The sequence below is a fragment of the Stegodyphus dumicola genome, chromosome 11, assembly GCF_044657685.1.
Source record: "Stegodyphus dumicola isolate Sdum_Otavi_A_Nest chromosome 11, ASM4465768v1".
Classification (NCBI taxonomy): Eukaryota; Metazoa; Arthropoda; class Arachnida; order Araneae; family Eresidae; genus Stegodyphus; species Stegodyphus dumicola.
Genome location: NC_140778.1, coordinates 36951554 through 37023642, shown reverse-complemented (window position 1 = coordinate 37023642; position 72089 = coordinate 36951554).

Genomic DNA, 72089 nt, shown 5'->3' with positions numbered 1-72089 from the left:
ATATATATTTTTACTTTATGCAATACACCTTGAGAAATACCGGATCATTACAAAGGAAGGAAAATGGGTTATTTGCTTGAGAGGGTTATATCCTTATTCTATTTTGCTAATGGAATGTTGGAACAACAATATTTAACATAGTTTATTAATGTTTTATCGTGATACAACTACATTTTTAAGAACAAGATTACAAAGCTTACAATTTTACACCTAAATTTATCTCAGTTTTCACCCTGAGATGGAATCCTAGGAAAAATATTGTTAATGATGAACTAGATTAAAGTAGTGATATAGAGAAAGCACATGTGGGATCTTTTCCTTTACTGAATAACATTTGCCAGTCAATTTACAGCAAAATATATATACCTACATTGCCTACTGTCCCTTAAATTAAATGCAACCTTTGAATCGCTCTTAATATTCTTCTTCTTTTAAAAGTAACTGTTGTCAGTTAAATCTATCAGGTACCTTTAGTATGCATAAGGTAGTAAGGAATATACTTTTTACATACATAAACATTGCTTGGATTATCCCAAATTTTCATTTATATTTTAAAATACACAGTGTCATTTCCATTATTTATTTCTACTTCATTACCTTTTTTTTTTCCTTTTTCTAAAGATGGGGATGATCTAGAACTGTGACAAATTGCATTTTGAATGTATTTTAAATTTACCATTAATATTTTAAACTACATTTTGCAACAATATTTATGTTTGCTTTCCCATTAAGGGAAACATAGAAATAAGTTTTTGTGTTTAAATATTATAAGTTATTAAATTAAAATTCCTATACTTAAATTAAAATTCCTGTGTTTAATTCCATCTTTAACAAGAGCCATAAAATATATGGAATTTACATTCTTACCACAGATGTGGTAAGTCATGAACGCATTGGCAACTTTGAAGAGCATTTGCAAACTTGTTGGTGAGTTAGGAGAGGGATGTTTGTTTGCATATCTTTAAATTTATTTCAACGATGCATCCACCACCACCTATTGTTTTACATTCTTCAATAGAAGACACGCACAATTCTAGGCTTTTTTTCACTGTTGTTCTTCCTATAAATCTTTTTAATTAAAAAAAAATCAGAAAATTGTAAAATTTTGGCACCAGAATCCTAAAATGAGAAAGGAAAGAGGGGCATGTGATGCCTTTTATGTTGAATGCATGCAGAAAGCTACATTGCCAAAGATTTTACCAGAAACTGCAGTATGTGGTCCACCGCAATGCTGAAGTGCTGAAATTCCCACAGGAGGGATCATAATCTTCAACCACACTGGTGAAATATCTGGAGAAGTGCTGTCTGGGAGAATGCTATGTGTATACTTGGGTTGCCACATAAATGATTTTTAGTGACATGTGTAGCCACATAAATTTTTCTTAGCAACATGGTTTAGACCATGAATAATTTTTCACAGCATTCTGGTGAGGTTCAGAAAATTAGAAAGTACCAAAATTCACCATTCTAGAATTATTTTGAGTAAGTTATACACTTTGTGAACTCTGATGAACAAAAATTAATAAGCTATGCTTCCCTCAAACCAATTTCCTTTCTTTCACATAATGATTTATTTGCACATATGAGAACTTTACTAGTACTGCAATATGCTTTTGGAATGATTATTATTTCATTCTATGAGATTTTTACTATCCCATGACATAGCAGACTGAAACTAGAAAAAACGAGCAGTTTTCTGTTTTCATTATTTTTAGCAAATCAAAAAGACCCATATTTATAAAATGAGAAATGGCTAACAAAAATGAAATATAAAATTACATATACAATTATCAGAAGTCAGTTATGATTATACATGACTGTTACAGTTAAATACTATTTATTGGCACTTTACCACCAAAGAAAACACACAGACATCATTGCTGGGAAATAACTACCTCTAAAAATCTGAGATGTAGTAAATAATCAATAGGTACCTTTGTCACAATCTGAATTATCATTTTTAAAGCACATTGATACTTAATTATGTTAAAAGAAAAAAAAAGCACTATCCTACTTGATCTGGTTTTCCTTAAGCTGGTGAATGCTTAAGCAATGAACTCACTAGTTTGACTCATTGATTAAGATAACATAATCTGTATGTATGGCTGTTTCAGTTATATTATTCTTCAGTTCAGAACTAAGTAGGTGCTACATAGCAAAAAATTAAAGTAGTTTTTTTAAAGTGACCATTGTTTCAGCTAACTTTGGTAGAAAAAATAAGCAGCCCTTAGGTGCTTAGCCATATTCAAATAACCCAACTAAACCCTCGTTAGAACATTATAAGTGACTACAGCTATAGTTGTGCATAGAACTTTGCAAATACAAGGATAAATAACATAAATTCATTTTTTCCAGATGAATCTTAATACATCAACACCATCAAGGATCACATCAATAGTCTGCATCAACAAAATGGCACATTATGTCATGCATTATGCATCTCCATACAGTTCTGAAACCAAGTGTAATCGTATGGTCCATTACATCCCAGTTGCCTTCATGTTTAATGCTCATCGGTGGCCAGGGCAACCTGTAAGAGTGCAATGGGCAGCAAGACATAAGAGTGTCAAAATTTTTAGAATTTTGGCAGGAACTGGAAAGCATAATTTGCAAGCAGCAATTATTCTATTAGGTAATAAAATGTCTAGCTCTGGCTTCACTAGCAGTAAAGTAGCTGAATACTGATAATTCAACCTGTGTTCACATTCTGGTGAATAGGCTGGCTGCATGTGTGTTTTCATAGTTTTCCGCATGTATGAAATATGTATAAGCTAATTTCTCTTTGAAAGTATCTCTACCCTTAGCCACACTATACTGTAATCAAATAAATTAAACACCCCCCCAAAAAAACAGCCTCCATGTTTAATGTGCAGTTGAACAGGTGCCATTGTTTAGGGCTACTGCAAATGATTTATCAGATTTAAAAATTCTAATATTGAAAATATTATGCATATTATAATGATTGAATCCAAATAAAGAATGAGAAATTATCCAAATTTTCTTTATGTACAACAAATGTTTTGCTGTGTATGTTATGTGAGCACCAGGTACATTTTTTACATAATGTATTACCAGTACATTATGTAAAAAAATGCACTCTTTAATGTTTGCCCAATGGAAGACTTCAAATGTGATAGATGATGCAGTATGGAAACTCGAGGTACAAAAAATGTGATATCAATAGCCATTTGGAAGTGTGCTATGTGATCAATGTTCATAAAATGTCAGTAGCACGCGAGGTAATTTTTTAGTTTCTAGTTCATTTCCATAAATTGATTATTGTATGTATACTACTTATGAAAAGGCAGTTTTTTAAAATCCGATGAATCATTTACTATTACTCTGAGGTTTTTCGAAGCTCACTGCTGTCTAACTTTAGAGGTTGTTTAGAACTAGTGATCAACAAGGAATGTCTGGCATATAACAGAAAACAACTTTTGAATTCCCACCATTTTTTTTTTTACTGATCTATTTATCCCTTGATCTATGATTTCATCAGATCTCTTATCTACTGAATATATCAGGCCTATGATTATGCACCACAGTCTACCCATGGCTACATCAGCTGAACACTGGTAATAATTGAAATCTCATTTTCTCACATATTCTTAGTTGCACATCTAGTATCTGTTTACCTTCATGCAATGGCTGTACGAGGAGGTATATTCCAAGTTTAACTGTTTTTTAAACCATGTATTTCAAGTCTAACTGATTTGCTTACACATGTACAGTTAAATCATGTATTAAAAGTTATCTGCATAATAAATATGATTTTACCTACTGTCTCCTGTAATGTTATGCTTCTAATAGCTGTCTGTGTTTTATGATTACAACAGTTATTTATATATTAATGTTAACCCAAAAAAATTTACTCACTGTGGAAATCTACAAATTAGACAAACTGCAATTATCATTTTCTTCTAATATTTAATCTAAAGCAGCGGTTCTCAACCTTTTGACTAACGCGTACCATCTAAAAAAAATTGAAAACCTTTAATACCACCACCACTTCTGAACAAAGCTCAAATCACATAAATTTACGAGTGTTCGAAAAAAAAACTCAATCAGGATGTTGAGTTTTAATGTTTTAATTTAAAAGTTAAAAATACTTTGCTTCTTTGCATACCACCGGATGAGAACTGATCTAAAGAAATGTTCCTGTGTTGTTTAGATTCATCCACACTCATTCTGCAAACAAATTGTGGAAATTTTCATATTTTTGTCTATAAATGGTAAGTGTGTTAAGTGATAATATCAGTAGAACATATTCGCTGCACTGATGATTTTCATACTCTTTCTCAAATGTACACATAACTACTAATAATTTATTCATAGTAAATCATTAATAGAAGATTTTACTTTTTGATGAAATACATTTTACCTAACTTGTTAGCTTTTATGCACTTTTGTAACATACATGTTAAACGTCAGTTTACATATTTTCTAATTAATATTTCTTTCACTTAAATCATCATTTCCTAGAAACTGGTACAGTCAAAAGTCGTTAATCCGGACTCGTCGGGACTTCGCCGATTCCGGATTATAGATCATCAGTTTAAATCTGATAAGATGGCATGCAGAAATTACAAAATTAAAAATATGAAAGCTTAATTTATGAAATAAAGAACAATTATGATCTAAAGGGTATCAAAATTTACAAAAAGAAAAAGCTTAATATTTATTTGTTTACTTTATTAAACATTTCTTTCAATGTAAGTTGTTTAAGTTGCTTCGTTTCATGTGATAATACTTTCTCTTTAATTCTATTAAACAGACATAATTTCTTGTTTAGTTACAAAGTTCCGCTGTTCAAGTCCTATAATTGCTGTGTCGAGAATACCGACTAATTTGTCAATCGAAATTTTTTCGTTTTCAATAACCTCTCCGTCACTTTCTTCACTATCGGAAGCGAATTATAATGATGAGGAACTTGATTTAAATCATATCAAAGACGGAGTACATCGAGATGAAATACTACATTTAGTAAGAAATTATAAGCCAAATAAAATAAAAATATCTGCCCTGAAGCTAAGGATAGTGCTGACAGATCAACTTCCAATTCATTGCGTGGCATTCCCCCCCCCCACAAAGAAGCAGCGTGAAATTGATAAAAAGATTTTGGATTTCGAAGCATACTTTCGCTTAGTAGATCTTTTACGTATTAGTAAATATATATTGGAAATTCTACTTGACATAATCGAAAGTTCAAGCTTACTTTTATAAAATTGCTCTAACAGTCTGCAAAAAATAATAAACCGGATCCAATTCGAAGATTAAGAAATAACACAATCTGCAACATTAACTGAATTAGATAATTTTAGCTTAGCTTATACCGTCTGTTATACGTTAAACGCGCATGCGTAAACGTATTATGCACACACGCATATTTGCAGCCGTAAAGGTCTTACGCGTAAACGCCTATACGCATGCACCAACGCGACGCATGCGCAGAAACTTTTTAGCTTTGTGTTAGTTTGGTACATTTATATTTACCGTATTAGCAACACCAAGTTCTCTCTTCTCTGTGTGCGAGCTATGGATGCCGATGTAATGTTGTGCACGTGTTGTTAAGTTTCAATAAAAAATGTGAAAAGATACGTTTCTTATTTTTCGACTTGCTTCTTCATATGATATCGATTTATTTAACATGGTAGCAGTTCTCGTGGTTTGTGAATATGAATGAAGAATTTAGTAGTTATAATTTGTTTTAAAAGTTACCGGTACTAGCGTAAAAATGGCATGTACAAGAAGCAGCGATATCGGCATACCGCTATTTGATGGTTCGGACTATTTTAATTGGAAAGTGCGTATGATGAAATTTCTTCAATTTAAAAAGTGTAAAGTTGTGGTTCAGCGAAAAGTCAGTGAAAATGATGACGTGGAAAAATGGGAAGAAAAGGATGTACAAGCTACAAATTACATTTACGGCGCCATAACAAACAAGCAATTGGAATATATTCACGAGTGTGAGACTGCATTTGATATAATTACGAAATTTGATGCAATGTATTTAAAAACTTCAACATCTCTACAAATTGTTTGTAGAAATAACTTAGAATGTGTGAAACTGAAAAATTATCCTGATGTAAATATATTTTTCGATGATTTTGAAAAGTATGTGAACGAACTGAAACATGCCGGCGCCACCGTGACGGAACAAGAAAAATTGAACTATATGCTAAGAGCATTACCTTCAAATTACAGTCACATTGGTGACTTAGTAGATGTATTACCAGAGAAGGACAGAACAGTCGATTACCTAAAGAGCAAAATCAAATCAAAATTACTTGAAGAGAAAAATGATTATGAAGATTGTGCACCAGCAGAAAAATCAAATGTGTTCAAAATCGAAACAAGCAAATCGGGTCCACAAGGGAATGTCTGTTATAACTGTGGAAAACCTGGTCACATTAAAAAGAATGGTAAAAGCGCAGAATAGGCTGCATCAACAAAGTTCAGTATGAGGAGCTGTGTGACGTCATTAAATGGGTGGGACTAAGCTTATGACGTCACAATGTAGTCTCGCATTTACACTACGTGTACTTTCTATTTTCTCTTAAAAATAACAATAATAAATTGTTTATTATTGTAAATTAATATCAAATTCCTTACTTTTAATTTACATTTATAACATTTAAGTTTAGGCGTTACTGATAATAAGTATAATAAATCGTTTATAAAATTACCATGATACAGTGAGCGAATCCTACCAATTATTAAAACGATAAACAACGTCGCAGTCTCTAATAGTTGTAGAGCTTCAATATTAAATTATTATTTTTTTTATTAATTTTTTTTATTTATACAAATAAACTATTTTTTTTTTAATTTAAATTCATATTGTGGAACATTTCAATTTTATCATTTTTACAAATTACCTTCTTGCTACGTAACGACATAATTCCTTACATACCAATAATTAGACAATTTTCATTATTTCTAAAAATTTTAAACTTTACGTTAATAAAAAAAGAATATTTTTTATTGCATATGAACATCATTACACAGCTTTCATATCAGTTTCTAAAATTCCTATATCACGCTATATTCTGTGCAGGCATGCTAGAATTCTACGCATTAATAAATAAAAAAATCTAATTTCTCAGAATGAAAGAAAATAATATAATAAAATAAATACTACAAACTTGGAACACTAAGCAATGCTTCACATACGCACACACACACATATTATTTGCAATTACGATACCAAACACTACGTATTAAAATATGAGGTAAACGTTACTTCACGCGTTAAAGTTTACAGTTTTGCTACTGTTGAGTCGATCGTCGGACTATCCATATATATCGTAAATCGGAAAGCGTTATAAACATATCAAAAAACAAAAAATTAAAAATACAATTTAAATGAAAAATTATGTCTTAAATATAATTCACAATTAAAACAACAATACAAATTTAAAATACACAAACGATATGTTAAACATTGCACATAAATAAAGTCACATTACTCCTCGACATCACGCACAACCTCGTTTTCCCTTTTACACAACGATCAGTATTCGCTCGAAAAACATTAAAGAATTCCACAAACTCGGTGTCCTCGTGCTCATTTATCTATTTTCACTTAAAGAAAAATCACACAATTGCTCAAACTCGGCATTGCGCACCACATTGGCTTTGCCCATTTGCACATCGATCTATTTTCACTTAAAAAAACATTCCAGAGTTGCACAAACTCGGCATTGCGCACCACATTGGATTTGCCCATGTGCACATCGACCTATTTTCACTTAAAAAAACATCCCAGAATTGCACAAACTCGACATCGCGCACAAACTCGGCATTGCGCACCACATTGGCTTTTCCCATGTGCACATCGATTTATTTTCACTTAAAAAAACATCCCAGAGTTGCACAAACTCGGCATCGCGCACAAACTCGGCATTGCGCACCACATTGGCTTTTCCCATGTGCACATCGATCTATTTTCACTTAAAAAAACATCCCAGAGTTGCACAAACTCGGCATTGCGCACCACATTGGCTTTTCCCATGTGCACATCGATCTATTTTCACTTAAAAAAAATCCCAGAGTTGCACAAACTCGGCATTGCGCACCACATTGGCTTTTCCCATGTGCACATCGATCTATTTTCACTTAAAAAAACATCCCAGAGATGCACAAACTCGGCATTGCGCACCACATTGGATTTGCCCATGTGCACATCGACCTATTTTCACTTAAAAAAACATCCCAGAATTGCACAAACTCGGCATCGCGCACCACATTGGCTTTACCCATGTGCACATCCATCTATTTTCACTTAAAAAAACATCCCAGAATTGCACAAACTCGGCATCGCGCACAAACTCGGCATTGCGCACCACATTGGCTTTTTCCATGTGCACATCGATCTATTTTCACTTAAAAAAAATCCCAGAATTGCACAAACTCGGCATCGCGCACCACATTGGCTTTGCCCATGTGCACATCGATCTATTTTCACTTAAAAAACATCCCAGAATTGCACAAACTCGGCATTGCGCACCACATTGGCTTTGCCCATGTGCACATCGATCTATTTTCACTTAAAAAAACATCCCAGAGTTGCACAAACTCTGCATTGCGCACCACATTGGCTTTTTCCATGTGCACATCGACCTATTTTCACTTAAAAAAACATCCCAGAATTGCACAAACTCGGCATCGCGCACCACATTGGCTTTGCCCATGTGCACATCGATCTATTTTCACTTAAAAAACATCCCAGAATTGCACAAACTCGGCATCGCGCACAAACTCGGCATTGCGCACCACATTGGCTTTGCCCATGTGCACATCGATCTATTTTCACTTAAAAAAACATCCCAGAGTTGCACAAACTCTGCATTGCGCATCACATGGCTTTGCCCATGTGCACATCGATCTATTTTCACTTAAAAAACATCCCAGAATTGCACAAACTCGGCATCGCGCACAAACTCGGCATTGCGCACCACATTGGCTTTGCCCATGTGCACATCAACCTATTTTCACTTAAAAAAACATCCCAGAATTGCACAAACTCGGCATTGCGCACCACATTTCTGGATCTTTAAAACTCAAGCTATGATTGACTTTCAGGTGCGCATACCCTTCGAACTCGAGACAGTCGTACGCTTTCCAACAATCGGATATAATAATCGATCCTGGTAGAACATTCTCTTTAATGATTTCTAGCAATGTTTCGGCACCTCTGTTTTCAACAACTCTAAAGACGCATTTATCTGTTCCTCTCTCAACCAAACCAAAAACCCATTTTCCTTCGACTCTTTTACCTCTATGATACTTTTGCTTGCCAAACTTGCTTTCGTCGATTTCGACAATGACACCTTCCCCACCCAACTTAACATTCTCCTTCAAACATAACTCCATGCATACTTCTCTACAAAAACTTTTCCAATCTTTCACCGTATTTTTAGCAATACGTAATTTCGTTCGTATAAAATCATTCCCGCACTTACCCAACCACATATAGGTAACTCGCAAAACATCACACATGCTCAATTTACTCTTCGCAAACCAGGAGTTCTTTCGAATTGATCTTGAAATTCGATGCCTACATTCGCCTCCAGTAACTCTGCACATCCACTCAAAACCGTCTACACGGTTTTTTCGCTCTACTAGTTTCGGGCACTTATACGATGTTGCAATCAAACCTTTCTCCATACACCACTCAATAACACATTTTTTATCTCTTCGCTCCAACTGATAAAAGAAATCCAGATTCAAATACTCATTCATTCTGCAGTAAGCACCGAATTAAACACACTCATGAATAATCAAAACATTCTTTAAGCAAAAGAATTCTTTTCTGTATTTTCAGAAGTTACGGTTATAATTTTTAATTCATGCATTCAATATTTTCAATCGTTTGCTAATGATCGTTTTCAATCGTTTGGTATCTTAATAATACATTTGTGAGAGATAATTCGTTGCGCTAAATGCTAACAATACCACACAACACACAAAAGTAGATTTACAATTTAAAAAATCTCGCACAGAACATTATAAACCTACTATTTTAACTCAGTTAAAATATAATATAAGTTTTCTTTAAATGCGAAGCTATAGCATACTTATAACTTGTTTTGAAGAAGAGGCGTAACCAATATTACGTCATAAAAAGGCGTGTCCAAGCATAAGAGAAGTAAACACAGCATCGACTGATGCAGCCTATTCTGCGATTTAGCCAAAAGATTTGTTGGCATGTCCATCAAAGGAACTATCGTTGAAGTCCGTTACAATTATGCGACTACAAACGCTGACGGTTTACAGAAGTTAGCGGGTCTCACGTGACTGGTGGCAACAATACGTCACAAACTATTTGTCTGGGTTACTATAATTGGCTGTTTTCCACTTTTTTATGTGAATTTCGAGAAGTTTAGTTTATAGAAAATCCTTAATATCATGATGTAAACAAACACCGATGGCAAAAAATTATTTGGTAACTACATCCATTACGTATTGATAAATGTTTCGACATGATTACATATAACTGCATTAATAACCAAATAAAACAAACTTAGATTACAAATGCGTTATGTAATGGAGCATGTAACTAAAACTTCAGAATTGTAGAATCCGGAAGATTTTTTTTAACATCATTTAAAATAAAATCTAATTTAAAATAAAATCATTTAAAATAAAATCTAGTAATTCTGCTGAATACTGCTTTTCATGAAAGCACGAGAATATTTTAATGGGATTATTAAAGTATCTGTAATAAAGAAAAAAAAAAGTAGGTTAGGAATAAACAGTAAGTAAAAGGAAGATTACTAATAATATATATTAACTATTGTATATATGTGTAATTTTGTGAATTGTGAAATAATGATATTTGTTCATTTTATAATTTAATAAATAAAAATTGTGAAAAAATTATATTTGTTCATTTTATAATTTAATAAATATTATGAAAAAGCTACGTACTTTTTAAAAAATCATTTGCACTTGTTTTTCATTATTGCATTTAAGTTTTATTCATTATTTGAATCAATATATATAAGAATATAAGAGAATCGTATACATTTTACGAGTAAAATATTATACGCAGTATGAATGGAGATATGTTACTGTAAGATCCTAAAGTCTGGTAAATCCTAGGTTTTACCAGTAAAACCTAGCTTTTACCAAAGTAGCTTGTTAAAAGCTCGAAGTATGCTTTAATATGATTCCACTTCAGCCTTTGAGGTAAAACCGAGGGGTTACCAATGCCTTCTGGTAAAATCCTGAAACGAGGGATTTAAATCAACCTTGAATAAGCCTCCGCACACAAATTCCGTCATGACACTTTTCTGTTCCTGCCTCTCCTTATTTGCACCATTCGCAGTCTAACTTGGACATAATTTAAACAAGTGTAAGCAGCTACAATCTAAAAAAGAAGAAGTTTGGGCGCAAGTGCAGAATCGCCCACTTATCGATGTTCACATGGACAAAGTCAAGGGAGTGCGTAGTGCCGAGTTTGTGTAATTCTCTGATGTTATTTTAAGCAAAAATAGGTCGTTGTGTACATGGACACTGAGTTTGTGCAATTCTTAGACTTGTTATTTTCAAGTTGGCGATTTTGAGAAATGCACTAAACAGGGGTGATTCTGCACTTTCCCTGAAGTTTGTTTCCATTTTTACATACTTTGCTTTTTTTATTTTGCTGATGGGAAATGAGTGATGTTATGCGGAAAAAGATTATGACATTTTGTCTGAATTTGTAAAAAATAAGCCTGATAACTGCTTTTATTTAACAAGTGAGAAATATGTGATGGAGAAACAAACAGTTCATTACAGAAGGTTGAAATGCTGTCGTATTCTAATTGGAGGAAAGGACAAACTTCTAATATCACTATTTGCAAAAATCCTATATTATGTTACAACTGATGAAGTCTTCAACACAGCACTCATATTGCAATTGGCCATGGTGAAAGAACTTGCATGATTAAAGAACTGAATCGTAAGTACAAGAATGTAACAGTAGAACCTATTTTCACATATTTAAGACTATGCTAACCATGTCAGAAGAAACAAAAAACTGTGAAAGATGGGATTGTAATTAAATCAGTTGTGCATAGTGAAATGAATTCTCGATGCCAAGTCAACCTAATAGATATGCAGTCCAATACTGATCATGATATGAAATTCATTTGAGTGCATCAAGATCATCTTACACAATTTGTCCTACTCCGATGTTTACACAGTAAAAGAATTGTTGAAGTAGCATATCACTTTCTGGATATTTTCATAGCTTTTGGAGCCCTGAGCATTCTTCACTCTGATAATAGGAGGGAATTTTGCAACCAAATCAAATCATAAACAGTTTATGTGAAATGTGGAGTGATATAAAAATAGCTCCCTGAAAACCGAGACACGGTCAGTCACAAAGTTCTGTCGAACGGGTGAACCAAGATGTTGAGAACATGTTGGAAACAAATAAGATAGGAAATTGGTCAGAAGGATTAAAATTTGTTCAAAAATAAAAAACAAAGCATATCAGGAAGGATTCAAATATTCATCTTAATGAAGCTATCCTGTGATGTCCTGCAAAGTTGTCTTATGAAGCTAGGACTTGCTAACTCAGTTTTGCCACATAATTTGATTAGTAACATGACCACTGAACAGGATTTAGAAAAAAGTTATAAGTATGTATTACTAATGAATGTGTGATTAATACAGAAAATGGGAAAACTAATCTCGAATCAACAGTTGATTTAGAATTGCAAGATAATAATAATGCATATGAAAAATAATCAGACATAACAATGGAAGCAGATACTAAAGTTTGAATTGAAATGAAAGAACCAGATACATGCTCTGACACAACGGGTGCAATTATCAAGAAAACTCAAAATGTGAAAGTGTTTCGAGAGACAGTTAAGGAAGGACTTCAGAAGCAGGCAAAGAAGATGAAGACTGTGTCTACTAAAAACTTTCCGAAACCTACATTTGGACAAATACTTTTGGAAAAATGTTAAAATAAAAGTTCCTGATATTGATAGATCAAAAATGGATCCAAAATCAATAATAGCCGTTATTAGAGATATTTAAGATGATGAGTTTTTATGTTTTTGATAGTAAGTTCGGTAAATTAAAATCGTTGTAAACAGGAAAGCAGTTTATTTTTTGTAAAGAAAAATTTTTTGAACATTGAAGAAGTTGGTATAGAAGAAGTAAGTGTATGTGAAATAGTAAAAAAAAAAAAAAAAAAAAAAATTCTTTAGTTGGGGTATTAGTATAATTCTTTAGTTAGAAAATGCAGCTGTTAAAAAAAGTGTACTACGAACATCTGTTTGTGCAAATCAGCTGATCTACTTTGTAAATCCAAATGCCATAACAATCAAACTTGTTGTAACAGGTAATAAAATGTATTAAAGTAGTAGTACTAAAGAAAAACATGCTACAGTTTTCTTATTTTTTTAGTTACGTGCTTATTTAACTCTCCCTTATATGTTGTGGTATTTCAACTCCTAGGTTTTTAATCTTTTTTTTTTTTTTTTTTTTTTTTTTTTCCTCGTTTTCAATCTTAGAACTTTGTATTTATCAAGTAATAAAACAGAAGCTGCTTACAGTATCATCTGTATTCAGGCTTACAGTACTGGATATTAAGATCCTTCAAGATTCAGTGTTATTCAAATTTGGCATGTTTGATAGTGAATACAAGTAAAATATGTTACGAATAAGAAATATTTGAATTTCAGTTATTATACTTGATACTCAAGTCATAAAAATGTTATTTATTCCTTGTTAGTTGAAATCATATTTTAGGATATTATGAGTTAAATTTCATAAACTATATACTTAAAAACAAAAACCTTTGAAAATTTGTCCTTAGGTGATAAAACAATATTAAAATATAGCATATAAGCATAAAATTAGAATTCAATAGCCAAGCCAGAATTTAAATTACTAAAGTTTAAAATGCTAAATTTAAATTACTGAAGTTTAAAATAGTGTGAAAAAAGTTTCATGTTATTTCGAGCTTTCCAATTATGTTTAAGTAGAGAATTCTTTGTTAGAGCAGGACAAAGAAGGAAGTGATCGCTATCCATAAAGCCAGAATGGCAGAGATAATCAAGACTATTAAAAATTCCAGTCTTACTCGTGTGGACAGCCCAGCAATGATATTCCACTGCTAATCAAAACACAACTATTGTATCTTCACAAGGGCACCAGTCTAGTAAATCATCAAAATCCTTGAGTTTTCCCCTCAATGTAAATTAAACAAAAACCCTGCTGAATTTTAAGCTTTGTGGCTCAAAGTTTATCTGAGACATCTATGAAAGTCTAAGAATGTTGTTGAAACTTGAGTTGGAAATTTGTATCTCATGAGACATGCACAGTTGTCCAGTTCAGTATAAAAGTAACTCTTAGGGTTGTTTTTTTTCAATGCCAGTCAAGGTGAAGAATCTGATTTTGCATTTGTTCCAATTTGTTCTTCAAATCCTCAAAGGCAGTTATTAATTGAGTGCTGGAATATTTCATAACAGTAAGTAGGTTTGTAAGTTGTAAATAAAGTGGAAGTCGCATATCCCCACCTTACTCCTGTTGTTTAATTACATTGAAAAAATTATTTATCTTTAACGTTAGTTCCTCCACCCATTAATTCCAAGACCAATTCCTATTTAAGACAATTACCATGGAGTTAAAAGTTTAGAAACAATTATTTCAATGATAATTCCTCCAATCCATTAATTCCAAGACAAATTTCTATTTAAGACAATTCCCATTTAGTTAAAAGTTTAGTATTGAGGCACATGGATATTATTATATAAAACTCCAAGTCAAAAGGCTTGTGACACAATACAAAAGTTATACAGGCAGGCTTTTCTGTTTCTATGCATGTTATTTAATTGGCACCAAGTACTCAAGTTTTCATGACATCATTTAATTAACTATTTCTGTGTACCTTTTTTGAGGATGGAAGACCATGTCACCAAATTTTCAGCATACATCAATACATTTACATTCCTATCTTCTAACATAAATATAAGGTTGTTGACATGTATATTACAAAGAAACAGCTGAACATAGTATCCTAGGGAAGACGGGACTGAAGTTGCTTGTGATGAGATATGAGTAAAGTGTAATGCAATATGTTGTGTTATTCATAACACAGTGCATTTATTATAAGACAGATCATTTAAAAAAAATCATTATTTGAGTTTTGCATTTCTATTTTTTATTTTATTTTCTATTACTTGATTCTCCCTTTAAAACAACTGTAATAATAGAGATACAAGACTGAAATAATGATTTTGTTTCTTACCTGCTTTAAAATGAACACACTGTATGTCAGTGTTAGACTAATATCAAATTATATGGAACTAGAAGCATATCTTTTGTCCTTCATTTCTTTCCAAATTCAGTACCAAGCATCATTTCATCATGTGGTGGAATATGCAAATTAAACTGTTGGTAATACAGGTATAATTCCACTGTGTTAATGCTGCAGCCATCCAAATTTTGATAGAGAACACCCCTGGGGATACATCTGAGGGTCTTCCGTTCCTTCTTTCCAACAAGCTACTCTAATAATTTTGTGGTTCAAATGTTCGTTAAGTTCGTAAAAACGTTATTGATGCTTCTTCTAGCTTTTCCACCAAAATTTGCATTAGTGTTATCCTCACAATAGGCAATGATTTTATAGTTCAAATTATTATTTTTTAAAATAGTACTTATTGAATCAAAAATTATTTCTGAAGTTTTACCTGGCAGTGAAATAAAATCTAATATTCTAATTTTAATTTCTGTTTCTAGATCAAAAAGTTTAACAATTGTGGAAAATAATTTAAAATTTTTGTGGTTGGAAGCATCATAATATATGGATATAAATGTGCATTTAAAATCTAATTGTTTCTGCAATTGTGAAAACGAATATAGTGAAAAAACATTACAAATAATTGCTTCAGTTTTTGTCGTTGCTTCTGCAAATTTTTTGTCGTACAATGTTTTGATCATTTACGATGTACAATCAATTGATCTGAAACTTTGATTGTGGTTTATAGTGTGGAAAGCAAATAGCCCTTGAGCTAATCCTCCATTAACAATAGATATTCCTTGACGAGACGTAACGACAATGATCGAACACCACCGAGTAAATCTAACTCGTTACATCGCCTATTTTAGTGTACTCTGCATACATTTTATGTGTTTTTTTTATTTATGTATTTTTTATTTCTTTATATTTACTATAATAATTAATAAATAATAGGTAATATATTTTAACAGTACATTTAAAATCAGAAATGCAGATGTTTTCTAAAAAAGCGGGACATTTTTAAAAATCTGTGGGGCACGGGATAGTCCTCCAAAAAGCAGGACTGTCCCACCAAAATCAGGACGTGTTATCCTAGTAATTTTGACATTAGTAATAATGAGAGCAATAATTGCATTGCTTTAGCATTTTTCTCTTTAAAAGAAATTGAGTAATGTACTTCAACATTGATGTGATAAGATAGAATCCTTCTGTAAGTGATGCCAAAGAACTGAAAGATCTGCTAGAGAAAGGGGATAATTATTTTATTTTAGAAAATATTCACCAAATCATTGCATCAGGGACTTGAACAATGGAGATCATAATAAATTAATCATAGTGAAGAAAAAGACCATGCATTTTACTTCTGTTTTAACTGTTTTTCAGTAATAAAAAATCACTCTCTTATGATGCATATAAGGACTTGGAGCATTTACATCTGCCTCTGAAAGGAAATAAAAGACGTCTATAAACCACCGGAAACCTCATGAGAGCTGGCACTAGAATCTGTGCGGTCACACCAGATGACATTATTTAGAAATAGAGGCCCACCAGCGGCCGAGCGGTAAAGTCGCTGAACACTGGTAGTTCGGTCCAAGGCTCGAATCCCGCAAATGGGTTGGCTGCATGGCCGTTTTCGTGGTTTTACCCATGTGTAACGTGTATACGAGCCAGTTTCCCTTAGAAAGTCCTCCACAAAGGCAGATAGCCCTCAAGGTTTTGCCATAGTTAAATAACCTAACCTAATATTTAGAAATAGTTGAGATTACAACAAGTGGAAAAAAAATGTAGTGTTGAAAAGGCCTAATTGTGAATCCCATAAGAAATGATTCACTTGTAATCTAAAATAAGAGACAGTAGATTTGATGCAATAAAATTATTAAATGTAGGCTTTAGTGTACAAAAGCATAGCAAAACATGTAATGGCCACTTCCCAAAGTTCAGCTGAACTTTTATATCCAAATTGTTACTGAAAATATCTAAAAGACTACTTTAAATTATTTCAGAAAAAAACATTAAAGTAAGTTGGTTTATTTTATTTCTGGGACTAAATAAAAGAAAATAATTTATGCAGAAAAGCATTAAAATATAATGATTTATTTTGTTTCTGAGAAGATAAAACAGAAGAAAAGTTATGCAGTCAGGAATGCTAAGTAATGCGACATATTTTTAGATAATAGTCATTAAATGATATAAGCAAAATACATTATAAGGTTTCTTAATGTGGATGAAGGTATGTTCCATGTATAAAAATTTCTGAAAATTTCACATATGAAAATATATTCTGAAAATTCAATTTAAACTGAATATTTATATTAACAAACATTTATCAGATGCAAATATTCTTGTCCCAAACATGTGTGCTCAAAGTCATGACAATAGATACCACATGAAAAGAATACATTTAGGAGTTCCAAATAATGGATTAGGGATTTGAAGCACAGAGCTGATTTTTATATTATCTCTTTACGTTCTCTGAATCATAAGAACTGATTGAATTGGAAATAATACCTCAACGTTTTCTGGTGAAAGGTCTAGAAATTATGTGTTTTTATAATTATAAATATCAATACATATTTTTGAGGTTACACTGAGGAATTTTTAAAACATATATTGCAATGCTGACTCTAACTAAGTAGAGCATTACATAGATATTTTTTTGCCTTAAGCAGAGGCATACCCCTATGTTTATTGAAATTAATGATATTTATACGCTTTCATATTCATTGAAGATAAATATTTCAAATCACAACATTCTAACACTTATAATATGTTCAATCATAGCTTTATATATTCAGAAAAAGTATGTTACAATTAATGATCTATATTTATAAACTGAGAAATGTTTAAAAAATAGCAAATATCAAAGAAACAGAATAGATAGCAATGTAAAAAATGCTGTACTAATTATGTAATTTTATATACAGTCAAAAGTCGTTAATTCGGACACCCAGAATCCGGAATGATCTATAATCCGGACCTCAAATCTACAAACTTTCTGCGCGACGCATGCGCGTAAGACCTTTACGGCTGCGAATATGCGTGTGCGCATGCGCATATTACGTTTACGCAAGCGCATTTAATGTATAACGGACGGTATAAGCTAAGCTGAAATTATCTAATTCAGGTAATGTTGCAGATTGCCTTGTTCCTTAATCTTCGAATTGGATCCGGCTTATTATTTTTTGCAGACTGTTACAGCAATTTTATAAAAGTAAGCTTGAACTTTCGATTATGTCAAATAGAATTTCCGATATATATTTACTAATATGTAAAGGATCTACAAAGCGAAAGTATGTTTCGAAGTCCATTAAACCAAAAGTGGAATTGCTGCAAAAAATGGATAAAGGCATATCCTTTGATTATCTAATCATTCCGAAATATGTTTATCAATTTCACGCTGCTCTGCGGGGGAAGGGAACGACACGGCGCGCAATGAATTGGAAGTTGATCTGTCAGCACTATCCTTATCTTCAGGGCAGATGTTTTTATTTTATTTGTCTTATAATTCCTTACTAAATGCAGTATTTTATCTCCATGTACTCCGTCTTTGATATGATTTAAATCAAATTCCTCCTCATTATAATTCGCTTCCGATAGTGAAGAAAGTGACACAGAGGTTATTGAAAACGGAAAAATTTCGATTGACAAATTAGTCGGTATTCTCGACACAGCAATTATAGGACTTGACCAGCGGAACTTTGTAACTGAAGAAGAAATTATGTCTGTTTATAGAATTAAAGAGAAAGTATTATCACATAAAACAAAGCAACTTAAACAACTTACATTGAAAGAAATGTTTAATAAAAAAAACAAATAAATATTAAGCTTTTTTTTTTTTTTTTTTTTGTCAATTTTGATATCCTTTAGATCATAATTGTTCTTTATTTCATAAATTACGGTTTCATATTTTTAATTTTATAACTTCTGTATGCCATCTTACCAGATTTAAACTGATGATCTATAATCTGGAAAAATCGATAATTCGGAATCGCCGAAGTCCCGACGAGTCCGGATTAAAGACTTTTGACTGTATATAATTTAATTCTCCTTAACTTTATAGAACAAAATCATCAATATTTTTTCCAGAAGGAATTTGATAGCTTAATTCATATTCTATACAGAGAATAGATGAAGATGTTTCATAATTTTTTCTTATTTTAAGATTATAGAAGCTTCTCTTACCATCAGCAACAGTAACTGGGAATATTAGCCTTATTTCAGCTTCAAATTTCATTATGATTGAACTAGGCTGTATTTAGACAATTATCTTCAAAAGATTTAAAGCAGTCTTACTGTTCAAATAACTGGTTTTTAAAGCTAGAAAGTTGTGATGAAATTTTTATTTGTATATCATTTAGGTATTTAAATGCTAAATTATAAGCTTCTTCATTTGGATAGCTTAAATTTTATTAATGTTAATTTTTCACTGATTAGAAAATGAAAGTCAAAAGATAACTCGTTAAATTTACATATCTCAGTTTTTTTTTTTTTTTTTTGTTGTTGTTTGTTTGTTGTTGTTGTAAGATTAAAACGTATATTACTTCTTTCATTTCTACTACGAGAATTCCCCCCCCTACAAAATTAGTTCTTTTATCAATTTATTACATTTTCACCTTCCCTTCAGATTAGGTTACTTATATTTAAAGCTAAATATCAAATTTCTAAAAAATGTTTTCAGAAATAATTTTATGTCTTCATTCTAATCAATGACAATCCCTCTTTTTTATATTTATATAAATAATTCAATTCAGTTGTAGATTGTCAGGATTTCTTTGATATGGGAGATGTGAAAAATTAGCAATGCCTTCGCCGGGACTCGAACCTAGACCTCTCGAATACGCACCGAGTGTACTACCATTACACCTCGAAAGCATGCAGAAAAGAGGGGGGAAAATACCTTAGGCTGCTATCACACGTCGGTTTGTTTCGAAAGAACAACTGTTTGGAACAATTTTTCTGCTTTGTCACAACAGCCAATCACCACAGCTCGCTTTGGGGTTAACACGGGGAAAACTGGTTCTCCATTGCAAACAAGATAACAGCGTTCGGCGCTGATAGCTGATTGGTTGAAAACGAACAACTTGCAACTTTTTTCGAAAGGAAGGAAAAAGTCGCACGTCTTTCTTTCAATAGTAAAACAGGCATAAAAATTGTCCGAAACAGTTGTTCATGTGAAACAAACGCCGTGTGATATGGGCTTTAGGGAACCCAATCGCCAAATCCTGATCGAAGAATCATAATCCACCATCTTTTAGGTCGGGGCCACTGTAGAGTCATTAGGTTACTTTTGAGCAAGAGGATATGGAAAATGAGAAATACCCTCGTCGTCAGGACTCGAACCTCGTCCTTTCGAATACGAAACGAGTGTGCTAACCGTTACATCACGAAGGCATGCTGAAAGGAGGGAGAATAACAAAGCAAAATAAAGGAAATTTTCTCCTGGGAAATTCGAAATGAAATTTAGAATGCAAAAGTGGGCTATTGTGGTAATAATTGGCAATTAAGAAAGCATTTTTAGATTTGAATATAAGCTACCAGATTATAAATAAAGGTACAGCAGTGTAAATAAAAACTAAATAGTAGAGAAAAGCAGAAGAATTATTGCTGATTCCATGGACAGATCCCGACTTTTTAAGGAGAATCAATAACATACATCAATATTGGGTTTTAACGAAACTTTCCCGCCACCGCAAATAATGTCTTCGCAAACATAATACGCTGGCGTGTTTAATCATATTTTGTCAAATGATTTTTGGCATTTGAAAAAAAGAGATTTGTTTTAGAACACTCATAGAGATATTAGGTATTTTTTGGAAGCAGAACAAGGGAAAAATTAGCAAACACCTTGGCCGGGAATCGAACCACAGACCTCTAGAATACTCGCCGAGTGTGCTGACCACTACACTACGAAGGCAGGAGAAATTCTTTATATATTCTCCCTTTTAAAGGGCGTCTGGGGTTTTAGGGGACCCAATCGCCAAATCCTGGGTGTGGAGAACCATCATCAACCACCCTTTTAGTTCGGGCGCCACTGTAGAGATATTAGGTATGTTTTGGGAGCAGGAGAAGTTAAAAATGAGCAACACCTTCGCCGGTAATCGAACCACAGACCTATGGAATACGCGCTCAGCGTGCTGACCACTAAACTGCGAATGCATGCTAATAAGGCGGGAGAACTAGCTTATACACTGTGTTGTGAAATTTGTAAAAAATTATCGTTACTATTAAGTACAAGGTGTCTGAAATAGAACTATCCTTTACTTCCAATTCTGTTTCAAAAAATCAGCTACAAAATGTCACCAAATCATGTGCTACAGCTTTAGGTACTAATGTCGTAACATATGACACTAAAAAGGTTTGGAACCGAAAGTTCAAAAACAAGGACTGGGCTCAAAAGCAGAGCGCTCTGGCAGGCCTACTGACGTTGATGAGGCCCGCTTGCGAGAACTTGTAGAAGAAAATCAGTATAGAACTCATCGAGAGCTTGCTAAGGAGTTAGACGTTAGTCCCATATCCATTAGCCGCACTATACGTCGCATAAACTTGACGTATAAGTTCAATCGCTGGGTGCCACATGAACTGTCTAAAAAAGATAAGGATATACGTGTTCGGGCCTGCACTAATCTGCTCGAATATCAACGCAAGGACAAAATTCTGGACCGGATCGTCACTTGTGATGAAAAGTGGATTTACTTCAATAACACAGGCCGAAAAGAGGGTTGTTCTGTGGCCTGTGAGCCCGTTGGCAGCGTGGCAAAGCGCAATTTGACTAACAAAAAGATACCTTCCAGAATACGTTGGCTCATGCGAGCAGTGTGTGGTCGGGCGTTGTACTGCTGATAGAGGGCATTGGCCACTCCCTGAAGGTACAGAAGTGTCAGCAGCCGCAGCACATGATCCACGTATCATTGGGCCGTCATAGTGCTTTGAATACGAACTAGAGTTGACCTGGAATCGTAAGCAGTTGGCCCCCAAACCATGATGTCGCGCAGTGGAGCGTTCCACAATTGCTGCCGGGATTGAACCTGTCTCCACATCGACGCCACACTCGTACGCGGAGACTATCATTGGAGAAACAGAAGCTTGTCTCATCCTGAGAACACGACCTTTGTGCCATTCCGTCGTCCACATCGCTCGAGCACGGCACCATTGCAGACGTTGGCGTGTATGATGTGGGGTCAATTGCAGTTTCTTAGCGGACGCCACGAATGCAGGCCACTAGCCACCAATCGACGGCAAATAGCTCTGGTCGATATTGGAGCATGCAGGTTGTCTTGAACATGCTGCAGAATGGAGGTAGAAGTGACTTGCGAGTGCACCACCTCCTGTCGTCGAATACGTCGGTCCATACGGGCTGACGTCATTCTGGCTGCACCGGCACCCGTCGAACTTGGCACATTTCCTTGTTCCAACCATCGTTGCCACAGCTGGTACTGTGGACGCATCAAGGTGTGTGTCAGCTGAGATTTGCCGTATGGACCAACCTGCCTTTCTCGGTCCGATCACCATGCCCCTCTTAAATTCTGCTGTAACTGCCTCCGTTGACGGCCTGGCATTCTCTGCTATTAGACGCGTCCTATAAGATAAGAACAGATTTTGTACGATGATTTCCCTAGCAGAAATAACGGCACTAAAGTTGAACATTCTGCAGGTTCCTTCCCTTATATCTTTTTCTACGTGCGTTGGAGAGCTGCACATCTCACATCATTCGCATAATTCGGTGAGGTGCGTCTACCCTGAAATTTGCGTAATTTTTAGGCCTGTCCTGCTTGGTGCTGCATTTTCCAATGTTGGGTAATGTATTTTCTCTCATATCCATGTTTTAAACAGTGCAGAATTTCGATTTTTGTACCGTTAGATAAGGACGAAAAATAATATTCCAAATCAAGAGTTTTTGGAACTTCTAAAGTAATTTACCAAATTTGTACTTTTAAAAAAAAAAATCATTCAGTTTTTTTTTTATTATGGCGTTATTCTTGAATGTGACGAATTTATGATTCGAAATATTTGATCCTTCGTTTTTAGCAACGTACAGTTTCAAGTGATGGGCATTTAATTTGCACACACATGTAGATTTCAGCAGGTAAATTAGGTACTAATTATGTTAACAGATGCGGGCTTGGAAGAGTTTGCCGCGTTTTAAAATATTTTGAATTTTTGGAGAGAGATTATGCTGCAATAAGACATTTTGAATCATCAAAGCGTTCCCTCAAAGCTATCGGCAAATAATGTTTACTTCTTAAATTTTATTTGAAATAAAACAGAGCCTGGTATATAACGCAATTCAAAAAGGAAGAATTTCCATATTAAAAATTAAAGAGCCTGATAAAAATTGAATTTTTATCTTATACAAACATACACATATACAAAGTGATTAAAAAATATCAGCCAAAAATGAAAGGCAGATAGAGGGGATGAAATAAAGAGATTTTGTAATGGAATATGTGTGCTTTGAGGGGATACAGGCCGTTGTTGAGCAGTAAGTAAAAGCGTTTAGCTGGCGAAAATCATCGTTACTCTTGCAGATTTGGAGCGGCATGCATCCCTAAAAAAACACGAAATTCGGCGGTAAAGCTCAGAACCAAGGATACTGCCTTGCGGGATACTGGATCTTATAGGTCTTGGAGTTGACTTTTCATTTCCTTGTGCAACGAAGAATGTACAGTTTTGCAAAAAGGAGAAGATCAGAAGAATAAGTTCTCTAGGAAGTCCTAGTTTGATAAGCTTGAAGATGAGCCTCTGATGGCAAAGGCGGTCAAATGCTTTTGCCACGTCCAGCATAAGGAGCGCAACACTTATTGTGAAATGCAGATCCGACGAATTCAACAATTCTCACGAGTTGGCAAGTCATGCTAAGATTTTTACTGAAGCCTTAAGTAAAAGATGAAAAAATAATCGTTAAGTTAAAGATGAAAATATGGCTCGATTCTTGTAAGTATAATTCGTTCCTAAATTTTTCCTAGGCTGGATAACAGACTGATAGGTCGATATCCGTCAGGTTTGGGGAGAAGAAAGGTCTTTGCTTGATAACAGAGATCAGGAGAGTAATTTAGTGTGAAACAGGCGTTAAGTATGCTGGCAAATTTACTGATAATATTTCTGGGCAAGTTACGAAGCATTTTGTTGGTATCTTATAATGTCGTGAAAGAAAGGAGTGGCACTTAAAAACAAAGGCCATAAATTATTGATGGGTAATTTCTTTTCATCCCTCAAACTTTTTTTTAAATTTATTAAATGAAAATAAAACAAATGCATATTGAACTATTATTCTGTATAGGAAGCATATCCAAAATGATATAAGGGAAAAAATATCTGAATAGAGGAGAAACGAACAGTGCGTTTCACAAATGGGATGACAACTCTACGCTGGAAAAATAAGCTTGACATTTTCATGTTGATTTATATGCATAATCTAGTGGTTATACACTGACTACCAATAAGTATTTGGACATCTATGCAAATGATGATATCTGCGGTCCTAAGGTACGTCACGGACTCCGCAGGTATATATCGTGTAGGAAACAGCATCGGCTTTAGTCGCGTGCAAGATGCCTCGCAGTTCGGAGCTCTCTGATTTCGAGAAAGGTATAATTATCGGGTATCACAAATGTGGCCGATCCTTAAGGGACATATCTAATGATCTGAAGTACATCGACAGTGGCCTATGTGATTAAGAAGTGCAAGGTGTGCAATGATTGTCGGAATGTGCCCCGAGTCGGCAGACCAACGAAACTGGAAGATAGAGACCGACGAGTGCTGTCCAGAGAAATTCGGAAGAACCACACCCAACCAATGTCCCTCATTCGCGAGGAGTTTCTACAGGCATCCGGGAGTATTGTTTCAATGAATACCATCCGTAAGGAAGCACATTTGCTTGGCTTTAATGGTCGTGATGCTGCCCATAAGCCTTTGATCACAAAGTCCAACTGCGCTGTTCGGTTAATGGGGTGCAAAGCACATCGAAATCGGACCGTAGATCAGTGGAAACGGGTTCTTTGGAGTGACGAATCAAGGTTCACCCTTTACCGTTCGGATGGCAGGGTCTGGGTCTGGCGTCTACCTGGAGAACGTCTCCTGCCAGAATGCATTGTGCCAACAGTCAAGTTCGGCGGAGGTGGAATTATAGTCTGGGGGTGTTTCTCCTGGTATGGGCTGGGACCCTTGGTCCCCATTCATGGTAAGCTCAACTCCTATGCCTACTGCACTATTTTGGATGATAATGTGCTTCCTACGTTGTGGCAGTTTTACGGGTTGGACCCCTGTTACTTTCAGGACGACAATGCCAGTTGTCATGTTTCGACGTTAACCAAGGCTTGGTATGGTGCCAATGGAGTTCATCGAATGGACTGGCCTGCCAAGAGTCCAGACCTGAACCCTATCGAAAACCTCTGGGACGAGTTGCATCGCCGAATTCAGGGGTGCAATACCTGTGCAAAATTGGCGAAGGAACTTCTATGTCTTCTCCAAGCCGAGTGGAAGAATATACCACTAGCTGTCATACAAAGACTTGTGAAAAGTATGCCCTAGAGGGTCCACGCTGTAATTACCTCTCGTGGAGGCTCTACCAATTATTGATTTTGAATAAAATTATTTTTTCTTTTCTATCACAGGTGTCCAAATACTTATTGGTAGTCAGTGTAGCTGCTGGGAAGTCAAAACTCGAAATTGCAGCTTGTTGCTTTTCCCTCGTGTCTAACGTGATTTATAAGCCGCTTTCTTTGGGAAGAGATGCCATCGTAGAAGACTTCCTAAGGAAAGCAGGCACACATTCACGTTTTATATGAGGAAAGCCATGAAACCTTTCATGTTCGCCTGAATTTTAACCCCGGTTGACCTACCAGCGTTCAGCGATCTTACCACTCTTTCGCTGGTGGGTTCCTCCACAAAAGTATCCATATTTTAGGCAACTAGCAATGAACTTCTGAAAACTAATGAGCAGATTTTAACGAAATTTGCTATGAATATACATTTATAACAGAGAAAGAGATGTACTATTCAAAAATCATATCATATATGCGCGACTGTCAATAAAGTTCACGATGCAAGGATGTCGAAAATCCACGTTGTGATATCGAACTAAAAATAAGTGTAATATGAGCTATGTGTCCCTCTCACAGCCAGACAGGTCGCTCAAGGTGACGCCATACTGGACATGAGGCAGTTAAGGAATCCCTGTGTCAGGCGATCCCACTTCTACAGCAAGGCAGTTTTCAACTTCGCTTTAGTTCTTGGAGGGGGAAATGGCGAGATTAAACTGGACTACCAAAAGCGTCGTCGAACACATGTTTTATAGGATTAAGGTGAGGACATCTAGCTGGCCAGTCTATGTTGACAAATATACTTACTTTACTTTACAAGTAATGGTTGACTAGCTGAGCCCTTTATAGACGGCCGTTATCGTTTATTAACAGGAACCCACCACCAACTGCGCTCCTGGAAAGTCGAAAAGAGAGCTCTAAGGTCTCTCTGTACCTTGTAATAGTCTGGAAGCATTTGTCAAACACATGCAGGGTGTGTGGCTATTCAACATAATGCCTGTTCAAACCATTACACTTCCACAACCATAATGATCTTTTTTCTGATGAAGAGGGGGTGGTATCTTTTTGCATACTCTCTCCAGATAAAGATACGCTAAGAATCAGTGCCCCAGGATGAATCGCGGCTCACCTGTGAAAAAGCACGCTGCTTTGCTGAAATCTGGCTCAAGGCACGTGTCATCTATACCATGCTAAACATGCTCTCTTCCGTGCTGCAGTGAGCAGAACGCAACCAGAGATTTTCCTGGCATACAGCCCTATCTCACGAAGCTTTGAGGCAACTGTAGACCGCAAACCTCGAGTTACATTGACGGCACACATCTCACGTAACAGCTGTAGCGGTCCTGTGTCGCCACCCTGAATGTGCTAAATTATGATTCTTTCATCGTTTTAAATGTTTGTGGACCTTGTCCAGGTCTTCTTGATATAGATCCATTGTGTACTTCTCGGAAGTGCATATAAAATAGGAACAATATAGATCCATTGTACTGAAACTACTTCCGGAAATTGCAAATGACACTGGACTTTACATTGCAGCCATCTGCGCTTTTGACTGTCCTATCTCCAATCTATTGATCCTACCCCCCCCTTATTCCATCATCTATACATTCTTGGCTACTAATTTTACCTGATACGTCATAAAATTTACCCCCACTCTTGCGAGAAACACAGCAAATGTTGTGAAGAAGTACAAGTACACAAATCGCCGAAAACCCTTCGTGCGGCCTAGATACCCTCCGCAGATATGCGTACGCTTTATATTCGACATGTTTCATCATAATTAGAGCCATAATTAGCATCTTTGGTTCAATACTTTTTGTAAAAATAGACATAATTTGCAAATTTTCTTAATTTTGCACTTCAGTGTAGTTATGCCAAGGCCGTCTTAACGCATGTGTCCGCTGAGGAACACATGCGTAACCTCAAGTGCATACGCCCTATAGCCCCAAGTGCGTACGGGCCCTATGCTTATGCGTTTATATTTCACTTACATTTCATTTTTCTGAGCAGTGGCTAGCTACATATCTCTTCAGGTGTCAAACTGATGTTACGAAATTTTAGAATGTTTTTCATTCTGTAAATTTTACTACTTTCATGGGGAGGGCACAAATAACCACTATAATGGTTTGGTTTATTAGATTACGGCAAAGCACTCGAGGGCTATCTGCCTTAAGGGAGGGATGCCTTCATGGAGGACTTTTTATGGGAAACTAGCTCGTATACACGTTATACATGGGGAAAATCACGAAAACGCCCATGCAGCCAGCCTGTTCGCGGGATTCGAACCTCGGACCGAACTACCAGTGTTCAGCGGCGTTAGCGCTCGGCCGCTGGTGGGCCCCTATAATGACTCTTCTCATTAGGGAACAGTAATAAAGGAGGGCAGAAAAGTGATTTCGATCGTGCCTTTCTAAAGGGCTTTACAACCTTTTTTTCGCTGTTCTAAAGGATGTTTTCCACGAAAAAACGCGAATTAGGGAACTCAACATGTTTCAGCTGTTTTTAGAATGATGTCTGTTTGTGTGTGAAAATTTTTTCATCAACAAAAACGCTTGCTGGAACTTCCAAAAATTCCCATTTTCCATATTTAAGCTTTCTACATTCGTACATAAAGAGTTGATTAGATTTTGGGCAAAATTGGACAACTAGAAGTGGTACTTTGCTTGAAGCTCATAAGGCCTGTTTACACTACTTATACTCCAACCAAGAGCAAAACTTGTCAGCAATCAATGTGTGAATGACATTTTTACAAATTTGAAAATGTGCACATAAAGCATATTTTTATTACCCATTTATTAATGTTTAATTAAATCATTAATTGTAATCCATTTAATTAGATTAGCTTAAAATATCTCTCTATATAAAATTGAATAAATAAAAATCTTATAAATTATATGCATATTTTATTAGAAATTTTCCTTTTATTAAAGCAGAAATATCAAAATTTACTAAAACATTATTGATGCAAATATTTTAAATCAAAAATAATCATAGAGAAAATTAGAATCCATAAATCATATATATTTAGGTTTCTGAATTCTGATTTCTACAGAAAAATAAAATTAAAAAAAAATTGAATTTTAGATACAGAAGAATAGTACATATAATGATCATAAAATGACTTATAATTTCTTTACAAATAATGAATATAAATATTTATAGGTAGCATGCTTAGTAAGATTAAGCTCTAAATTATGGAATTTTTTAAATAAAGTTTCTTTTCTCATTATATTTAACCTTTTAACTGTCATGCCCGAGATACAGCACTGGTGTTCGAAAATGTCATGTCCGAGTATTTCTCAGGGTAATTTTTTTTTTTTTTTTTTTTGAGTGCATCGTATTGTCATACCCGAATATATATCGGGAGATGTTTATTTCGGGTACATTTGGTTTTTCCAATTTGTGTACCCAAATCATCAAAATAACTTGACAGTTAAAGGGTTAACTTTTCAATTAGAACTGCTTCAAGAGTTTTATGCTTAAATATGGTTAAAATCCGGTCTTATCTTTTTTTTTTCTTTTAATGGAAAAAAATTATTTTGCAAGCTGTATTGGAACTTAGTATAAAAAAAGATATAAATTAAAAAAAAAGATTTGAATGGGTGCATTAAATACAAAGTAATGCTTTTTGCTTTAATAATAAGCAAAAACCACTACTTTGTATTTAATGCACCCATTCATATCTTTTTTAATTTTACAGTTTTTCTCCATACTATATCAAATCTGCATCTTCTTACTTTCCAGTTTTGGCATTTAAGACTTTTATATCAATGGGAACAACTAGATTTTTCTTAATATTAATACACTGGAAGTGATACTTTTAACACTTGGAACTCTTTGTCTCTTGTAAAAAGACAAGAGAAACTTCTGAAATTTGGTATTTAAAATAGGTACGTGATTGAGAACAACATATTATATTTATAAGCGTGAAATGTATTTTGGAATTGTGCTAAAAGCAATGAGAATAAATTCATTATGAAGCAATTAAATGTATTAGCCTTAGTCCATAATTTCATTTCAATTAGTCCATAATTTCCATAATTTATTTCACTTTTCCAATAAAAATGCTTCCACCAAATGTTACTGTTATGTGTTAGTTTTAAGGATACAATTTAGCAACTACACAAAGAAATGGACTGACATAGTTGACACTATATTGAGAATTCTAAAGATTTAAAAAAATATATGATTAAGTCATTGATTTGTGAATCCGAAACCATATATGACCACAGGATGACTTCATGTATCATTTTTTTTTTTTTTTTATATTTGATGGGAGGAATGAATACTAAAAAATGACTAGTGTTTATAATTAAGACTGAGCCATAAAGTTAACAAATTAATTAGATTTCATTTATAAATGATCAACTAGATACTGATAGTTCACTTAAAGCTCGTTATTATTCTGTCAATTCCACGTCTCAAAATGGTTAGAGATGTGCTGGCCACATTTCTTAAATCTGAGGAATATTTATAGTTGCAATATTTGAAAATAACAGAAATCTGGAATAAAAACAAGTGAAACATATCATCCATCTTCTGTGAAATATACCATCTGCTTTTTTAACAATTAACAAGAATTCAAATGTAACTTTACCAGATGTGCTTTAAATTCTATATGGGGAACATATTTTTATATGTCCTAAAAGCAATTATTTTCTGAAAGCTTTACAATTATATTGCACAGTCAATCACAAAAACAATTGCCATTGGGACTTGATCTCTTCTTATACTGGCATGGCATCCATCCATATAAGAGATCATTCAGCTACCATGCAACTAAAAAAAAATTATTTCAACAAAAAAGTGTTTTAAAGCATAAAAAATATGTTACATAAAGACAATAAAACTTAAATTTATAATTTCACTTTTAATGTTACACAAAATTTAAATCCTTAATAACAGCACAATCAAGATTAAATATCCTGTTACATTAAAAACTTCATTAATATCTAATTCATCAATCATCTGTATATTTTGTATGTAATCAGCCTTTATGAAACCAGTCATACAAAAAGAAATTCCCAATAAGTTACCAAAAAATAGAAATCTGGTTTTCATATAAAAAGCAGGAAATTATGCTTAATTCTTTTCAGTCATTTCCTAAAATATATTTGAAAATTCCAGAACAAGTTAAAATAGGTTCCCGGATAAAAGACCACTGGACAAATCCCATTGTGATACTTGCCCGTGCAACAAATACCTATGTGGATAGCAGCCAGTGACACACTTATGAATATAATTTACTTAAATAATTATTAAATACAGCAATATTATATATCCATAACACTTAAATGTTAAAATACAGTAAAAGCTGGACTATCAACTAACTGGAAAATTTTTAATTTCAGAAAATTTAAGTGTCATATAAAGCAGGGACAGGCCTCCAGAAACCCTGCTGATAACTTCTAAATTGTGAACAGATTTACATTTACACACCTTTCTTACATTCCCTCTTCCCCACTGCTATATCCATCATACTGTTCTAAGAATTCCTCCAGAGAATAGGCCTCACCCAAGGCTAACAGTAACTATAATAGTCCTTATTGTTAGCTCTGATTCTTCTCACCAGTTGTGGGAAGTTACATAGTTCAGTTCCCATTAGAAGTCCTTTGTTACTACTAGAGGGGAACAGATTTCTTGTGGTGAGCAAAAAGGACCAAGGTCACTGCATAGAGTGGAATTTGGAAGTGCACTTGAACACAGGTGTTCTATCAGAAATTGTTTTCACCTGTTTTACTAACAGATTTTTCATTAAATTGGTCCTCAAGTTGAATAGGCTATAGGTAACAATTTCTAAACATCTTTTAGTGTGACAGGAAATTAATATTGTATCTATTTTGATTAATTATCCATCTACTGACTGAAAATCTTTGCCAGAACTTGACTGCAAAAATGGAAGATTCTTCAACATATAAAAAACAAAATAATTAAGTTTTGAAAAAGGTGAAAACAAGCAAAATTTAATGAAAGACTTTAGCATCGGATTAATTATAATTTATGACATTAAACTGGGAAAAAATGAATGAACAATGGTGATACAAAGTGCAAAATTATCATACAAAATTTAAGTTTTTGATATGCTATATCCTTAACTTGATCATGATATTAAATAAAAATTGGCCATTTTCTTTAAGCTCCCACTGGAATGAATGGTGCAAATTTGGCAACATCTCCTTTAATTTTCATGATGACATTTAATAAGAAGATATTTTAATTTCATATGCCAAAAGCATAGCAAATACATACAAATTTATGTGTGAAGTTTTTTTTAAATGTTACATAATTAATTGTAGGCTTTTGATTAGAAGCTGATAACAAATAAGAAGACAGTTTTTATAGTATTAGACCTGAAATTTCTTTCTCCATTAACAGGACTTTTTGCCAATTGCATTTTATATATTATTATCCGGAAATTTTATTTATCAAGAATTTGCATATCCCAAGCATTTCATAGTCCATCTCTTACTGTGTAATATATACGAGAGTCAAAATATGTATTATTATAATAGTAAATGTGCTAATGAAATAGCAATAAAATCATAAACTTAATTACTGCAGTTAAACCGATTTTTACCATTTCATTGAAATTTTATCATCATTTTCACATATTCCTTTAGTTAGGGATAGATTTTTTTTGTTCCTTAGTTAGGGATAGATAAAAGAGAAATCTTAAAAATTGCACCCCTGACGCTTACTAAATATACAAATTTTTAGTAAATGTGCAAATAAAATAGCAATAAAATCATACAAACTTAATTACTGCAGTTAAACCAAATTTTACCATTTCATTGAAATTTAATTATTTTCACATATTCCTTTAGTTAGGGATAGTTTTTTTTTGTTGCCTACATAAAAGAGAAAGCTTAAAAATTACATCCCTGATGCTTACTGAATATACAAATTTTATTTCATTTATGTACTGAATTTTTTGATATTTCAATCTTCACTTAAGTTACATGCTCAGATTTATTTTGAAAGGAAGAATGCCTGGAAGTAAATAATTTTACATTTTATTCAAGTTGGCTCAATCTTGAAGGAAATAATTCTTAATATTTCTTCTTTATTACCTATTGCTATGTAACACTTCAAGAAGTGTTTTTTTGTGATTCTTATTTTAAAGTTATTTGGGAAAATGCTTTCAGTTTACTTACACAGAGCATATTTCTTCATACCCTATGTATACATGAACTGATTTATTAGCTTAAAAACTGATCCAATATACATTCTTCCACTTATGGAATTTTTCAAAATAATATGAAGACTGACTCCAAGACATTGAGGATTTTGATTAAAAAAATAACTTTTTCTATAGCTCCCAGAGGAAAATCTCCAATCAGCAAAATATGCACTGATCTGTTAAAAAAAATTCTACCTATGTTCGAACTTTGCAAAAGTTAATGTTTAATTGATTAACAGAACAGGGCATTGCAACGGCTCAAGCTATTGTATCGACCACCACAACATTCTGAGAAAAAGAATGGCGGCTTTGAAAGTTCCCATGGACAGAGCATTTCTTAATGAATTCTCAGAAAGAAAGTGACCAGCAGCCACAAAACAAACTCAAGTTTTTGTTCCTCTTATAGTTGTCCGAAGGGAGACATTGTTCTATTCCCTTTCATCAGTTTATAGGTGCGTTGTCTCAGACCACCTGGTTTGAGTCCCCAGGCTGTCTTCATTATATCCGGTTTTTAATCAAGGTTCTCTTGCCAGTCAAGAGGCACTTTTAAAATTACGAACAAATGAGGATCCTCAATATTTTTTCAACATGCCCAGGACAAATGGAACAAAATCACGGAACATAGTTTTAGAGAAGGAGTGAGAGTTGAGTTACAGTAAGTGAAGAGAGAAACATTATCTTGGTTTTTCCAGCTTGGCCATGCGCAAATTTTATTTCGCTCTGCGTAGAGTGACATTAGTATCTCTGCCAAGAGTTTACAGTGAGGTAGCCGGGCTCGCGTTACCTTACCAGACAGCATCCAACTCAGTCCGGGAACCACTGACTTGGAGAGACGATTAATTCTAAACAGCCTCATCTTGAATTATTTTGAAACAGGAGCTTTTATCTACAATCAGTGCTAAATGGAAACTTTATTCACAATGTCTGGTTGTTATAGTTCTCCCCCCCTCACCCTACAGTGAGTTTATTTATTTTTGCATATAGCCTAGAAAGAACCCCAATAAATTTATTTACACTACCTGTTGCCTTCTAAATTCGTCACAGCATGGAGGACTTCATAAAGACTGGCTCATATTTACATACACAGTATGAGCAAAGCTATAAAAGCAGTGTGAAACTAGCCTCTTTGCCAGCATTCAAACCTTTGTTAAGTGATAAAAGTTTAGAGCTGTTTTATTCACTTAGCCACAGGTAAAACTGATAGGGTCAACTACCTTCAGGATGTTTGTGACAGCAGTCGTATGCTTTTTTTTAATCAATTAACTGAATATTAAGAAGTTTTTATTGTGAAAATAATACTTATTACAAACTAAGAGTCATCCTTTTTGAAAGTCGAATTCCTTGAACTAAAATTTTTGGTAAGCTGGCCCTTTCTTGAATTGCTTTATAACTGTTTTCTTACCTTCCTTTCTTGCTAAGTCAAAATCAGACAATATCCTTTCGCATTAGAGGTCATATAATGTCCTTTTTGAAATACGAAATAGTTTATCTTGTGATCTTTTAAGAGAAGCTGCATGCCTTCTTGTGGCAATTAAAAAATGTATTAAAAGGTAGTTTTATAAATACAATCTACATTTCCTCCATTTGGAACACCATGAAAATTAACTATTTTAAATCTGCATTTTTATCCTAAGCTCTAAAACATTAATGCCCTAATTGCCAAATTTTTTATCTTGATGATAATCCCCAACTCTATGCAAATACGAATACCTTATTGTATTTTATTAAAATTAAAACATTTAAAAGTTGTGTTTCAGCTTCACACTGCTGGCAGTTACTGTTTCACTCTACAGATAGCTACTGATAAACATATATTCGATTACCTGCTGGGTTTTAATGGTTCATTAAAAACAAACAAACAAAAAAAAAAAAAAAAAAAAAAAAAAAAAAAAAAAACAGAAAATTTGAAACTAGTATATGCACTTCTGATATATAGCTATAAATAATAGATTTGATTAACAACTTGTCTTAATTTAAAAATGTCAACGAAATAACATCTGCTAATGAGTAAAGAAAGTATATCTGACAAGTGAAAAATTAAGACTACTCAGTCAGTTTAGGACCACCGCTGACTCTCCCAATATTAGTAATAATAAAAATTAAATTGAGATATTACGAATTTTCTCAGGGGGATTATTGAATACATTTTCTTCTTTGAAAAATAAAAATAGAATTCTATTAAAAGGAATGAATTTACTCATTAACATATTTAAAATGGAATTAAAAGCGAAGTGCAATCAACAAACCAAGTAATTATTGTCCTGACCAGAAATTAGAATTAATTATTCTTCTTTCTAAATATAAATCTAAAAAGACGAAACTCTTTCGCATCTATTAATTATAAAAGTCAACTAATTCTACAGTGAGTTTATTTTTGCATATAGCCTAGAAAGAACCCCAATAAATTTATTTACACTACCTCTTGCCTTCTAAATTCGTCACAGCATGGAGGACTTCATAAAGACTGGCTCATATTTATAAAAGTTTCGTCTTTTTAGATTTATATTTTAGATTTATATAGAAATTCGAAGGCAAGAGGTAGTGTAAATAAATTTATTGGGGTTCTTTCTAGGCTATATGCAAAAATAAATAAACTCACTGTAGAATTAGTTGACTTTTATAATTAATAGATGCGAAAGAGTTTCGTCTTTTTCTCCAGTAAAAATCAAGATTTAAAAAGCTGTTTAGTAAAATTATTCAAATTGCTCATAAAAAAACAGAAACTGGTCATTCTATCAACTTGAAATGCAATCTTCAAATCAGAATATATAATTCTTATAAGAGCAAGTTTTATTTTCTTACCTGAAAAAATTGCTTTATGACACTTCTGCCCTTGATTATTTAAAAACAATGCAAACTTTGTAAAAACAAGTGTACAAAAACATATTCTCATAAGACAAAAATGAAAATTTAACATTAAGAATGTATGAAAAAGAAATTTTACATGTACATTAAATATATTTATGTAAATAAAATTTAAAAAGTAAATTCTTCTAGCTATTGCCTATGAGCTAAAGTGATACTTTGGTTCCTTTGCTAAGTAGTATAAACACAAAGTAAAGATTCGATTGTAATTCAAAAAGTAAAAACATAAAATATATGAAATAATAGTTAAGAAAATTTAGAAAGCTTAACTTGATTTAAACTTAAAAGTTAATATGTAGAATAAAGTTTAAGCTATCTCAAAACACATTAGAAAAAATACTACCCTCCCAAAAAAACTACAGCTAAGCAGCGTCGCCTTGCATTTTCCCATTTACCGCTGCTTAGTAGTAGTTTTTGTTTTTTAACATTTTTTGTAGTATTTTTTCTAATATGTTTTGAGATAGCTTAAACTTTATTCTACATACATATAAACTTTTAACTTTGAATCAAGTTAAGCTTTCACCATTTTTTAATTTTCTTAATTAGTATTTCATATATTTTGAGTTTTTACTTTTTGAATTACAATTGGATCTTTACTTTATGTTTATACTACTTTGCAAAGGAACCGAAGTATCACTTTAGATCATAGGCAATAGCTAGAAGAATTTACTTTTGTCGCATAGGCAATAAACACAGTGGGTTTATTTTTGGTGCTTTTATCCTCCTGTCACTGTTAAAAGGTTATAGTACTAGAAAAGCATAAAAACAGTATTTTAACACATAACACATTGTGAAAATCTAACTTAAGCATTAACTATAAAGAATACTTAATTTTTTTTTTTTTTTTCAAATCCATTGAGACAATATAAAAATACACAGGTTTCCATGCCACCCAAGAGGTACTGTGCAAGCTCGTTACCATGCTGGTTCCCCTTAACTAACATTTTTACATAGCTGCTCTTTTGGTAACGTCAATTCTGAACATTCAAAAAAAAAAAATTATATCAGCTAGTTGAAAGAAAAATGATAATTTAAGGCCTATATAAAAACTATGTTACAAGGCTTTAAACAGCCAATTTTGAAGCTAAGTACCATCAAGTGTTACTAAAAATAACAAGACAAGACCAATTTAATACGGGAAATACATTTCGGAATTAAATTTTACAAACACTCAAATCAAGGTTTAAAGCAAGAAAAAAGAAAATCCATACTAAATGCAGTCTTTGAATTTACAAGTTACGACAGTAAAATATATAAAAAAGCTTAGGGCACAGGAAACAAGATAAAATACTACCTACATGAGTTTAATGCTATATTAATAGGTCAGAAAACAAAAATTAAATAATATTTAAAACAAATAAATTATATATTTAACATCTATATTTTCACAATCTCTCCACCTAATTGTGTAAAAATAAACTTCCTAAATTCATATGAATTGAAAGCCTGTTTAACATCTAAATTTCTGCTAATCTGATAGGCATAACAAATGAATACTCCACAACTCATGCCATCATTCTGAATAGCGTGATTGGGAAACGAACAATACCAATTATCACATATATCTAAAACATTATTAAGGATACTTTGCCACAAATGAATTAATGAATAGACAGAATTTTGAACGGCATTAAAACCAAGTGGATCATAAAACTGAAACATTCTATCTCTAATCTTTGCAACAAGTAAAACCCAATGATTATTATTGATAAGAGCTGGAATAAAAAAGAAATCAACAGATGCAAAATCAGCTTTTTTCTATACATTTTGAGTTTTATTACCTGACTGAAAAAATGGTGTATGGTAACATTTGGCAGCTATGGAAGAAGTATTATGAAGAATAGTAAAAAAAAAAAAAAAAAAAAAAAGCATCAATAATATTGTCACTAAGCCAGCCAAGTTGAAAATTATTATTTACAGCCTTCAGGGCTAAAATTTCTTCATTTGAAATATAAGGATCAAGAGATTTTATATCGAGAAATGTTAGAAGTGTTTCCCCAGCTCGCAGAACACATTTTGAAATATCGGATACATTAAGCTCAGAGGTAAAAGAATTATATTTAAGTAAATTGCTACCCTTAACCTTAATTGTGGTATCCTGTGATGATTTATGATCATTCACATTAATATTATTTGATAACCCTAACAAACCTTCCTTGACATTTTTTTTATTATAAGTATCGGGATAATCTAGAATTTTACGTTTTATACCTTTCACAGATGTTGTACGAAACAGAGTTTGACGTGATAATTTTAAATTTGGAGCAACCTGAGTAAATGGCATTTTATCAAAAAAATCTTTCAAATGGTTTGATTTTATTGCACCTTTACAATTAGAAACTATATCTTTTAAATTCTTTGTTATACTAGGTATTAATATCTTTTGGATTGTCGGATGCGGCACCATAACTAATAATTCAGACATTAAAGTCTTACAAGTGTTAATTTTAGGTTCAGTGTTACACACAACAGTATCTGAAATAGCATTAGATTTTTTAATCAATTCTAGAGGGGAGGAGTTTTCTTCTTTAAGGATATCTGTTGCAATTACAGAAGGACTTGGTTGCCTGCATGTAATTGAGTGTATTTTATGTACGTGTTTACATAGTGTGCTGAAGTCTGGACAATTACAATTATATAAATGATGACAAAGATTTAGACAGGAGAGGTTAATACACTTTGAATAACAATGATCTGTTTCTGAACATAGTTCATGCAACCGCTTAACTGTATATTGAATATTTTTACGTGTCTGTAATTTTATAGACCACAAACAAGGATGTGTTTCTGTTACATCACTATCAGGTATTTTCATTCCAGATTCATGTCATTTATTATAAGTTGGTGGGTAGATGCTCTCTTTACAGTTAATTTCAACTTTATACTTATAAGCCATGTAAATATCTTCTTCAATTTTTAAAAGCACATTAATTAAATTATCGAGGCGTCTGTTAAATTTGGTATGCTTTATTAACTTTATGTTTACTTCCAGAACACTTCTTAAAAGAACTGAATGTTTCCTTAGAATGACATTCTAACCACAGCTGAAACTCCACCATTGATGAAAATGTAAGCTCCTTCACATCCATCTCAGAATTGTGAAATTCAGCCAAATGTTTATTATGATCACTAATAAACTGGAAGGATGCCTTGCAATCAGGAAAAACACACGGTTTACGAATATTTAAATTATTTTTAGAACAGCAAAACTTCTTATGATGAAAAGGTTACTGCGGGTTTTACAGTCTATTTCACAGTTGTCACAAATATATGATTTTGAATCAATTTCAGAAGACACAGATTTACACCTTTTTTTAATGATTAAAAAATGACTGTCTTGAAGCATATGACTTCATGCATACCTCGCACGTTCTTGGATATTTATTTTCTATTTCATCATTCTTTATGGTAGTACATAAATTATCCTTATTTAAAATTTTACAGTTACGTTTGTGTCTTGATAAAGTTTCTTTACAAGAGAAATCTTTCTTACAACATGGACAAATTATAGTCTTTATATTTGGGTTAACAGAGGTAATAACTTTGCAGTTTTCTTCAACATACCCATTTTCAGATTTCTGTACATTACTTTCACCCTGATTAGAATCATTTGCACCCCCAAACTTAATGTTAGAACATTCTGAATAATTTTTAAGAATAGAAAACTTGTTAAAATGAAAATATGGATGGTAAGAATTAAAATTTGCACAAGAACCAACAACTGATGGGCAAGTATTGGAATTGGTGACAAGCTGAGTAGATGAAACAGAGCCTCAAAAGCCAGTAGGCTGAGAAGTGACTAACGACATAAAAGAAAATTTAGATACAGATATAGTAGCCTTCTGCAAATCTGAATCAGAGCAAACAAATGAACCCTTAAAAACTGGAAAATTCAACATGGAAGTACAAGAATTGAAACTGATACCAAGATGAGATCATGATGAATTGGAATCCGAAGAGCCTGAAGGTTGAGAATTAGACACTGAATTTCCAGAAAGTTCAGAAATAGCTGCAGTATCAGGAAGTTGAGATCCAGTAGAATTTAAAACACCTGATGTAGTGTGGACAGTACATTCGAGAGCTGGAAAATCCAATACATCCAAAACACTGGAACTGCTATCCAAAATCATACCAGAAAATCCGTGTTTTAAAACATCTGAGTAAAGTGGCTTAGGAGGTGGATCCAAAAAATTTACACTAGTGCCAAGTGAATATTCAAGAAATGGAAAATCTGATAAACTCGGAATACTGGGATTAGTATTCAAAACAGAGCTAGTAAAACAATCATGCATCATGCTTTAAAACATCTGAATAAAGTGGTTTAGAGGAAGAAACATGGCACAAAAAATCTCTAGAATTACAAACCCGAACACTGGAAACTAAAGAACGTTTCACAACATCTGAAAAGAGTGGTTTGGAAACAGAAGCACCAAGATTACTACCCAAATGAGTACTCAGAACAGAAGGAATACTGGTTAATGCTGGGAAACTGCTAAGGGATGTAGAACAAAATGGTGCACTTACCTCTGCAACAGTCAAACTTATCCTGATATCTTTTACAAAAATTTTCCCCAGCTGCTAATTACCTCTCCGATTTAGGTGTAAACCGTCTCTGGATAAACAAGTACTCCAAGAATAGTCAAAAGAGCTGCAAAAGAAAAACCCATCTTTACCTTCGTATGTTGCAAGAAATCTTGAATTTATGTTTAGTATCTTCCTATTAAGTTCTTGTAGGTGATACGTGTTACAATCTCGATATAAATCCGGGCATCGTGGGAGAACACCTGAAAACAGATTGACCTTCGGGTTTAATCGTTCAATTCCCTTATATAGACAACCATATTTACGATGAATTTTATCTAAATCGTCATTTGAATTATTGGTACCAACGTGGACAAAAACTAAATGAAAATGGTTTTTTCATAAAGGCAATCTCACGTGTCAACCTTTCAATCCTAGCTCCTGAAAAGCAACGAAAATCAACTTCGTAATCAGGTAAATTCGCAGACAAATATTCTTGTAAATATTTAATCATAGAATCCCCGATTATGAGTATTTTCATCTTTTCAGATTGCTTAGACAAACACATAACTAAAATAAGATAATTAAAACACAAAATATCAGCGCTAATACTACGTACCTTGCTTCCCCCACAGCAGCACGTGCAAGCAAAATGGCGAAAACGTGTATTGCTTACTTCGAAAAATTACATTTGGCTTCATTTTTCAATTTTGGCGCAAATTACGGTAACCTCTTAGTGTTGCCATCGGTCACGTGAGACCCGCTAACTTCCGTAAACTCTCAGCGTTTGTCGTCGCATATATCTGCAAACCTCCTGTCGTTGTAATGGCTCCACTAATTATCGCGGTCGAAGTTCTTCAAACAATCGAGGACGTAGTCGTGCTTTTAGTGGACATCGTGAACGTGGAGCATACTCTAACCAGAGAATAAACACTCATCAAGGCAATAGTTTTCACACCACTGTTATTGAAAGTAACATGACAAGTTCCAGTGCAAGTACTGTGACCAATAAAAATGAAATTGATTGGTTACTGGGTAGCGGATGCACAGACCACATTATAAACAGTGATGAATATTTCAAAGAGCAAGTCACTTTGAAGGATCCTATTCAAGTGAAAGTCGGTGACGGAAGGATTTTGAAAGCTACAAAGGTTGGCAATATAATAGTTTCTTTTCCTGTATATAACTCTGAATCTATTGTAACATTGAAGAATGTATTTTATGTAAAAGAAATGAAAGCAAATTTATTAAGTTATTCGAAGATTACTGATAATCATAAAATAGTTTCAAAAGAAAAGTTTTCTAAAATATATGATGTCAATGGTTCATTAGTAGCAGTAGCAAAGAAAGAAGAAAGATTATATAAAGTAAAGAGTTATGTTAAAAATAGCAAAATATTTGCAAATTTGACCAACAATAAGTTAACGTTAAAAGAAAAATTGCACCACACCGTTCATTTGGACATGTAAATTTTAAATATCTGGATATTATGTGCAAAGATCAGCTATTAGAAGGAATCCCTAAAGAAATAGAAACCGAATATATGAAGTGTGCCATATGTATTGAAAATAAAATGCACAATTTACCATTCAAGAATAATAGAAGAAAAGCAGAAGATATTCTGGAGATTATACATACAGATGTAAATGGACCTCACAGAACAATTGGATGTAATGGTGAGAAATACTTTGTAAGTTTTATTGATGATTATAGCAAGTTGGCAAAAATTTATTGTATCAAATCTAAGGATCAAGTCTCTGATTGCTTAATTGAATATGTAAATGAAATTCAAAATTTAACAGGGAAGACTATCAAAGAACTAAGATGTGATAATGGTAGTGAATATATGAATAGCAAGATATACAAATTTGCAAGAGAAAAAGGTTTCAAGATAAAGTCATGCCCACCATATGTACACGAATTAAATGGTACTGCTGAGCATTACAACAGAACTATAATGGATATGGCAAGATGTCTTTTAGCCGAAGCAAAAGTTGACAGACGTTACTGGCCTGAAGTAATTAAAGCTGCTGCTTATTTGAAAAACAGGACATTAACAAATACTATTGTAAAGAAGACACCATATGAAATATTTTTCAATAGGAAACCATCTGCTATTGAATTGAAATTATACGGAAGTAGAGTGTATGTAAGAATACCAGAAGAAAAGAGAAAGTCAAAGTGGGATAAAAAGGCTGAATTTGGAATTTTACTTGGATATACAGAAGTTGGATATAGAGTTTTGATGAATAACAGAATAATAGTTGCCAGACATGTTGACATTATTGAAGAAGACATAATATGTGTAGGTTGTGATGATGAAGATAAGAATGATGATCCTCAAGAAGTGTGTGAATCGAGGGGTAATGATAACTCCAAGGATAGTATGATAAATGAAGATGAAACAAAAAGTGGAATGAGACCAAGAAGGCAAATCAAACCACCAGTTCGATTTCATGAAGAATTCGGGTACTACTGTGTTAGTGCAAATTTTTGTGATGCTACAGTTCCAGGTAACTTTGAGGAGGCGACAACATGCAGTGAGGCTGGACATTGGAAAGAGGCAATGGACAGTGAAATGAACAGTCTTGTTAAAAATAACACTTGGACACTAGTGACTAAACCAGAGGATAAAGCAATTCTAGATGTGAAGTGGGTATTCAAAAGAAAACCAGGTAATGTTTTTAAAGCTAGATTAGTGGTTCGAGGTTTTCAGCAAAAAGATAGTATTGAGCACACTTACTCCCCTGTCATCAAGATGCAAACCTTAAAATTGTTACTTTCATATTCCTGTCAGTATAATTTAAATATTCATCAAATGGATGTTGAGACTGCCTTTTTAAATGGTTATGTTGTGTCTGAGGTTTATGTTAAACAGCCACAAGGCTATAATGATAATTCGAATAAATAGAGTGTATAAATTAAAGAAAGCACTACATGGGTTAAAAGAAAGCCCTCGTGTTTGGTATGAGTGCTTCAACGAGTATATTGAGAGTCTAGGATTTCGTAGAAGTAAATATGATTATTGTCTTTATGTAAAATCTGAAAATGATGTATTTGTATATATTCTTTTATTTGTTGATATGTTGCAGAGATACTCGGGTAATTAATGATATTAAGGAACAACTACATAAAAAATTTAAAGTAAAAAGCTACATTGGAATTGATATTGAATATGATGAGAAAAGCAATATCTTAACACTGAGTCAGGAAAATTATATTGAATCTTTAGCTAAACTGTATGGTATTAAAAATTCAAAGCTTTATGATACACCAATGGAGACTAATCTTAAACTAAGCCAATCTAATTTAAATCAAAATCTCAAATATAGAAATCTAATAGGAGCACTCTTGTATATTAGTCATGGTACTAGACCAGACATATCTTTCAGCGTAAATTATTTAAGTAGATTTCAAAATTGTTATGATGAGACACATTTCAAATATGCTTTGAGAGTTTTAAAGTATTTGTACTTAACAAAACATCTAAAATTAACCTATAGTAAAAATCTTAAAACTGATATTATGAATTGTTATGTTGATGCTGATTGGGCAGGTGATATTGTTGACAGAAAGTCAACTACTGGGTTTGTTATTGAATTATTTGGTAATCCAATTTACTGGAAATCCAAAAAGCAAAATTGTTAGACAAAATCTTCCACTGTTGCCGAATATATTGCTCTATCTGAGGCTGTGACAGAAATTAATTTCTTGAAAAATGTTGTGAATGATGTTTTTGCTGATATAACTCACCCCATTAAAATTTATGAAGATAATTCAGGAGCTTTGGCCATTGCTAATTATGGGAACTTCACTAAAAATTTAAAACACATAGAAGTTCAATATCACTATGTTCACGAAAATGTTCAAAATGGAGTAATTGAAATTGTAAAGATTGATTCAGAATCAAATATTGCAGATATCTTTACTAAGTCTTTAGGAAAGATTAAATTTATGAAATTTAGAGAAGGTTTGAAATTGAAATAAATTTTGTATACTGTTTATTTGAGTGATGTTTATTTAAATATATTTGCTTGAAATGAAATAGATTTTGGTAATGTCCTTATCTAAACTAAATTGTGTTTAACTTTGATTTTAACATTTAAGTTAATGAAAGAAACTTTTTTTAAAAATAATTTGTGTTAAGTGTTGAATGTTATTGTTTATATCTATGCTTAATTGTAAATGGTAAAGATGAAAAGATTGCTTATATCTATGTTTGTTAGTAATTAGTAAATATAAATGTAAGGAGGCGTGTTAGTTTGGTACATTTATATTTACCGTATTGGCAACACCAAGTTCTCTCTTCTCTGTGTGCGAGCTATGGATGCTGATGTAATGTTGTGCACGTGTTGTTAAGTTTAAATAAAAAATGTGAAAAGATACGTTTCTTATTTTTCGACTTGCTTCTTCATATGATATCGATTTATTTAACACTTTGAGGTCCGGATTATAGATCATTCTGTATTGTGGGTGTCCGAATTAACGACTTTTGACTGTATTGCTGTTTGTTATTAATTTTCATTAAAATGCATTCATAAGTTTTTTTTTTTTTTCTTCTCAGAATTTTACTTCATGTGATGAGTAAGCATTATTTCCATTAAGTAGGAAAATTTGGATCTTGGAAAATATAAATTTTGTCCAGTTTTGTCTGACATCATTCTAAATCTCAAAACAGAGCTATAGCACATTACTTCAGAGACAATGTTGATTAAAAAGTCTATGCAAAATAACATCAACAAGAGAAGTTATCCTAGCTGTATCTAAGCAAATGTTCTGTGATACATATTTACATAGGTATAATATATTTATGATATATTTTATTATAAAGATTAAGAGTTTTACTAAACTAATCACTTAACCTAGCTTCATATTTAACGACACAAAACATTTGTACGCTGATCTCAGGCAGGTCATGGCTGGCTTGGTCTATCATGTATTTTCTAATCGGAAAAGCAGCTATGAGACAAATATCATTTAGTAGCTTCCATGAGAGCATCTCTCAAGCAAAATACTTGTCAAAATTAATTAATTAGCTTTTAAAGGTACATTAAAAGCATGATGTTATGAAGAAGAGAAAAGTTCCACAAAGCAGAAAAAAAATCTAAAGTACAAATTAGCAGGAAATATAGCCTTCCTACGGAGCTTTATTATAGCACTATTAGATTTATCGTTTTAAACTCTAATTCATTTACTCAGAAAAACCATTCTATTAAGAAATTTTAAATAATCATCATTAAGAAAAATATATTGTTTTTAATATGTTTTTATATTACTACTTCATTTTAGACAATATATTACTTTATGAAGCCAAATAATAGATATGCAAGACTTAGTTGAATATCAATTGTGTAAATCTTGTTTTGAAATTTTAATATATAATTAGGTGCTTTATTAGTGTTGGAAACATGGTTTTGTAAGTAATTATTTTCTTCTCAGAAGACATGCTGTATTTTTATCTTAATTCTGGCTGATATTTTCTAGGGAAGATAATCTTTTAGAAGACTTTTGCTTACATTTTTGTTTGATTTATCCCTTAGAAAATTTCATGAATATCATGATGTTGACTGAGCAATGCTACTAAGGTATTAGTTTTATATCATTATGCACAATGGCAAATGGTATGAGAGCGACTAAATGGCTAGTCAATAAGACAGTGGTTATTTCTGGTGCTTTTTATTAAATAAGATCTGTAACTTTCATAAGTATAATAAAATCTGAGATAGAGTTAGTAATTCATCACGAATCAACTTGACTGCTTTATGTAATCTTAAACAATGCCTGAGACCTATGGAAAAGCCACTTTAATAGGGAGTGTACCAAGTGTCTTTCTAAATTTACAGCTGATATCACTCAAAACAGTTTTATGTATCTTATCATGCACATAAATTATGTCATGATGCAAAATATTTTCCCAACATGATGATTATGTAAGTCGAGCCTCCAGCAATGGACATTTCACATTATCAGATATACCCCATAATAGACAGTTCCTGATTTCGAAGTAGAGAACCACTGTACACATATATAGCGATCCTGTAACTGTCTAGTAGTGGGTGGTTTTACTTTTGTTTTAATGATGCCATTAATTATATCTTCAAAGATATCCCTGCCACTATGATAATAAAAAACTGCAGTTACTTATGATAGTGTCAAACTTAATTTTTCATCTGTTAAAATATTAATTTGATCCAAGACACTCTGATATTTATTAGTAACAAAGTGTCATGCACATATTATGCGAATATAATTATTTTGGCTTTGTATATATTGTTAATGTTTACTTCAGGACAGTCAGGCTGTGTTGTAATTGTAAGTCACTTTGTTTTTTATTTGCAATCTACTGGTGGCCGGGAAACATATAAAAGAAAATGATCTAATATGAATGTGTTGTCAACTCCATTGATGGCTGCATGAAGTCTTTAGGCGCTATCTATCCTGCATCAATAATTTTTTATACAGAAATATGCAATAATTTATAAACTATGTAAAGTAACTACTCTTGAAGTCTCTTAGATAACTGTTAATCAATAATACACTAATAGCCATTAAAATTGCTACAGCATGAAATAAAACAAATAAAAAAAATATTTGTTGTACGTAAATAGTATGGCATGAAGACAAAATGATTAAATTTGTAAGCAGTTTGGGGGTTTACAAGGGTGCGAAATCAGTCGAAACAATTGCTCCACCTGGCAGGTAAAACGGCCCTTATCTGGTTAGGCACTGAGTAGAATTTCGCTTGAATGACAGAAATCGGCATCTCATTCCATTCTGATTCAAGTCTATGCCACACTTCAATTGTATTAGAGTATTAGATGGAGAGGGTTGCTAGGCCATTCCTCAGCAAACCATGAGCAGGTGTTTTCAATGGGTGACAGATCTAGAGACCGTACAGGCCAGGGCAGCAATCAAATGCACTGCGTATCGAGAAAGGTCAGAACACAATGTGCAACATGTGGTCTTGTATTATCCTGTTGGAAGATTGCATTTGGCAGGCCTCAAAGATAGGGCACAACCACTGGACGTAAGATGTCAGAAATGTACCGATCTGGCATTCAAATTACCATCGATCCAAACTAGAGATGTGTGTGCCATGTGCTCATTGGCTGCCCATACCATCACATTAGGATTCCTATGCCGATACTGAATGCAACCAGGCGATGTGCGGTCTCCTTGGAGCCTCTAGACACTTATACGATCATCAGAATAATGCACACAGAAACGGAACTCATCTGAAAAGACGACATTGTGCCCCTTCTATATCCAGCTTTGTTGTTGGACACACCACAGTAGCCGTATCGCTCTGTGCTGCATTATCAAGGAAAGCTAAAGTAATAGACACCGTGCTGATAGTCCATGCTGATGCAAACGTTGACACACCGTACGAGCAGATACTGGGCATGCTGCAAACATGCCCATTTTCTGACTAATGGACTATGATGTGGTTGTAAATTTGGAGGGCTGACCTCACAATATGCCTGTCCTCTCGGGTATTAATAATGGGATGGCATTGAGATCCTGCATGCCATTCAGTATAATCCTCAGCATTTCATACATGCCATATTCGCTTAACAGTGGTTGGATGTCGACTAGTGCAACGGTCGATAATCCACACTCTCTATAGGCAACAATCCTGGCTCTATTGAATTCTGACCCTTGATGGTAAGCATTTCTTCTTATTATTCAAGGCATATCATGATATTTTGAGCACATTCCAACCTTACAAAGTGCTTTTCGAATGACAAATCCACAACTTTTTGAAATTATTAATTCATCATGACAAACTGTGCCTAGAAATACCATAATGACTGTTTCCAAGTTTTTGAATGCTTATTTTTTTCCTATGATTTACATAACTTAGTATGCAACTGAATACCCACATCCAAAACTGAAACAATGTTTTTTGATGCATTACTGGTGACAATGACAAAGTAGTGTTCTAGTTTGTCTTTTTAAAAGACGGACATCATCAGAAGTTGCTCTATATTTTTAAATAATCAAAAACAATATTATTTTTCAGAATATAGGTTATTACTGCAAATATTAACAGTCCTCCATTTTTTTAATTTTAGTTCAAGAAAATATTAACATACCAATGAAATATTAAAAGATTAAACTGTTCTTCTGCCAAAAATTTTTAAAAATACAAAACCAATTTTGTTTTATTAAAAATAAATAAAAAATCCCTTCATGTCAAGCTCCAACTCCCTCAAAATTGAATCTCTTATGTTAAATCAAAATTCTCTTACATTATTTCATAACTTCTGATATTTGAAAATCTAAAGTACAAGATTAGATACTTTTATGCTCTGGTAACGAAATTTCTTTTACATAATTATATATTTTGCTTGCCGAAATTTGTCTTCCTAGTAAACATATCTTATGCCGTCCAAATAAAATACTTTAAGCGATATGTCCAAAGAGGTTTGTGTTCTTTATTCTTTACCAGCTGTACCTTTTAGTGGTTTATTATTAATTCAGAATTGTATATGCATACAAAATTTATTACGTTTTATAGAGCAAACTACAAATTACAATGGTTCCACGACACTTCAGAATACATGCAATCGGCTTGTCACGTGACCAAACAAGTGACGTTTTTACGTAGCAAGTCGATCAGCCAATAGTGATTCCGCATTATCACAGCAGGGGGTACGGCGAGTACATGGAGGTAGGAAGTAAGAAGGAGTCGCCCTAAACAAGTTTCTCCGTACCCTGCTCTGAAGCACCGGCGATCCCTACGTGGTGACCAAAACATTGGGTCATTTATCATTGAGTTCTATGGGATTTGACGCGTTCGGGTGTAAATATTTTGTAATTACGTCGCAAATATACATATAAATGTATATATATTCTTTTTTTACAACACTTCAGAGTCCTAAGTATGTGAAAACAACATTTCATTCTGAACGGAATTAAATGCTATACTTTTCACAGGACAGTTTTCTCAGAATGGTTTAATTTGAATGAAATATTTTCACAAGTTTTCGTTAATTACATTAGAAAAAAAATTAAGGTAATTTGATTTTATTCGGTTAAGGTACAAAAATTAAGATCAAAGTTTATTGTATTATTAATATTAAAATTATGCATTATTTCTTTTCTATTTATAGAGCTTCTTCCTAAAATACTTTCTTAAATATGACATGATTTTTTGGCTTCTTTTAAATAGAAAAATGTAAGTCAATTTATAATTAATGCTCTATTCGGTTCATTTTAAATTAGAGAATTATTAGGAATTAGCGAAATACTTTAAATAAGTATTTCGCTAATTCCTAATAATTAAATAGGTATTAAATAGTATTTGACTTTCTCTGAACATTTCTGAAAGGGAATAAAACAAGTTTTTTTTTTAAGTATTATTTAAAACTTGTAACTGAGTTATTACAAAATGTAAAGGGAATAATTCTTTTAATTATACTTATCAGATTTTTTTTTTTTTACCCTTCATTTCAACAATACATATTCCAAAACTCTTTATTACGTTCTTAAGTGCGCATCTCATAGCATTTGCTTTACAATACCTTTTAACAGATTGCTTTCCAATACGAACAATTCTTGCTTAAATAGTTTTATAACATATTTGTCAACAGGATTTCAATTTATGTTTACTATTCAATATTAAGGTTATTATATATTTAGATAACATTTATAATCATTATAAATTAGATACATTTAATCATTAGATTTCTTCACAGTACTTTTACAGTTGTTTATAAGTGAATAAATTCTTCATTTCAAATACGTTTATAAATAATTTAATGAATATTTAAGTATTTTGTCAAAGGCAGATACATGCTTTTTGCAAGCACATGCATAAATACCCATACATATTTCCTATTTATCATTTCCGGCATGTGCAAATCTTTAATTTCTGTGCATTCACTATATTTTTCGTGTAAAGTAATTTACACTAATTTAGCATACACCTGAAAGTTTTACATAAAAATATATATGAATATAATTTGAATGAAAATTATAAGTATTATTTTTAATACCCACTCATAGGTCAGTTTTTCTTCAAAATTCCTCCACGATGGCATCTCTCTCTTTAGGCAGATAGCCCTTGCATGCGTTACTCTATTTAATAAAAACTTATCTGACCTATGTGCCTAATTACAAATATTTTAACATACATAATTTTATATTTACATTTAGCCATCAAGTTTCAAACTTTTCAAATCTCCTAGAAAATAAATTTTGGCAGATCTCTTTTAGCAATTTTCTTAAAATCTATATTTTTGTAGTGCAACAGCTTATAATTTTATAAAACAAATTCATAATCAAAATCGCTGTTGTTAGTTATCGAAAAATAACCAAGATGTGATTTTTGCGTAAATGTCACTAAACTATACAAATTGCTATTATCCATCCCACTATAAATGTTTCTTTCATGCGAAAGTGTCCCTTTTTCGATTTCTATGGAACTGTCGTGTGTTGAAATACTATCAGAATCTTGTCAAGCAAGCTTCTGAATGTAAACAAAGAACAACCCCGTCTGGTGACCCAAGCTTCAAAGCAGTGCTTCACTTCTAGCGCGGAATGGCCCCTCCTCCCTTTCCTACCTCATTGGGCGAGTACGTTTTAGGAACATGCGTCCTTGCCCTCTTATAGCTGTCTACAGTAAAAACTTCTTTTAAACGTCCGACGCCGAGCTCCTTGGCGCCATGGAATTCTGTCGTTGTACAGTTGTGGATTTCGGAAGATACTCGAGTAGTACTTGTAAGCCGGCCGTGTTTTCGGAGTCGCTCTCTGCTGTCACCCGTATAGTAATATTGTAAATACATTATATAAATACTGTATTCTATTTCTTTAATTTTCTGCGGGCAGGGGGGTATTCGTTTGGCCGCCCCTGCTTTGGGGGTAAGTTAATACTGACATAAATAAAATCTTACATAATATTAATTCAGGGAAAAAAACTGACTTCAAGTATTTTGCAAGACATTTCTTGAATTTTTTTCCAAAAACTAAGTTTGCCCTTAAAGAGGCTAGGATATGAAACTCTAGCTACACCCATTTTTATTTCTTAACTGAGTCTATAAGGATGGATTTTAAATTCTATGGATTTTCAAATGAAATAGCGTACAATGAATTATTGTTACAATTCCTAACCAATACGATGAATTAATGTTACAATTCCTAACCACCCGTTTTTCCGTATCTTGTTGTGGTAAATAATTTTACAAATTACTAAATTGTAGTTTCAAGACATTTGTAGTATATTCCTTTTAATAATACTGCGTTGTCTCTTTTTGCCTCAGTGAATTTCATAACAAATTTAAGCTCCCATTTCTCATAAGGTTGATTTGTACAAACACTTCCAAACAAAGCAGGAATTATAGGATAAATACGAGAGTTTACTTTGGTACATAAGTGTTAATGCATATCGAAAACTAGTGTGTGCCTTTGAAAATTAAAAATGATGTCTTCTTCTTGCTCGAAAATTTTTCAAAAATAATATGACTTAAAAAAAATGTTCCTTAAAAACGTATTTAGTAAATAACTGTTTCTTACATTGCAAAGATATTTCCAAATGCTTTTTAGTTATATATGCACATGGGATTTTTCTATAGCACTGTTGCGTAAATTGATTCAATCATTATCGAAGCTGAGAAACATTTTCATATATCATTTCAGAACTATAATTAAATATTTTGTTAACACAAGAACAGCCAAGTTTAATAAAATGAACTTAAAAGCTACAGCATGCACAGGGTTATGAAATATTAACCCGTTCTTCAGAATTTCAGATCACGAAGAATTTGAAGGTGGTAAAATGAAAGTCAGCAAATTCCATAGGAATCGAATGTCAAAACTGAATACTTAATAATAGACAATAAACAGAGACATATTAGAACAAGCGTATCTGAAACATTTGCATGGACCCATGAGCAACAAAAAAAGGTAGTAATATAATAAAGAAATAATCTTTGCACGATTTTTTATACATGAAAAGTTACTTATTGGGTGCAAGTTGGTGGTTTTCACACCTTTATTCCAGAAAGATACCCAAACTGTCAATATTTATTATAAATTGGTACAACATTATCAATATAGCCAAACAAAACATTCCTTAAAATACAAATTTGAATTATTAAATAAGCAATGAATAAAAAAAAATAAAATACATGCTTCTTCAAATCTTTCTGTTATTCTTTTGCAATTTTCTCCTATTCAAGGACAAAGCTATCTGTTTTTGCATAAAAAAATGGTGGAATTGCTCAAAACTGGGTTCGTGCAACACTCGACTATGGAGGAAAAGAATTTCCTCATTGTTTTATTTAGAAAATTTTCAGCAAAATTTTGTGTTCTTGCAGAAATTTTACACCAGTATTTTCCATTGCTTGCAAATGCTACAAGGCCATAGTTTAAGACTAAGTTTAAGGCAAAAAAACTGTTCGACTTTGAAATCCAACAAAAATGAAACGCACAAAATGGCTGAATTGCTTAACTGAAGGATTATTATACCCATGGTTGCTGGATGAATGATTATGCACTACCACAGAAAGGAAAAAAAAAACCTTAAGAAATTCTGACTTTGTTCAAAGACACTACAAGCTGCATAGTGGCTGCATTGGACCATCAAACACATAGTCCAAAATTAACATTTTAAATATATGACACTGAACACATAAGCTTACTGAAATCTAAATTCTAAGCATTCTCAACATTAAAAAAGCAGTTCCAGAAGTTAACAAGGAAGATAGAACTACTTAAATCCTAGAATACCAAAATTATCACAAAACAAGATATTTCACATTCCATACTTTTTACAAAAATGCAGTGAAAAGTGGATTACAGTGCAAAATGTAAATGAAATTTCCAGTCAAATGAAAATGTTCAACATTTCAAGCATTTCATGACATTACCTGAATGGGAGGAATGTGACATGAATACAATTTCTTGATTCAAAACATTATAAGCAGTCATTACCTTTTCACAGTTCGAACACGCCGTTTTAAATCTTTCATTACAAATTAAATACCAAGAATAAGAATTGCTTTAAATTAGAAATACTTTAATCAGCCTGCATATGTGATATGAAATACTAATACATATCGCACAGAAAACACATGTAGTGGGATATACTAATGGCATGATTTCGAGGAACAAATTTCATGAAAAATAAGTCTGTTGTATTTTGCACTAACATGATGATAAAATGACTTCTGAATTATCTCTCAAACATGAAGTTTTAATCTTGTGGAAAGAAGCAAATGATTTATTAAGAATTGATATGAAAAGACAAGTTAAATACGCCTCATAGAAAGACATTTCTTTATAGCATGGACAAGTCATTACTGCACAGATGAGTAAACTTTCTTATTAATCTAGCTTTTTAACAAAAGACACTAGCCTTCTATCATTTGTAGGCTTCCACGTTTCAATTTTTATAACATTTAAGCAATTTCTTACATATGTAACTCATGGAGTTTCTCTCCTTGCAAATAAGTATATGGTTGTTTAAAAGATGTTTGTGAGTTAAAGACTCCTTACATATATTACACACGAGGTTTCTCTCCTGTGTGGATAAGTACATTTTTGTTTAAACTGGGTTTGTGAGTAAATGACATATTACATATATCATACACATAAGGTTTCTCTCAGGTGTGGATAAGTGCATGTTTGTTTAAACTACATTTGTCAGCAAGTAACTTATTTCATATTTCACACTCATGAGGTGTCTCTCCTGTGTGAATTAGCATATATCTGTTTAAATTCTCTTTTAGAGTAAATGACTTGTTACATACCTTCTTTTAGAGTAAATGACTTGTTGCATACCTCACACACATGAGGTCTCTCTCCTATGTGATTAAGCATATGTCTCTTTAAATTTCCTTTTTGAGTAAGTGACTTCTTACATAACTAACACACAAAACATTTCTTTCTTGTGTCAATAAGTATATGTCTTTTTAAATCACCTTTTACAGTAAATGACCTGTTACATTCCTCACATGCATAAGGTTTCTCTCCTGTGTGAATACGCATATGGTTTTTTAAATGACTTATTACATATCTCACACACATGAGGTTTTTCTCCTGTGTAACTAAGCAAATGGCTTTTTTAAAGTTCCCTTTTCAGTAAATGTCTGATTACATATCTCACATATATGAGGTTTCTCGCATTTATGAATAAGTATATGATTGTTTAAATAACTAGTTGGAACAAATGACTTGTTACATACCTCACACACGTGAGGTTTTTTTTCCTGTGCGATTAAGTATATGCATATTTAAAATGTCCTTCCATCTAAACGAACTCTTACATGCCTTACAAATCAGTTTTTTTCTGCTGTACGTATATGAAGATGTTTCTCTAATGAACCATATCATATCTCGCTCACATGGAAGCGGTGTAGCACCAGGGTGCCTGGGTCAAGGACCGTACCCCTTGTTGAACATGTAGGTTGTTTCGAATGTTGTCATGAGTAACTAACATATTTTTTTTTTTGAAATTATTATGTTATGATTTTTAGTAAAAGGAGAGTAGATAACTGGTAATTCTAGAATAAATAAAGTGTGCGCAGAGTTCCAAGACCCAAAAATGCCATCTGAGAAAGCTGAAAAGCGGAACAAGCTGGCTTTAACCTGAGTCTAGAGATGCATATAACATATACACACTTGAGAGGTTAGCATAAATATATTTCAGTTGTTCAATTGCCTAATTCATCATGAAGTTTTTGATTTCGAACGTACCAGGCCAAGTTGGTGATCTGTCTTAGGGCACAATTTTGTGCCTGTTGGAACTTTTTCCTGTATGATTTACATTAATATGCATAGTATAAGACGCAATACAGTTTTATAAATAAGCAACTTGTTATCTATTGAAAGTACACTGTTTCAAGAAATTAAGGGGTTATGTGTGGGTGCCATGAGAGAGTTTTACTGAGGATCACCCCAAGATGAACCATACCATATGTAGAGAGTAATAATAAGTGATTTTAAAAAGAAATGCCATTGACAGTCCGGCACTGCAAAGGATATTTTTATTCTTACTTTTGAGAAATTATGTGCCGATGGCAGTATACAGATTCCAGTTCAAATAATTTTAAACCGTTTTTGGATGCTGTTAATGAATTTCGCACAAAACAATCCACAAAGACAAATTTCCAAAGACACAAAGGTAAGTCGATATTTCTTTTCCGTACTGCACAGATTAGATAATCTGTATATTCGTGCTTTATTTTGATTTAAAATGCAGTTTATTTAGATTATACTTTTTTGTTTTAGCTATGTTTTGGATGACATTTTACTTGAGAGGGAACTGCACAGAAACAGGAATAGCACCAAAAAAAAAAAAAAAAAAAAAAAAAAAAAAAAAAAAAAATCGCAACTTTCATCAAGTTGGGCCCCGAAATAAGTTTTTTCTATCAACACAAAAACAAAACAACTTACAGTGAAAAATATGCTTAATAAAGTGAACAAATAAATATAAAGCTTTGTTTTTTGTAAATTTTTATACCATTTAGATCATAAATGCTTTATTATTTGATAAGTCATTATTTCACACTTTTAATTTTATAATTCCCAACTGCCCTCTTACTAGATTTCGGAAGATGTTCTAATATTCGAAAAAATTCCAAATGCGGAATCGCACAAGTCCCAACATCACACTTTGTACTGCATTTACAGCAAATAGTGAAGACAATTTTCACAATACTTTTGAAAAATGCCATATGAAATACTTCAAATAAATCTTGTCTGTATGCCTTACTTAGTAAAAAAAAAAAAAGAAAGAGAAAAAAACTAGTAACTCCATTACACATCCATTTCTTGGCTCTAGTGTACATTTGGTTCTCTTTCAATTGGCGAGAAATTTTGATTGATTTTGGCGATAAAACCCCCATTTTGGTCACCATGATAGTTTTAACTTTTAGCTTCCTAACTTTATTTAAGTGAAAATAGATTGATGCGCACATGGAAAGTTAAGGAAGTGCGCAATGCCTATTTTGTGTGATTATTTTTTTAAAGTGAAAATAGATTGATGTGTACATGGACATACTGTTTGTACAATTCTTTGACTTGTTATTTTGGTTTCATGTAGCGGCCATCTTGAAATTGTGCTTTTCTGCTGCCGATATTGGCATCATAAAAAAATCACCAAAAAAAAAAAAAAAAAGGTGTACACAATTGTAAACTTTTACCCCATTTTTCTTGTATTGTCATTGTTTGCTTTGACTGCTACGCACAATATGCACATCATATCACAATCCTCATTGACTTCCTACACATAATTTATTCTTCACTAATTTATTATTATTTTGCATGATTTCAACATTATCTTTTTCCATAGTGAAGCTGTAAAAAAGTGGTCCATATTCTAAAAATCTAACAGATCACTCATTTGAATACTTGTACATGAAATTAAACATAATGTGCAAGACTCACTGTAGGAAATTTTAAGTATGATTGTTCTCTGAAAATGTACTATTCTTAACGGTTTTGTTTTCGGAAAAATGGCCAGAGAAATCTAATAAAAGGCAAATGAAGCATTGCTGTATGTATACAAGTATTTGTAACTGTTTTACAAATACAGAATTAATTCAAAACAATTTCCATAAATAGCATTTATTTTTATGTTAATATTTAATTATATATTGTTTTGCTTTTCTTTCTAACATAAATTTACATGTACAGTAGAATGTCCAAAATCCAGACTCATCGGGACTGCAGCAATTCCAGATTTGGAATTTTTCTGGATATTAGATTAATTTAAATCTGATGAGATAGCATGCAAAAATTATACAATTAAAAATACGAAATCGTGATTTATAAAATAATGAAGTATTTATGATGTAAAGGGTATCAAAATTTACAAAAAAAGCTTAATATTTATTTGTTTACCTTATTAGACATTTCTTTCAATGTAAGTTGCTTCATTTTTTGTGCTAATACATTCTCTTTAATTCTATAGGCAGACGGACATATCTCCTGTTTAGTTACATTGTTGAAGTCCTGTAGCTGCTATTTCAAAAATTCCGACTAACTTGTCAATTGAAATTTTCTCTTTTTCAGTAACTTCTCTGTCGCTTTTCTTCACTTTCGGTATTTTGGTGATTTAGAACCATACTACAGATTTTGCCATTCATTAATTGATTCATGATTGAGAAGCATTGTCATCACAAAGAAAAACTTCTTTCTTATCAACTTCATTTATTTCCGCTTTTCCACATTTCTTTACAAAATCTGTTAATTGAAATATTTCACCTTTGTTTGCGATATCTGAAAACCTTTACAATTAACAGCTATGAAGATCAAAGTTAGCTATCCTTCACATTATATACTTAGATATGCAATCATGAGCTTGATAACAAACAAGTCGTTCTGTTAAATTTTATGTTGCTTCTATTGCACACTGAGACAATTAAGCCTGAATTGTATTACTTTAGTTATTGATTATACTTATGTCTATTTTTTGCACATGCTTAAGGCTTATCAAAGTTCTGAATAAATAAATTCCTACATATACAGGCCATATTCCCATATATACGTTACCTTACTGAGGGCCGGCGCTAGCTATCTTACCGCCTGATGCAGTCTCTGTGGGTCCTAAATTCTGTGACTCGATGCGGCCATACGAGTCCTGCCGCTGGTTTTGGATTTGCATGAACAACAAATCCTTTATTTTTAATTTAAATATTCCTAAATGTAATCTTTGTGTCTATGAGTATTATCAACAAATCTATTTTTAGCATATGGAAAGAATTTTTGGTAGATTTTTCACCGTCAACAATTTTTAACTCATTTAATTTAATCTGTAATAATCGCCACGCATAATGTCAACATAAAAGGTTACCATGCTCATTTATTATTCAATTGTGTGTGTGTGATTATGGCAAAGTCTCGAGGGCTATCTGCCTAATGGGGGGGGGGAGTTCCTTTGTGGAGGACTTTCTAAGAGAAACTGGCTCATTTATCATTCAATTAATAACACAAAAAAATGCTTAGGCATCGCTACATGAGTCATTACTCAAGTTGTCATGTTTTGGTTGGCATCAGATCAATGATGTATCTATGTGGAATGTTTAGGTTCGAGATGTAAGCCAAGTTGCTGCGTAGCATACGAATTTACGCTAAAATGATTGCTTCTTTAATATCAAGGTATTTTATTTAGTGTCGAAGTGAAAATAAGAATTGCGACTCTCCAGATGTTTTATTATGTGCGGAGGGGGAAATTAAATGCACATGCGTAAAGCCTACAAGTAAATGTTGGTAATTTTGAGGTCCGGATTTCGGACTCTGAACTGTATTAAACATTATGTTTAACAAGGCAAATTTCATTTACATACACTTAATATTCTTTCCCTCCTAGCTTTAGTGCATATGCACTAAGTTGCATGTTTAATGAGCTAAATGAGACTTACACATGTTTAACATCATTATTTTCTCCTAATGTTATGCTTAATATCATGTTCTTTTTTCTTTTCTGGCATAAATATAAATTACATATGCTTTATGCCACACTGCTGTTGCCAAATAGCATGTTTAAGAAGAAACAATTGACACATTTATGCTCAATATCATGTACTTTCTGCTGTAAGTATGCTTAGAACCCTGCTGATTAGCCATTGGTGACCTTGAAAAATGCAATATCACAAATGAGATGTGTACGGTAGTAAAAGCAAGGAAAATGTTTCAGCATTAACGACGTAAATGAGACTAATGCTATTTTAGTTAATATTTGGTTCCCCTTTTCTGTTACTGGGACAGGATTTAGAAATTTATGTATGTATGCATACATTTCTGAATCTGATCCCGGTACCTGATGAATACCTAATATTTATATCTAAAGAGTTGCATCTTACTTTATGCATACAAAGTTGCACAGAATGCTGAATTAAATGCATGCTGTGTAGGTATTTTTTACATTCAATTCATGAGCATATCATGAAAAATGTCTTATGTCTGTGCAACAAAAACTTACATGCATAAATTTAAGAAGTTACTGACTAAATATTAAATATCTATGCTTGAAGTGCTAAATATTAAAAAAAAAAAAAAAAAAAAAAAAAGAAAGAAAGAAACTGAAGAATTTACAAAATTCCTCTCATACTTCCATTAAACACATATATTAATTAACATCAAGGGGGGAAAATATTTAAAATATAAAATTTGATATATTTATATTGAAAAAAATTTTAGGTACAACTCTGATATACGCCCTAATTTCACCAAATGTGGCGATATGTGTTCTGCACTGGTTTTTGGCGCGATTGCGTGTTCTATGGCAACCCTGTTGACGTTGAACAATCTTTAGCTGGAGCTCGTTGATTCACGTCTGTGTCTGAGAAGATGGGAGGGAAAGATAAAATGGTAGAAGTTGTTGAATTGAAGTTCGGCAAAAGGAAATAACATTGTAGCCATCCTGTTGAGAGGTAGTGGATATTTGGAGGTGTGGAAAGAGGGTCTGGGAGATTATTTTTAATGGCTGTGCATGATAGAAGTAGGGATTTGTGATTTTATTTATTTGTGAACCATAGTATGAATTTTCTGGAGTGTGTCTGGCTGTCACGTAAATATGATAGTAATTACGTGGCGGCATGTTAAAGGCGGTATGAAATTGGTATTTCTGCTGCTCGAAAAAGCATTAATTCATGGTAAGTGCATTTTATTTTATTCTTGTTCTTATTTTGTAGAATGTTATGTTCATTGGTTATTTAGTATGAATTTCTGTCGTTATTGTTGTTTTTTAAACAAAACACTGTGCACATGGTATTATTTGAAATTTATTGTTATTATGTTATTTTACTAAAGCGAGGTGTGCGTAGATCGTAGATTCGTTCCTTGCCTAAATTTTGCAATTCGTAGATGTTTTTTTTAAGTTTAAACAGGATGCTGTGTACATGGTATTCTTTGAAATTTATTGTTATGTTAATTTATTAAAACGAGGTGTGCGTAGCTTGTAAATTCGTTCATTGCCTACATTGTGCCATTCGTAGACTTTTTTTAAGTTAAAACACGTCGCTGTGTACATGGCTTCTTGTCAAATATTTTTGGTTAGAAACTTTACGTTTTTGCTATCTAAATTTTTTGTTTTTGTTTCGGATTTTTAGCTTAAATCATGTGTTCAAAACGTAGTTTTTGCATGTAGGAAAACCGCGTTTTTGGAGACATTTTAGGCTTAAAGTTCGAAATATAGACAAAAAATTTAGATAGTAATACAGCAGCGTGAAGTTTCTCGCCAAAAATGTTTGGCGAGAAATTTGGCGACTTGAGGGCGCATATCAGAGTAGTTCCAAATTTTAATTTAATATCTTCATAATTTCAGTATTTTTTACCATTTTATCCTTAAGACTAAATAAACTATAAAAAAGCATTTATGATTATAATTTTATAAAAAAATACGGGTTATTAAAAAACAGGTTGAAGAACAGCAAAGTTACTTCAATAAGTTCCATGAAATAAAATTTTAAAGTAGCACAGCAAATTTCTATGTGATTCCTGCTTTACAAGCACATCTTAGATTCCAGAAAAAGGTTTTCCTTGAATTAAAAACCATAAAAATGGTGGCAAAGTGCCATATATATTTCTAGTTTCTATTCATTTCCAAAGTTGCATTATTATGGGAACCATTTAAGACACTTTCTTTTGTATGCTTGAGATGCTTATAATGATGATTTTTGCCAAGAACAATGAGACAGTTACAAGTGAAAAAGATTTTTTTTTTTTTTTACTTGTACACACCTGTTCATGCTTATAAAGTGTGCATTCTTGCAAATCAAAAATCAAGTTTTGGCTAATCTTCGGAATATTGTAACAGGTAGTTTTGCGACATCTCGGTAAGGTGATAAAGGGGTTGATCTTTGGATTATGGTAACTTGCCGATTTTTTGGCGACAACTTAGCGACCAACTCTGCTGCAGCAACCTTCTACTTTTTTTTTCAGCGCCATTTTGTCTTCACGAAGTAAAGACATGTTTCTTTTCTTTTTATTTACTGAACACTTTTTCCAACAATCTGCTAGCCGAATTACACTTATGCTAGAAATTTTATGGAACAAATCTGCTTAATATACAAATATTAACTGCAAAATTGGGAAAAAGTGCAGAATCGCAAACTCCTTGCCACGTTTTTCAGAATCGCACATACATAGTAACCATGTACACGTCGACTTATTTTTACTTAAAAAAACATCCCAGAATTGCACAAAAATGGCATTGCGCACACTCTTCACTATATCCATGTACACTGCTTTTTTCTCATAAATTAGAAAAATTTCACGAAAATACATGACAATTTTCTCAATCTTTAAACTCGGTAAAAAGAACATATATGAAATTACCTGATCGCGAAAAAGTATTTACCCTTTCCAAATATGAACATTTCCACCTATAAAATAAATAAAATATCCAAAAACTTTTACCTCTAAATCATCTATTACATTATACACGTCACCAACGAATTCATACCGCAACCATTACAAATACTTAGTGTCACATATTTAAATTATTTCCATGCACGTTTACTTCAACTAAAACGTATTCCTACAAACATAAAATTCACAAAATAACTATCATTTAATTAAAATATAATTAAATTCAAAAACACTACTTAAAATATAAATGAGCACATACATTAAATTAATACATACATAAATACCCATTTCGAATTTACTTTAGTTACGGCCATGGGATCCAAAAATTCACGAACACTGTTTCACACAACACAGAATAAAGCCAAATATTGTGAATCTTTATAAATTATAATAAATCTTTATATATTAATATAATATAATTTCTCATAAATTAGAAAAATTTCACGAAAATGCATGAAAATTTCGTGAATCTTTAAATTTGGTAAAAAGGACATATATGAAATTACCTGATCGCGAAAAAGCATATACCCTTCCCAAGAATGAACATTTGCACGTATAAAATAAATAAAATATCCAAAAACTCTTCCCTCTAAATTATCTATTATAAATCTCACCTGCCAATTTATAACGCAAACATTAAAAATGGTTCCAAATACTTAGGGTCAAATATTAAAATTCTTTCCATGCACATTTACTTACAAACGTATTCCAAAATACTACAAATATATAACTCACAAAATCATGATCATTAAATTAAAATATCATTAAATTAAAAACACTACTTAAAATATAAATAAGCACATAAATTAAATTAATAAAAATTAGCTTACAATCCTAATTACTTTAAACTAAATCATTGCTAATAACAATTTTCCAATAATACCATATTAATTTATTTAGTCCTTACATTTAAAACAATGCATAAAAATAATATCCTTAAATGATTAAAAATACTAACTTACCTAATCTTCTACAGAATCTTGAGTGCATGGCAGATCACAAAATGTCCATTTTCACCAGATTTCTTGCACCGCCATTCTAACTTATCTGTAATATCCTTCCTTTCACACAATCTCATTTCATTCCTACATGTTGGACATTCATACTTATCTGCACTTAAATTACACTCATACACCATTCAACCAATTCTTTTGGATTATCAGATAAACGCATTAAAAATTTAGAATTCACTTTAGATAGCGCCATGCGATCCAAAAATTAATCAACACTCTTTCACACAATTTCAATGAAGCTTAATACAAAATACTATAGTACTGCAGATATTTTTCCAAAATTCCCCTCTTTTCCGATTAAAGAACTGTAATTCGTCCATTAATGTCACATGACATATCTCATGATCTCTCATTTCCCTCACACAAAATAATGCGTAATCGGAACTGAGTACTTCCCACATTATTCCCAAAGTCCTAGGTAGTAAATTTTACTGCTTCCAAAATGTCGCCAAACTACCTGTTACCATATTCCAAAGATTAGCCAATAAAGGTTAGTAGCTAGGACTTTAGCACTGTAACATGGATAAAGTCAAGAGTGTGTGCAATGCCATTTTTGTGCAATTCTGGGATATTTTTTTAAGTGAAAATAGGTCAACGTGTACATGGATGATACTGTGCATGTGCAATTCTTAAAAACACTGCAAGCAGTGGGCGATTCTGCACTTTCTCCCAATTTCGCACCTAATCTTCATCATAATTAAGCACTTTTGTTCCATTAAAGTTCTAGCATAAGCGTAATTCAGCTAGCGGATTGTTGGAAAAAAATGTTGAGTTAAAAAAAAAAAAAAAAAAAAAAACATGCCTTTACTTTGTGAAAATAAAATGGCGTCCAAGCAAAAACTAAGAGGTTGCTGTAGCAGGGTTGGTTGCCAAATTTTCGCCAAAAAATTGCCAAGTTACCATAATCAAAAGACTAACCCAAGTTTCTTTGAACACTGCATAAAGAACATAGAAGTTTCTGGCTCTAGAGTAGAATTGAGTGCCCTCCAATTAGTAACAAATTTTGTTCAATTTACCATGATAGTTTTAACTTTGTTTTAGTTTCCTGATTATTGTAAATGAAAATAGATCAATGTATACATGGACAAAGCTAAGGCAATAAACAATGCCTAGTTTGTGCAAATCTCCAATATTCTTTCAAGTGAAAATAGAGCAATATGTACATGGACACCAGGTTTGTGCAATTCTTCGACTTCTTATTTTGGTTTTGTGTAGCGACCATCTTAAAATTGTGCCTTCCTGGCACCGATCTTAGCATTTAAAAGAAATCGGAAAAAAAAAAAAAAAAAAACAAGGGACACACAATTGTTAACTTCTACCCAGTTTTTGAATATATATGTACTATATTTGAGTTTCTTACCTGCATCAAACTACCACAATACTGATTCATTTTTTCAAATGTCATCTTAGGTACTTTACACACATTGCACTGCTCTACTTGGTATGTCCAGGATTTGAAAGAATTTTATCTTACAAGACCTCATTTCCCTTTATCAGTATAATGTGATAACCGTATACCACTTTTAGAATGTTATACACTCGAGACATTTGATACTGCAGCTGGATAGTCATACTGAGAATATTTCCTGATAATAGATTTCATTAGATAAAAAATATGTAAAAAAAATGAAACTGTCTAATTTGACTGCAGGTCTTTAATATTTTAACACAGTAAAGAAATCATCTAATATATTATTTCATTACAGGTTCAAGAAAGGCATCTCTATCATTAATTCAATAGCTTTCATTGATAAACTCTGAAATGTCTTTAGCACAAAGAAGATACAAGTTACAATACACATATGGGATGAAGCATTTCGCCCTGCTCCAGAATTGCATCTCAGAAGTATGTCAAATTGGTAATGATCATATCATCACAACAGTGCATTTTGCTAGGTAACAGATGTAACACTGAATATGAGTGATACAAAAATCTGTGAAAAGTGATATCTAGGGTCAAAAATTCAAATTTCCGAAAAGGTGGAAGAAACACAAAACACATCATGGCAGATCCTGAACAAAACAACAATCCCAGCTTTTTCAATCAAGGTCGGTATAAGCAGTTTTAGAGTCTTTAAGGTAGGATAGATAAGCAAATGTAGCTTCAAGTCAGCATTAGTTAAAAATGCAATTGAGATAAAACTTGCATAAACGTAGTTTTTTGCTTTTTTTAAAAAATAATTAGATTATAATTTATTTATATCAAATGACAATTCAAAAACTTCTCTACAGCATCAGCAGCACCCAGTTTACTTTTAAATCTAAAACTCTGCCACTAAATGGCTCTTTTATTACCAAGAATTTTAATTAGTCATAATCAATTAATTATGACAACATACTAATTTAACATCTCCTCAAAAGACAGAAGGCTTCTCTTCTGCTTAGATCAACGCATATTTTTTCGAATTATTCTGCTGTCCAAATGAATTCTTCTATACATGACAGATTTCCCTCTTCTGTCGATACGCATATCTTAAAAATCCTTTAATAAAAATTAATTTATCCATATTTTATACACAAGTCTTCTCTCTCGAGTGAATACGTATATGAGTGTTTAAACTACTCTTCTGATTAAATGACTTCTTACATACTTCACACACATGAGGTTTCTCTCCTATGTGACTAAGCATGTGCTTCTTTAAATTACCCTTTTGTTTAAATAACTTCGTGCATACTTCACACACATTAGGTTTCTCGCCTGTGTGAATACGTGCATGAGTGTTTAAATTACACTTCAGACTAAATGACTTTTTACATACTTCACACACATGACGCTTCTCTCCTGTGTGAATACGCATATGGCGGCTTAAATAAGACTTCAGACTGAATGACCTCTTACATACTTCACACACATGAGGTTTCTCTCCTGTGTGAATAAGCATATGGGTGTTTAAAGTAGACTTTAGACTAAATGACTTCATACATACTTGACACACATGAGGTATCTCTCCTGTGTGAATAAGCATATGGCTGTTTAAAGTAGACTTCTGACTAAAGGATTTCTTACATACTTCACACACGAGGTTTCTCTCCTGTGTGACTAAGCATATGCTCGTTTAATTGATTCTTCCGTTTAAATGACTTCTTACATACTTCACACACATGAGGTTTCTCTCCTGTGTGAATAAGCATATGGCTGTTTAAAGTAGACTTCTGACTAAAGGATTTCTTACATACTTCACACACATGAGGCTTCTCTCCTGTGTGAATACGCATATGGCGGCTTAAATAAGACTTCAGACTGAATGACCTCTTACATACTTCACACACATGAGGTTTCTCTGCTGTGTGAATAAGCATATGCCTGCTTAGATCAGACTTCTGACTAAAGGCCTTCTTACATACTTCACACACATGAGGTTTCTCTCCTGTGTGAATAAGCATATGCCTGCTTAGATCAGACTTCTGACTAAAGGCCTTCTTACATACTTCACACACATGAGGTTTCTCTCCTGTGTGAATAAGCATATGGGTGTTTAAAGTAGACTTTAGACTAAATGACTTCATACATACTTGACACACATGAGGTATCTCTCCTGTGTGAATAAGCATATGGCTGTTTAAAGTAGACTTCTGACTAAAGGATTTCTTACATACTTCACACACATGAGGTTTCTCTCCTGTGTGACTAAGCATATGCTCGTTTAATTTATCCTTCCGTTTAAATGACTTTTTACATACTTCACACACATGAGGTTTCTCTCCTGTGTGAATAAGCATGTGCCTGCTTTGATGAAACTTCTGACTAAAGGACTCATTATATACTTCACACACATGAGGTTTCTCTCCTGTGTGACTAAGCATATGCTCGTTTAATTGATCCTTCCGCTTAAATGACTTGTTACATACTTCACACACATGAGGTTTCTCTCCTGTGTGAATAAGCATATGCCTGCTTAGATCAGACTTTAGACTAAATGACTTCATACATACTTGACACACATGAGGTATCTCTCCTGCGTGAATAAGCATATGCCTGTTTAAATTACTTTTCAGACTTAATGATTTCTTACATACTTCACACATACAAGGTTTCTCTCCTGTATGACTAAGCATATGCTTGTTTAAATCATATTTTCGTTTAAATACCTTCTTACATACTTCACACACATGAGGTTTCTCTCCTGTGTGACTAAGCATATGCTCGTTTAATTGATAATTTCGTTTAAATGACTTCTTACATACTTCACACACATGAGGTTTCTCTCCTCTGTGAATAAGCATATGGCTGCTTAATGTAGACTGCTGACTAAAAAATTTCTTACATACTTCACACAAATGAGGTTTCTCTCCTTTGTGAGTATGCATATGCTTCTTTAAAACCTCTTTCCGTTTAATTGACTTCTTACATACTTCACAAACATGAGGTTTCTCTCCTGTATGAATAAGCATATGGCAGTTTAAAGCTCTCTTCTGATTAAATGAGTTCTTGCATAACTCACACACATAAGGTTTCTCTCCTGTGTGAATAAGCATATGGCTGTTTAAAGTAGAGTTCTGACTAAAGGACTTCTTACATACTTCACACATATGAGGTTTCTCTCCTGTGTGAAAAAGCATATGCTTGTTTAAATCCTCCTTTTTTTTAAATGACTTCTTACATGAGGTTTCTCCCTCGTGTGAGTAAGCATATGTATGTTTTAATTACTCTTCTAGTGAAATATCCTCTTACATATTTCACATATATAAGGTTTCTCTCCTGCGTGAGTAAGCACATACATGTTTAAACCGATCTTTTTACTTAATGATTTCTTAAATACTTCACATAGATGAGGTTATTCTCCTGTGAGAATAAGCAGATGATTGTCTGAATTAGTCTTTTAACTAAATGTCTACATACCTCACATCTAAGAGCTTTCTCTCCAATGTGAATTAGCATATGCACCTTTAAAGTGCTTTTTCGACTACATGACATGCTACAAATTTCATACATATGAGGTTTTTGTTCAGTATGGATATGCATGTGCTGTTTTAAATATTACCTCTTGAACATTATTTGTTACCTTGTTACAAACCCTGAACCTTCTCCTAAAATATGCAATTTCTGCACTTTCCTGATAACTGTATCTGACATTCTTAATATAACTTGCTACACATCTCGTGATGAATTTCACCTTCTGAAGTGTAAAACTGGCTGCTAAACAGAAATTTCGGTAAAAGTAGTTTTAAGTTGGTTTATTCTAGCATTTAATGTCTCATGTAAACAGGCTTTTTTCTTTTTTTGTAAAAGGATCAACACAAATTATTCATGTGACGTATCAGCTGCTTGCTATTAGGACACCTTAAGAATGCCTTGATTTCCAATAATGTTTAATTGAAAATTAATTTCTTATAGTTCACAAAAATTACACTTCTTGCCCGATCACATATACATGTTTAAACAGGAATTTGTAAAACTGGGTCACATATGGTATGTTATGCTACTTGAAATTTTTGTACAGTAGCTACCCAATGATTTATAACTCGAAGTTACATGTCACGTTAGAAATTTAGTAACAACTCTTAAAGCTTACACGGAAAAAAGTAACCGGCTTTCAAGATTTGAATACTAAGCAGTATGAATCACACTTCAGCATGAAGTAAACTTTAATTAAAGAGTCACATTATATTTTTAAAGCAGCCGCTACTATTATTAAAAAAAAAAAACTATAACTGCGGTAATTATTCAAATAATAAAATCAGTTTCTACGAAAACAAACCTTATTACCACGTAAGACAATTGTTATACTCTATAAAACTTAATATCAATTATTATTGCCGAGCACTAATTACTAAACTTTACCTGCAAAATCTAAGTGAGGCTTGCTGATGAGCCAAGAAATTTAGAATACAGAATAATAAACATTAAAATAAATAATGCATTATTAACATCCTCCCAACTTTTGATTACAAATTATAATCAAAAGTAGCGATTTTGCGTTTTGTTTAAAAACATTTGTTACATTATTATGATATATTATAAATGTTTGATTACAAACGCTGTATTTGATGACAAATTAAAAAAATTTTGATTTTGATAATAAATTATAATTGGACACCTGTCGAGATCGATGTCGAAAAACCTCGTTACTGAGTAACGGGTACATCGGTTGACTCGAAGTACCGATTCGGTACTCACAAATGATGCAGCAAAGAATCTATTCTTTGGATGCGGTTTTTGGGGAGCGACTAAATTTCAACTCGGCAGGAAAATTTGATTGGTCAACGGTACACGTCACATGTGACGTCAAAAGCGGGGTGTTTTAGATTTACCCCACAGGATTACCTGTCTTTTTCGGTTGCTTGTTTTCTGAGCTCTGCAGTGATATTTTTTGGCGAGCTAAAAGAATTTTTTGATAAAATATTTTAATTGGTAATTTAGATATTGTTTGCTTGTAATTAAACACGTGATTACAAATTATTGTAAAGTATTTATTTTTGAGACAAACTTTTTGTAATCTATTTATTTTTCATATATTGCCTTTTGAGAACAGATAAATTTAGCGGAAATTTCCTTTGTTGAACAAAGGAAAATGAAAAATGTTTCAGAATAGCAAACCGTGTTAGTTTCAGTCAAACATTAAATATTTTATACCATTTTTTGTGTCAAACATTAAATATTTTAATATCATATGCTACCATTTTTTTGTGTCAAACATTAAATATTTTAATATCATATGCTACTATTTTTTTTGTGTCAAACATTAAATATTTTAATATATGCTACAGTTTTTATTCATTTTTTAATATTTCTGATGACAAAATAAGTTTTTTATTTTCTATTGTAGTACATAACTTTTTGTTATAACAATGGAATATGAAAAGATAGCAGTATTTGAATGTATGTACTGCTGCAAAAAGTACAAAAAGAAAAAGGTTTTATATGAACACATTCGGGAAGTACATGAAGTACCTGTTGTGGCTGAAGGAAATTTGAAATGTCCTATTAATGCCTGCAATTTTTCATGTAGAACGCTTGAAGAGTTAAGAAATCACGCAAGAGATCAACATGGATACACTCTTAACTCCATTGAAATGACATTTAATACATATGAAGGTAAGATATTAGAAATTTGCATTTTCTGCGATAAACGTTTTTAATTTGAATTACCCCAAACTGAGTACAAATTACTATTTTTGCAAATTCATTCATCAAGTTGGGGAATAAAATACATCTATTTTTGTGAGTATAATTGATAACAGAATAATTTCCTTAGCATCTTGCTTTTTTCTGTTAGCCTGATAAACCCCCATTATTCTTCAGTAAAAATATTTCAAATAATTATTATTATTATTAATACGTATTAAGATTAAGTAATATTTCTCTTCCTCAACTATTTGAAATATGAAGTAAACATTTTCTAAATAATAAAAACATATATAGAGATGTACTGCTACATAATTATTTATACATGTAATTCAGTGCTTCATTAAAAAAAAAAAGACTATCCTGTTATTACACAAACGGATCTCTTAATGCATATGTATGATGAAGATATCAAAAATAATGTGGACCTAATAAAAAAATTGTTAAAATCTTTATTAAAGTGGCAACCTTCAATCGTAAGTTTAGTATCATAATGATAGATACTTATTTTATTATATGTAAATGAGGCTTAAAATTTATTATATGTTATTTTAAAATTTATTCAATGTCTTAAAATTTTAATAACCTATACACATTGTATCAGTTATCAAGAAACATGCTACAATGTTTTTTTACTTTAGACATAGGCCAGATGACACTCATGCTATGGAAAATGTCTGATGACAATTTGTCTCTTAAGAATAAATTTCTTGCATTATTATACAACTTTGGGGAATATGTTTTAAGTCTAGTTTAGCTGGAACATGAGTACTAGTAACTGTCAAATAGGAAGAAAAATATGCCAATGTACAACTTAAAATAGAGTCGTAGCTAGGGTTTTGAGCGCCCAGGGACAACTGAAGGTTTCGCACCCTCTACTGCTTGCCAAGGATGGAAAACATTTAATTCTAAAATGTCGTAACATCAGTTTGGTGCCCCTTCGAATCTGCGCCCGGGGACAGATGCCCTCCTCTAGCTACGCCCCTGACTTAAAATTAGGCAACTTTACTTCAGTGTAGATTTTAAATAAAACTATCAGTTTTGAGAGCAATTAGACACAGGTCCCTCTTCTTGAAGAGAAAAAAAATTCTGCTAAAGTGACCAGTATCTATTTACAATCAGTGCCAAAATAAGATTTTGGTTAGTTTTAAATTAGTAATTTTGTTTTAAAAATTCACTAGTTCACAATTATAATGGGCTTTTATATTGTATGTAGGCTAATGTTTACCCTTCAAATTTAGATTTCTTACAATGGAAAAGTGAGGAAGAACGAAGGGAAAAATTTCTTACTTTTTGAGAAGTACAATAACTCTTAAAGAAGGTGGGAAAAAGAGTTACTTCCTTTGTAATTGATCTGGATTTTATAATTCTAAAAGTAAAGGTGTAAGAGCTATAAAATCACAAGGTACCTGCAAAATAGAGGGGCACTGTCCATCTACTATTGAAGTTACCAGTAATGGCATTATTAAGATTTTATATTTCCAAACACACGTGGGACACACAGTAGATCTAGAACATTTGCCGTTAACAAAAGATTTGCGAGAAGTGATTGCAGGTAAGTTTCTTTATGAACTTGATTGTGAAATTCAATATAAAACAGACATTATTATACAACATTATCATATAAATGCAATATTTTCAGGTAAGTTAAATGAAGGCATTCCACCACAGAAAATATTAGATTCCACAAGAAATAGTATTAAAGAAGACATTTACAGGGAGCATTTATTGACAAAAAAAGACATACATAACATTTCTAATTCTTACTGTATTGGTAATGATGAACAATATCATCCAACTGATGCTGTCAGTTTAAGGATCTGGATAGAAAAAAATGAAATGTTTAGATGATAATTCAGTTCTTTTTGTAAAATTCCAAGGAGAAGCAGCAGATCAGCACTTGGAAATTAGTGACTTCTGCATCATCATAATGACAAATGTTCAAAAGCATATGCTTTTAAAGTTTGGATCCGATAGCATATGCATCGCTAGCACACATGGGACTAATGCTTACGATTTTCAATTATCGACAGTTTTAGTCATAGACGAGTTTAATTCAGGATTTCCTGCTGCTTTTTGCCTAAGCAATAGAGTAAATTTAGGTTCAATGCAAAAATTTTTCAGTGTATTAGGGACAAAGTTGGACTGCTGTCTGTAAACCGCTTTATGAGTGATGATGCACCAGTATATTATACTGCGTGGACATCAGTAATGTGTGATGCCAAATTTAGGATTCTATGCACCTGGCACGTTAAAAAGGCATGGCTGCAAGCAGCAAATTCAATTATCCCCTCAAAGCGAAAGGAAGTTTTGAAATTTTTAAATGTAGTATCTGAATGTC